The sequence below is a fragment of the Pseudophryne corroboree genome, chromosome 8, assembly GCF_028390025.1.
Source record: "Pseudophryne corroboree isolate aPseCor3 chromosome 8, aPseCor3.hap2, whole genome shotgun sequence".
Classification (NCBI taxonomy): Eukaryota; Metazoa; Chordata; class Amphibia; order Anura; family Myobatrachidae; genus Pseudophryne; species Pseudophryne corroboree.
In genome coordinates this window covers 159,894,542-159,966,630 of record NC_086451.1, presented here as the reverse complement: position 1 = coordinate 159,966,630, position 72,089 = coordinate 159,894,542, and the positions used below count along the sequence as shown (strand labels likewise).

The 72,089-nt window shown below is 43.3% G+C and overlaps 6 non-coding genes across 6 annotated transcripts; 4 read left to right on the top strand and 2 right to left on the bottom strand.

The window, feature by feature from the left end:
• Positions 1–37,516: 37,516 nt before the first annotated feature.
• Positions 37,517–37,685, bottom strand: LOC134951679 (U1 spliceosomal RNA). The gene has a single exon (XR_010184375.1). It is a non-coding gene; the product is annotated as a U1 spliceosomal RNA (small nuclear RNA).
• Positions 37,686–49,198: 11,513 nt separating this feature from the next.
• TRNAS-ACU (transfer RNA serine (anticodon ACU)) lies at positions 49,199–49,272 on the top strand. Its single transcript has one exon. It is a non-coding gene; the product is annotated as a tRNA-Ser (tRNA).
• A 4,568-nt stretch (positions 49,273–53,840) lies between these two features.
• On the top strand, positions 53,841–53,914 carry TRNAS-ACU (transfer RNA serine (anticodon ACU)). The gene has a single exon. It is a non-coding gene; the product is annotated as a tRNA-Ser (tRNA).
• A 2,258-nt stretch (positions 53,915–56,172) lies between these two features.
• On the top strand, positions 56,173–56,246 carry TRNAS-ACU (transfer RNA serine (anticodon ACU)). Its single transcript has one exon. It is a non-coding gene; the product is annotated as a tRNA-Ser (tRNA).
• A 1,095-nt stretch (positions 56,247–57,341) lies between these two features.
• On the top strand, positions 57,342–57,415 carry TRNAS-ACU (transfer RNA serine (anticodon ACU)). The gene has a single exon. It is a non-coding gene; the product is annotated as a tRNA-Ser (tRNA).
• A 10,312-nt stretch (positions 57,416–67,727) lies between these two features.
• Positions 67,728–67,801, bottom strand: TRNAS-ACU (transfer RNA serine (anticodon ACU)). The gene has a single exon. It is a non-coding gene; the product is annotated as a tRNA-Ser (tRNA).
• Positions 67,802–72,089: the final 4,288 nt, after the last annotated feature.

The window sequence follows — 72,089 nt, the reverse complement described above, 5'->3', positions numbered from 1 at the left end:
AACACAACTAACACGTTTATCAATGTAGATGATCCTCGATCGTCTACCGCGCAACACACCAATCTCTCCTTATACCTTAGGTAGAGTTGCGTGTGGGCTTTACACTTTATCCCTTTATATATTACTTTTACACTTTAACTATGAAATAGCGACAAATCTCTCTTAGCACGTTTTATCAATTATAAAATGGCAAACAGGAGAGTGATATGAAAATACACGAATGAAAAAGAAATGCAGATATGTGCGTGCGTGCGTACGCAAGACAGAAATAAACAGTTTTAAAAGACACTAGCGTTTTGTTCTTACCTCCGGTTCCGGATTCCTTCAGCACCCTTTACTAAGCTAAGCAGACGCTTATCCAAACAGCACTACGAGGAATATGACCTCCCGCCCTTTGCTGCTGGATAATGTCTGCTGAAATTACCTAGCAGAGATATGTGAAGGACGGACGAGCCGCCAATTGATAAAGCTAAATATTTATCTTATTTAAAACCCTTTAAGAGGCCTAAGAACACTGTACGCTATTGACGTATGGAGTACCGTAAGGGTACGCACGTTGCGTAGCAATCGCTTAGCCGAGGTCGAGACGCTCAAGCGTCACGTTCGCTCACGGCCAAGAGATCACAGGCAGGCACGCTATTGGCTGCTGACTAACGTAATGGTTCGCTATAGCGTAGCGGACGCTCGGGACCACGAGGAGATCACCAGCGGCGCAGACGCTCACAATGTTAAACCTTTATCTCTAAACCATAAACAATGTAATATGCAGTAAAACCTTAGTGTAGAGATAGGGTGTAGATGCAACACAGTGTAACCTTATTAACTTAAAAGCTGTTTGAGCGTCACCGACGCTCTGTGAATACTTAACACTATAATAAATACACAACTACCGGGCTTAGGGTCTAACGCCTTATATGAATGTTTATACTTGCAAAAAGAATAATACAGTACAAGTCATACACTACAATATAACACAGACTAACTAACCAGGTAACTACACAGGAAATACAATACAATACTATTACGTTTAAGAGAATACGAGAGAAAGAGGAGAAGAGAGAGAGAGAGAGATATGGCTCACAATAACAAGAAAGACAATATGATTGCGGAGAAAACTTACGCACAAAGGGGAACGATCGCATGCGCCTCTGGACATCCAGCTCCCGATTATCAGCAATGAGAACCGTTGAAGAGTGAGCTGGATGTGATCGGCTTGTCTATTTATGCCCCACACACAATACAATTCAATGGTCCCTACAATCTCATTGTTCATTGGACACAGGAATTCCTCTTCGCATTATAACAAAAGGTCATAGGTTGATTCATACAGGTGGGCTGTGACGATTTCCAACTGCTCAGGTGGGTGGGAAACTAGGTTTCCCGCCGCATGGATAAGTAAGTGCAAATAATAGTAAATGGACATAAACTTCTTATGTCCATAACTATTCGCACGAGCGATTAATCTGTTTCAAACCAACACCGGAATATTGCTAATTAAATACTCTTCCGATGGATACTAAACACCACTGTATTACTCCTGTCTGACCCTTCGTATCAAACAAAGAGGGATTTATCTGTCCATGAACATGCTACATTAACCAAACTTTCAGAATCTATCAAAGGGACCATAATCTACAAAATACATTATATAGTTAAAATATGTTATGAACGAGTCGCCCGCTAGACGCATACAATCTCTACCGTAAATGCGCACACCGTGCGCCTGCGGGTGCCCGCAACAGCGAGTATGCGCACGCACGGGAGAGCGCACGCATGCGCAGCAGGGACACATATGAGGTGCAAATATGGCAGTGTGCATCATGATATTTTTCTGACTTTGACAACCTATTTACCTACTTAACACTATGTCAAGGTTTTCTTATACTCCCCACATCACTCAGTGTCTACCTAATAATGTATCTTTAGCCTTCCCCCCTAGTCTCCTACACCTCCTCCTCTCTCCCCTCCTCTGTCTCCCCTCCATCCCTCTGTTTCCTTCCCCCACCTTTCCTGTTACCCCACTTTCATTCACCTCTGCCCCATGGTCCTGCTACCCCACAACTCAGCCCTGCTCCCTCTCTCCCTTCCCTGTCACCTCCCCACACCCCCATCCACATCACACTGACCTCCCTCCCTGCCCACCTCCTGCAGTTTCCCCTCCTAGCTCAGGCACCCGTACCATCACTACTCTCTCATCATCCCTGCCCTCAAAGTTAATCCCACCTCATCGCTACAGCAACCCTGAAAATCTAATTCACATCTCTCCCACAAACTCATACCCCCTATCCTGTGCCCTCTGGAATGCCAGATCTGTTTATAACAAACTGGTCCCCACTCATGACCTTTTCATTTCCAACTCCCTACACCTACTAGCCATTACTGAAACTTGGATTACGCCCTCTGACACTACTTCTGCTGCTGCTCTCTCTGCTGGAGGCCTTACATTCACACACACACCCCGACCTGGGGGTCGCCATGGGGGTGGTGTTGGGGTCCTTTTACCTTCTAGTTACTCCTACCAACTCATACCACCAGAACCATCCCTTATATTCTCTACATTTGAGGTCCACGCCATATGCCTCTTCCAACCAGTCCATCTTAGAGTAGCTGTCATTTACCGCCCCCCTGGCACTGCTTCCAAATTCATCGACAACTTTGCTTCCTTGCTTCCTCACTTCCTCTCTTCTGACATTCCCACCATTATCCTAGGCGATTTCAACATCCCTATTGACATCCCCACACAATCCCCTGCCTCTAAACTCCTTAACCTCACCTCTTCACTTGGTCTCTCCCAGTGGACCTCCTCACCCTCCCATGTGAATGGGAGCTCACTGGATCTGGTCTTCACTCACCGCTGTGATATTTCTGATTTTTCCAACTCCCCATTTCCCCTCTCTGACCACCACCTGCTCTCCTTCAACCTATCTCCCTCGACTTCCCCATCTCAACCTCCTAAGGCTACCATCACTAAGCGTAACATTGAAGCTATTGACACCACATTCCTTTCCTCCCTGTTTGACTCACTTCTCTCTCCTATTCTCTCTCTCTCTCTCATGCCCTGAACAAGCCACTTCCACATACAATGCTTCCCTTACTTCTGCTCTTGACTCTGTTGCTCCACCAACCACTGTTCACCCTCGCAAATTAACACCTCAACCCTGGCACACCAAATGCACCAGATATCTGCAAAAATGCTCACGTACTGCTGAGCGACACTGGAGGAAATCACGCTCTAAGGCAGACTTCCTCCATTTCAAACTTATGCTCTCATCCTTCAGTGCTGCCCTTTCTCTTGCTAAACAGTCATACTTCAAGAACCTCATCTCCTCCCAGTCTTCCAACCCCCGGCGCCTCTTTGCCACTCTCAACTCACTCCTCTGCCCACCTCCACCTCGTCTCCCTTCCTCACTCTCTGCTCTTGACTTTGCCACTTACTTCACATCCAAAATTGACTCCATACGTCAGGACATCACATCACACCAGACTATCAGTAACCAGCCTTCTCCCATCCCTTACCAACCCTCCCCATCCCTCGCACCAACTCTGTCATCTTTCTCCCATGCATCTGGAGAGGAAGTCATGGCCCTCATTCGTTCCTGTCCCCTCACCACCTCCCCACTTGACCCTATCCCCTCCCGCCTCCTCTGCCACATCTCTTCTTCTGCTTGTTCCCATCTTTCCCACCTTCTCAATCTCTCCCTCTCATCAGGCACTGTCCCCTCTGCCTTCAAGCACGCTCTCATCTCTCCTATTCTTAAAAAAACCTACCCTTGATCCAAACACTCTCTCCAACTACCGACCCATCTCTCTTCTCCCTTTTGCCTCCAAACTCCTTGAGCGTATTGTCTACAACCGCCTTACTTCCTTTCTTTCCTCACACTCACTGCTTGACCCATTCCAGTCTGGCTTCCGTCCTCTCCACTCCACTGAAACTGCCCTTACAAAAGTATGCAATGACCTCCATGCTGCTAAATCTAAGGGACACTACTCTCTACTTATTCTACTTGATCTCTCTGCTGCTTTTGACACTGTGGACCATCCTCTCCTACTGCAAATCCTTCACTCCATTGGTCTGCGTAACACTGCCCTCTCTTGGTTGTCGTCCTACCTTTCTGACCGTTCATTCTCTGTCTCCTCTCATGACTCCACCTCCCCCTCACTTCCACTAACTGTAGGGGTACCCCAAGGTTCTGTCCTTGGTCCTCTTCTCTCTCTATACGTCCTCACTAGGTAAGCTCATTAGTTCTTTTGGTTTCCAATATCATCTCTATGCTGATGACACTCAAATCTATCTTTCCTCTGCAGACCTCTCCCCTACTCTCCTCACTCGTATCTCCAACTGTCTCTCTGCTATCTCTTCCTGGATGTCCCAGCGCTTTCTTAAACTTAACATGTCTAAGACCGAGCTGATCATCTTCCCTCCCTCCCGCATAACCTCACCTCCTACAATCTCATTATCTATTGATGGCACTACTATCTCCTCTACCCCCCAAGTGCGCTGTCTTGGAGTAATCCTTGACTCCTCCCTCTCCTTCAAACCACACATTCAGCACCTCTCACAAACCTGCCGTTTTCATCTAAAAAATATTTCCAGGATCAGACCCTTTCTGACCCAGGATGCTACTAAGACTCTTATCCACTCACTGGTCATCTCCAGACTGGACTACTGTAATCTCCTCCTGACTGGCATTCCTGACAAATACCTCTCTCCACTCCAATCTATCCTCAATGCTGCTGCCCGGCTCATTTTCCTCACCAAATGCACTACGTCCACCTCTCCTCTCTTACTAGTCCTTCACTGGCTCCCCTTCCCTTTCAGAATCCATTTCAAGCTTCTCACACTTGCTTACAAAACCCTCACCCACTCCTCTCCCATCTACATCTCTGATCTTATCTCGCTTTACACTCCCACCCGTCCTCTTCGCTCTGCTAATGCACGCCGACTCTCCTGCCTACGGATTACTTCCTCCCACTCCTACCTCCAAGATTTTTCACGTGCTGCACCACTTCTCTGGAATTCCCTACCTCTCCCCCTCAGACTCTCCACCTCTCTACAAAACTTCAAATGGGCTCTCAAGACCCACTTCTTCACCAAACCCAGCCAAATCTCATCCTAAACCTCTGTTCCACGCTCTCTATGTACCCCATCTGTCTCACCCCTGTCTGTCTACCCCTCCCCTTTAGAATGTAAGCTCTCATGAGCAGGGCCCTCTTCCCTCATGTGCTTACTCTTTTCTTACTTTAATAATCTTCAGCTGCACCAAATCCAGCAGTCTTCTGCCACCTGATACTTATTCCAGTGTCATCTGCTGATGTAGCTATGTTTATTTACCCTGTACTTGTCCTATATTGTCATCAACTGTAAGTTGCTGTTTTCCTGTTTGATTATTTGTTTATGTACTCTGTAATTTGGTGCTGCGGAACCCTTGTGGCGCCATATAAATAAAGGATAATAATAATAAATAATATAATATATAGCAGTACGGTACAGTAGGCCACTGCTCTACCTACCTCTGTGTCGTCAAGTATACTATCCATCCATACCTGTGGTGCATTTTAGAAATAAAACATATCTCGGCAGAGCAATCTATATATCCATCATTTTTCAGACAGCAACAGTGGGTATTGTAATAGTCACCCAATCCATCACTTTTATAGGGTTACATGCATCCACATGCTACAGCCTGTCTCAATAATTTTACTGTCACGGTGTGTGTGTTTGTGTTTTTATTTGGGTATTTTTTGTTGTTGTAGAACTACAGGTACCAGCGAGCCCGTTATTTCCCCGCCTGCTGGTACTTGAGGTTCTCCAAGTACCAGCAAGTGGGGGAGGCTTGCTGGGCCTTGTAGTTCCACAACAAAAAATCAATATTCTTTTTTTACACATATGGCTATCAGCCCGGCACCCACCACCCAGGGGTGCTGGGGACAGCCTCGGGCTTCACCCCTGGCCCTTGGGTGCCTCGAGGGGAGGAACCTCTTGATTTAAGGGATCCCCACTCCTCCAGGGAACCCCGGCCAGGGGTGACTAGTTGGAGGGGTAATGCCAGGGCCGCAGGGACCTACATAAAAGTGTCCCCTGGCTGTGGCATTATCTCTCTGGCTAGTGGAGCCCGGTGCTGGTTTTAAAAATATGGGGGACCCCTACATATTTTGTCCCACGTATTTTTGGAACCAGGACCCGTCTAAGAGCCCGGTGCTGGTTGTCTAAATACGGGGAACCTCTGTCCAATTTTTCCCCCAGTATTTAAATAACCAGGACCGGCTCAAAGAGGCTGGTTATACTAAGGAGGGGGGACCTCACACATTTTTTTTAACCCATTCAGACCCTTCTCCTTTAAGTTAATGGAAGCCCTGGACAACAAAATTGCATTCATGTCCTCCTCCCTCACCCTTCCCAGTCCCAAACACTCATTTTTTTTCTTTAAAAATTTATAATATATCACAAGAACAATGAGCAGGCAGGCAGCGGGCATTGGCGGCATCGGACTGAGATAGAAATTAGTGGTGGAGGGCTGGGTCAGTTGATTGTGGGAGAGTTTGTAAGCCATTGGCGGTGGCAGTGGGTATCGGCTCAGAGGCAGTAGCGGGCATTGGCTAAGGGTCATCGGCAGGATTCGGCGGACATTATGGCTGTAGTGCCTCACTAGCCACTGACCTCACCGCACGCCACTGTGGGACAGATGTAACATGCAGAGAGAGGTAGATTTTGGGAGAAGGAATGTCCTAGCATAACTGTTAATTGCAGTGTAATACTGTAATTCAACTGTGCAGCATTTGTGGCTAAATGTCAAAGAAGCCAGTATTTACCCTGCATGCAAAACAATAAATGTATTTGCACATACCTCCCAACTAACCCAATTTTTGCAGGACAGTCACTTTTTTTGGGAATGTCCAGCTAACCCAAATAACCCCCCCCCCCCCAGTGTCCCATAGTCATGGGGAAGGGGGGGGGTGGAAGGCTCCCTGTAGCTTGTTACTCTGCAAATATGCACATTGTGGGTAATTCAGACCTGATCGCTAGGGTGTGTTTTTTGCATCCCTGTGATCAGGTGGTTGCCGCCTACAGCGGAAGGGAAAATTTGCTGTGCAGGTGTGTGATCACATGTGCACAAGAGCTGCACAGCTCAGCACTTACTCAGCCATTGAGGTGACGTCACAAATCCTCCCACAAAACGCCGGGTCCCTCCAGTGTTTTTCCGGACACTCCCTAGAAACATTCAGTTGCCACCCACACAAACACCCTCTTCTTGTCAATCTTCTTGTGCACCTACGCATTGTGGCGCATACGCATGTGCAGTGCAGACCTGATTGCCCGCTGGGTGAAAATAAATTGAAGCGATCTGGTCTGAATAAGCCCCAATGTCTATTCACGGGAGACAGAGGGGCTGGGGCATGGTCAGCAGCTCACAGAGCACCTATAATGACAAAAATGGGAGACATGGCTCATGATCGCGATATACCTGCGAAGGTACGCCCTCTATTGATTGACAGGCAGAGGCATTCGCATTTTCTGCGGGGCACCCAGAGAAAATGTAGGCACATGCCCCCATCCTCTTCATAGTTTTTGGGGTTGGAACGAGCAGTGTGAAAACATCAATCGATGGGGGTAATTCCAAGTTGATCGCAGCAGGAATTTTGTTAGCAGTTGGGCAAAACCATGTGCACTGCATTTACGAACAGATGATTTTTTATATAAATTTTAAAATGTTAGTAAATGTGTGTTTTTTTCAACCTGGAAGCCCAACATCGATTAAGATCGATCTTAAATAGACCCCTGGGTTTTAAGGATAACCATGGTTGAGTCCAATAATTAATTCACATTGACCGAAGTTCTAATTAAGTAGTGATGTGCACCGGAAATTTTTCGGGTTTTGGTTTTGGGTTCGGTTCCGCGGCCGTGTTTTGGGTTCGGACGCGTTTTGGCAAAACCTCACCGAAATTTTTTTGTCGGATTCGGGTGTGTTTTGGATTCGGGTGTTTTTTTCAAAAAACCCTAAAAAACAGCTTAAATCATAGAATTTGGGGGTCATTTTGATCCCATAGTATTATTAACCTCAATAACCATAATTTCCACTCATTTTCAGTCTTTTTTGAACACCTCACACCTCACAATATTATTTTAATTGGTATTTGGTACCGGGGACACAGTACCTCAATCAAGTCTATAGTTGGCTCTGAAATCAGCATTAAACTGGATCCACACTTAGATTATCTGTCCAATTTTTTTTTCTAGTTGAAACAAAATTATGCTAATATGTGGCAGCAAATGACAATTGACCATTTGCTCCCAAACACTGGAAAACATCCAAAAATGGTCATTTAGATAAATTGGTTAAATCCATTTCATTTAGCTAATTTATCCAAACTACCTTTATTGTATCTTTGTGGGTGAATGATGTGTGGGTCAGTGTTGAGGGTGGTGGAGGAGATGGGTAATAGGCACAGCAGGGTGTGGACAGTCAAATAGTGTGCTTAGAGGTGCAGATAAATAGGGATATCTAATAATTCACCCACTATTCTATAGAATTATTAGATATCCCTATTTATCTGCATTACTCACCTAACACTCAGCATTTATCTACATGCTGATGCTATTCATAGCACTTAGCTTGCAAGTATTTTACACATAAGGAGACACATTAGATGTTCCCTCTCTTTTCATTAAAGACGTCCCCAGCAACCATACTGTACTATACTACAACAGGAATAATTACTGTGGGGGATTATACCATTTGATCTGGAATAAAGGGAAAATATTGTGGAAAGAGTGCTGTAAGTGTATGATATGTAGAACTATTGCCAGGTTCTGACATTTGTCAAGTGAATTACTAATATACATTCAACTAATATTACATAGTGTCCAGTAATTCAGTATCAGACTAATTGATATAGTCAATTTGGATCAATAATAAAGACACAACACAGGTAGCGAACCTTGATATTAATAAATGTATTTCCATTTATTATATATGGTAATTACATTATACAAACTTATTGTACTTTATTTCGTGTTTAGACAATTTTAACGAATTTATTAAAAGTTAATTTTTAAATCATCATTTGTGCGCCAGCAAAAGAGACATTCTTTTCTCTTCTCCTTTCCTGCATAACATTACTTGTCTCTGGTAGCACCCCCGAACGTCCTACAATTAATATTTAATATAACTGATGGACATTTATTGGGGCCTCTTCATACAAATATTTAGAATTTAATAGCTGGTGCAGAACACATCCCCTTCCCCCCATTCCCTGTATATCTGGATTCACCAAGGAAATGCTGATACTGACTCCAATAAGAAAGGGAGTCTCTTCCCTATGAAGGTGAAGCCTTGTTTGGCGACGGCCTAGTTAATTTGATCTCGGCAGCTCCCGCAGGTAAGTCAACCTTCTTGCACTATGTTCCCTCTCAACGGATAAAGACGCATCATTATCTGATGCAGTCATTTCGGCCCAATAGATATGCAAGAAGTTAAGATTCCCCTTTCTTTGCAGGTAGAGGAAGGAGAAGAGGGAAGAGGTCTGTAGCCTCTTCAAGATTGCAGGAGCAGAGATTGTCCTCTGCTTCTGCCAAATCCACTGCATGACGCTAGGGCTTTCTTGCAGGAGCCCGCACCAGTGGGGGCACGTCTAAAACTCTTCAGTCAGTTCTGGATTCATTCGGACCTGGACTCGTGGGTTTTATAAATAGTGTCCCAAGGGTACAAACTGGGGTTTCAAGACGTTCCCCCTCACCGATTGTTCAAATCAGCCTTAGTCAGCAGGGAGAAGGTTTTTATTCAAGCCGCTTCGTGGTCCCGAAGCCGGACGGCTCAGTCAGACCAATCTGAAATCTGAAATCCCTCAATTTCTACCTAAAGAAATTCAATTTCAAGATGGAATCTCTCACGGTAGTGATCTCCAGTCCGGAGGAAGGAGATTTCATGGTTTTGGTAAACTTAAAGGATGCCTACTTACATGTTCCCATTTAGCCACTGCATCAAGCTACCTGAGGTTTGCAATTCAGGATTGTCATTACTAATTTCAGACGTTGCCATTTGGTCTGTCCACGGCTCCGAGGATTTTCACCAGGGTGATGGCGGAAATTATGGTTCTCCTTCGCAAGCAAGGAGTCACAATTATCCCGTACTTGGATGTTCTCCTGATAAAGGCGAGATCCAGGGACCAGTTGGTGCAAAACATTGCACTCTCCCTGACAGTTCTTCAACAACATGGTTGGCTCCTAAACTTGCCAAAATCGCAGTTGGTCCCAATGACGCGGTTGTTGTTTTTGGGAGTGATACTGGACACAGAAGAGGTTTTCCTCCAGTGGAAAGGCTATGGAGATCCAGAGTCTGGTCAAACAAATTCTGAAACCAGCAAGAGTGTTAATCCATCAATGCATTCGGTTGCTGGGGAAAATGGTTTTGGCCTACGAGGCCATTCAGTTTGGCAGGTTCCATGCCAGAGTGTTCCAGTGGGACCTGTTGGACAAGTGGTCCGGATCCCACTTACACGTGCACCGGAGGATAATCCTGTCTTCCAAGACCAGAATCTCACTCCATTGGTGGCTGCACAGTTCTCACCTCCTAGAGGGGCGATGGTTCGGGATCCAGGACTGGATCCTAGGGACCACGGATGCAACCCTTTCGAGGTGGGGAGCAGTCACACAGGGGGAAAACGTCCAAGGAAGATGGTCAAGTCAGGAAAGTTGTCTCCACATAAATGTTCTGGAGTTATGGGCCATTTAATAACAGCAGACACAGTACACACTGGGACGGGTGCCCAGCATCCTCTACGGACTAAGAGAAAAGGATTTACCGGTAGGTATTAAAATTCTAGTTTCTCTAATGTCCTAGAGTATGCTGGGGACTCCGTAAGGACTATGGGGATAGACGGGCTCCGCAGGAGACATGGGCACTTTAAGAAAGACTTTAGTTCTGGGTGTGCACTGGCTCCTCCCTCTATGCCCCTCCTCCATACCTCAGTTTGATACTGTGCCCAGTTGAGACTGGGTGCTTTTCAGGAGCTCTCCTGAGCTTTCTGACAGAAAGTATTTTGTTAGGTTTTTAATTTTCAGGGAGCACTGCTGGCAACAGACTCCCTGCATCGAGGGACTGAGGGGAGAGAAGCAGCCCTACTCTCTGAGTTGCAAGGTCCTGCTTCTTAGGCTACTGGACACCATTAGCTCCAGAGGGATTGGTACGCAGGATCTCACCCTCGCCGTCCGTCCCAGAGCCGCGCCGCCGTCCCCCTTGCAGATTCAGAAGATAGAAGCAGGGTGAGTATGAGAAGAAAAGAAGACTTCAGAGGCGGCAGAAGAGTTCATAATCTTCACTGAGGTAACGCACAGCACTGCAGCTGTGCACCATTGCTCCCATACACCTCACATACTCCGGTCACTGTAAGGGTGCAGGGCGCAGGGGGGGCGCCCTGGGCAGCAATATAAACCTCTTTTTGGCAAAAATATAACATATATACAGCTGGGCACTGTATATGTATGAGCCCCTGCCAATTTTACAGTTTAAGCGGGACAGAAGCCCGCTGCCGAGGGGGCGGGGCTTCTCCCTCAGCACTCACCAGCGCCATTTTTTCTCCACAGCACCGCTGAGAGGAAGCTGCCCGGACTCTCCCCTCCTTATACCATGGTAGACAAGAGGGTTGAAAAGAGAGGGGGGGCACATAATTCGGCGCAAATGACATACAGCAGCGCTACTGGACAAACATTAAGTTACTGTGTTATTCCTGGGTCATATAGCGCTGGGGTGTGTGCTGGCATACTCTCTCTCTCTGTCTCTCCAATGGGCCTTGTGGGGAAACTGTCTTCAGAAAAAGCATTCCCTGTGTGTGTGTGGTGTGTCGGTACACGTGTGTCGACATGTCTGAGGAAGAAGGCTATATTAGAGAGGAGCGGGAGCAAATGAATGTGGTGTCTCCGCCGACACCTGATTGGATGGATATGTGGAATGTTTTAAATGCTAGTGTAAACTCATTGCACAAAAGATTAGACAAGGCTGAAGCTTTGGGACAGTCAGGGTCTCAACCCATCCCTGATCCTATGTCGCAGGGACTGTCAGGGTCTCATAAGTGCCCACTATCCCAGATTGTTGACACAGATACCGACACGGATTCTGACTCCAGTGTCGATTACGTTGATGCAAAGTTACAGCCAAAATTGGCAAAATCCATTCGATATAGGATTATGGCAATAAAAGATGTTTTGCACATCACAGAGGAACCCCCTGTCCCTGACAAGAGGGTACATATGTACAAGGGAAAGAAGCCTGAGGTAACCTTTCCCCCCTCACACGAGCTGAACGAGTTATGTGAAAAAGCTTGGGAATCTCCAGATAAAAGACTGCAGATTTCCAAAAGGATTCTTATGGCGTATCCTTTCCCATCAACGGATAGGTTACGATGGGAATCCTCCCCTAGGATGGACAAAGCATTAACACGCACAGCTACAGCTGGAAAATCAAATTTTTTACCTTATGTTCCCTCACAGCATAAGAAAGCTCTGCATTATCAAATGCAGTCCTTTCGGTCACAAAGAAACAAGAAAGTGCGAGGTGCGTCCTTTCTTGCCAGAGGTAGGGGCAGAGGAAAAAAGATGCACAACACAGCTAGCTCCCAGGAACAGAAGTCCTCCCCGGCCTCTACAAAATCTACTGCATGACGCTGGGGCTCCACTGGCGGAGTCCGGCCCATGTGATGTCATGCAGCCGCTCTGACCACGCCTCCTGTTTCTCCGTTGCCGACCCAATATTGAAAACCCTGCCCCCGCACCGCTCCATCTCCGACTTGGAAATGGAGTGTTGTTGACCCCCCTCCCCCCCCCCCTGCACCGATTGACAGGCAGAGGCGATCGCATTATCTGCAGGCGGATGAGTATGCTCTTAGCAATTTTTGCAGTTGGATTGCTTATTGCGATTGCAATCCAACCTGAATCAGGCCCTATTACCTATCACAATGCACTGCGGGTAGTACAAAATGGGGTTAATATAGGAGAAAAACCCCCAGAGCTGTGCTCCTTAACTGTCCCTGGTGGCTAGTGGAGCAGCTGCCCAGTAATCAGTGTCCACGCCAGTGCGCACACGGCCCGCCCCCTACAGCCACGCTGGATCACGGTATAAAGTGGGCACAGAAGCCCCTTACCACCCTTTCATCAGCGGCCTCGTGATCCCGGAGGGCGGTGTGTGTGTGACTGACCTTAGGAAGAAACCGGAGCCTCCGCTGCAGTGACCCAGCAACCGGGGCACTGGAGTATACTGTGCCGCTGGGAATGATGGAGCTGCAGTAAATATGTCTATTAGACCTAGCCTGCTGCAGCCCTTGTAGATTCTTATTAAAAAAGTTCTTCTTTTCTTGTCAAAATTAATAGCTAAGAATAGGCTGCCTGAGGCAGCCCCCTGTTAAGTGGCCTGCTACTGAAGGCACCAACTACAAACTGAGCTCCCTGTTCATGGAAGCGAGGTTATAGAGGAGGGGGCGCTGAGTATCTTGTGAACAGTCAAAAGCTTTGAGCTTGTTGGTGCCTCAGATCAAGATCCTACTCTACACCCCAATATGAATCCTTGTGGAGTCCAGTGTACCCCACAGAAGAAAAAAATGTGTCACAACCATTGGCAGCAACATAAGAATAGCTGCTGATGGGCACAATTGAGAAAGGAAGGGGGGAAAACATTTGAATCCAGCACATATATGTAATTCGAATATGTAATTTGTACCTTCCTACTTTAAAATGTAATGGATGAACCTCACCCTGTGAGAACTATCTTCATGATCAAGAGATCTCATATGCAAGATAAGTATGTGTTGGGATAGGGCTGTGGAGGGCGGCTGCTCGGGCACACCCCCGTCAAGTTAAGGAGATTCAACTGAGGAAGCACAAGGGAACTCTCATCTGGGGACAACAACTGCAGGGAGAACACATTTTCAGATGAATGTGGGAGGGCAGAAGGCTGCCTAATACTGAAGCACCCCCAAACAACAAACCAAATGCAACAACTAGTGCAAGCATTCCTGGGGGAAGGCCTGCAGCAGATGGATCCAATAACAGCTCCAGAGTTGCTCTACAAGACAAGTAAAAGGGTGTGAGCCCTGCAGCACCACCTGTACTTTGCATACACACATATAGGACAGCATCTCTTATATGCCCCAGGGTCAATAAAATAGTATCCTTATCTAGGGTATCCATCCCCTCAGATAAGGTATCCGTCCATGCTGCTACAGCACTACACACCCAGGCCGACGCAATTGCCGATCTGAGTAAGGTACCCGAATGTGTATAAATGGACTTCAGGGTTATCTCCTGTTTGCGGTTAGCAGACTCTTTGAGGGTAGCCGTATCCTGGGACGGGAGGGCTACCTTCTTGGATAAGCGTGTTAATGCTTTGTCCACCCTAGGGGAGGATTCCCATCTTAACCTATCCATTGATGGGAAAGGATACGCCATAAGAATCCTTTTGGAAATCTGCAGTCTTTTATCTTGAGATTCCCAGGCTTTTTCACATAACTCGTTCAGCTCGTGTGAGGGGGGAAAGGTTACCTCAGGCTTCTTTCCCTTGTACTTATGTACCCTCTTGTCAGGGACAGGGGGTTCCTCTGTGATGTGCAAAACATCTTTTATTGCCATAATCCTATATCGAATGGATTTTGCCAATTTTGGCTGTAACTTTGCATCATCGTAATCGACACTGGAGTCAGAATCCGTGTCAGTATCTGTGTCAACAATCTGGGATAGTGGGCGCTTATGAGACCCTGACAGTCCCTGCGACATAGGATCAGGCATGGGTTGAGACCCTGACTGTCCCAAAGCTTCAGCCTTGTCTAATCTTTTGTGCACTGAGTTTACACTAGCATTTAAAACATTCCACATATCCATCCAATCAGCTGTCGCAGAGACACCACATTAATTTGCTCCCGCTCCTCTCTAATATAGCCTTCTTCCTCAGACATGTCGACACACGTGTACCGACACACCACACACACAGGGAATGCTTTTTCTGAAAACAGTTTCCCCACAAGGCCCTTTGGAGAGACAGAGAGAGAGAGTATGCCAGCACACACCCCAGCGCTATATAACCCAGGAATAACACAGTAACTTAATGTTTGCCCAGTAGTGCTGCTGTATGTAATTTGCGCCGAATTATGTGCCCCCCCCCCTCTTTTCAACCCTCTTGTCTACCGTGGTTTCAGCAGGCGAGAGTCTGGGGAGCTGCCTCAGTGGTGCTGTGGAGAAAAAATGGCGCTGGTGAGTGCTGAGGGAGAAGCCCCGCCCCCTCGGCGGCGGGCTTCTGTCCCGCTTAAACTGTAAAATTGGCGGGGGCTCATACATATATACAGTGCTCAGCTGTATATATGTTATATTTTTGGCAAAAAGAGGTTTATATTGCTGCCCAGGGCGCCCTGCACCCTTACAGTGACCAGAGTATGTGAGGTGTATGGGAGCAATGGCGCACAGCTGCAGTGCTGTGCGTTACTTCAGTGAAGATCATGAAGTCTTCTGCCACCGCTGAAGTCTCTTTTCTTCTCATACTCACCCGGCTTCTATCTTCCGGCTCTGCGAGGGGGACGGCGGCGCGGCTCTGGGACGGACGGCGAGGGTGAGATCCTGCGTACCAATCCCGCTGGAGCTAATGGTGTCCAGTAGCCTAAGAAGCAGGACCTTGCAACTCAGAGAGTAGGGCTGCTTCTCTCCCCTCAGTCCCTCGATGCAGGGAGTCTGTTGCCAGCAGTGCTCCCTGAAAATTAAAAACCTAACAAAATACTTTCTGTCAGAAAGCTCAGGAGAGCTCCTGAAAAGCACACAGTTTCCACTGGGCACAGTATCAAACTGAGGTATGGAGGAGGGGCATAGAGGGAGGAGCCACTGCACACCCAGAACTAAAGTCTTTCTTAAAGTGCCCATGTCTTCTGCGGAGCCCGTCTATCCCCATGGTCCTTACAGAGTCCCCAGCATCCTCTAGGACGTTAGAGAAAATAGGATTTTAATACCTACCGGTAAATCCTTTTCTCTTAGTCCGTAGAGGATGCAGGGCACCCGTCCCAGTGCGTACTGTGTCTGCAGTTATTAAATGGCCCTTAACTCCAGAACATTTATGTGGAGACAACTTTCCCGACTTGACCATCTTCCTTGGATGTTTTCCCCCTGTGTGACTGCTCCCCAGCCTCGGAGGGTTGCATCCGTGGTCCCTAGGATCCAGTCCTGGATCCCGAACCATCGCCCCTCTAGGAGGTGAGAACTGTGCAGCCGCCAATGGAGTGATATTCTGGTCTTGGAAGATAGGATTATCCTCCGGTGCATGTGTAGGTGGGATCCGGACCACTTGTCCAACAGGTCCCACTGGAACACTCTAGCATGGAACCTGCCAAACTGAATGGCCTCGTAGGCCGCAACCATCTTCCCCAGCAACCGAATGCATTTATGGATTAACACTCTTGCTGGTTTCAGAATTTGTTTGACCAGACTCTGGATCTCCATAGCCTTTCCACTGGAAGAAAACCTCTTCTGTGTCCAGTATCACTCACAAAAACAACAACCGCGTCATTGGGACCAACTGCGATTTTGGCAAGTTTAGGAGCCAACCATGTTGTTGAAGAACTGTCAGGGAGAGTGCAATGTTTTGCAACAACTGGTCCCTGGATCTCGCCTTTATCAAGAGATCATCCAAGTACGGGATAATTGTGACTCCTTGCTTGCGAAGGAGAACCATCATTTCCGCCATCACCCTGGTGAAAATCCTCGGAGCCGTGGACAGACCAAACGGCAACGTCTGAAATTGGTAATGACAATACTGAATTGCAAACCTCAGGTAGCTTGATGCAGTGGCTAAACGGAACATGTAAGTAGGCATCCTTATGTCTACCAAAACCATGAAATCTCCTTCCTCCGGACTGGAGATCCCTACCCTGAGAGATTTCATCTTGAAATTGAATTTCTTTAGGTAGAAATTGAGGGATTTCAGATTTCAGATTGGTCTGACTGAGCCTTCCGGCTTCGGGACCACGAAGAGGCTTGAATAAAAGCCTTCTCCCTGCTGACTTAGGCCGATTTGAACAATCGGTGAGGGGGAACGTCTTGAAACCCCAGTTTGTACCCTTGGGACACTATTTGTAAAACCCACGAGTCCAGGTCCAAATTAATCCAGAACTGACTGAAGTGTTTTAGACGTGCCCCCACTGGTGTGGGCTCCTGCAAGAGAGCCCCAGCGTCATGCAGTGGATTTGGCAGAAGCAGAGGACGATCTCTGCTCCTGCGATCTTGAAGAGGCTACAGACCTCTTCCCTCTTCTCCTTCCTCTACCTGCAAAGAAAGGGGAATCTTAACTTCTTGCATATCTATTGGGCCAAAATGACTGCATTAGATAATGATGCGTCTTCATCCGTTGAGAGGGAACATAGGGCAAGAAGGTTGACTTACCTGCGGGAGCTGCCGAGATCAAATTAACTAGGCCGTCGCCAAACAAGGCTTCACCTTCATAGGGAAGAGACTCCCTTTCTTCTTGGAGTCAGCATCAGCATTCCCTTGGTGAATCCACAATGCCCTCCTATCCGAGACTGCCATGAAATTGGCCCGTGAACTCAAGAGTCCTATATCCCTTGCAGTCGTAAGTATGCTGCAGTGTCCTTGATATGATCCAACGTAAGGAGCATCCCATGTCTCCAGGATATCTATATCGGATGACAAGGTATTCGACCAATTCTTGAATACTACTACTCACCCATGCGCATGTAATGGCAGGTCTAAGTAATGTACCCGTGGTTACATAACTAGAAATAATGTAGCTTCCTGCATACGATCCGCTGGATTTGTGACAGGGCCCCATGCAGAACAGGGGGTGATTCCCACTTTATTCTGTCCGCGGCAGGAAATGAATAAACAACCGGAAACCTTTTGGGGATTTGAAACCATCTTGTCGAGCTGGCCCAGACTTTCTCAAACAGAGATGGAGGAACGTTACATCAGCTTTCATTATATATCTATATATACATACATATAGACCCCTTTGTCAGGAACAGCAGGGTCCTCAGTGATGTTAATATGTCCTTAATATCCACAATCATGTACTGAATGCTCCTTGCCAATATTGGATCTAATCAGGAAATATTATGGTCGACATAGGAATCAGTATCCGAGTCAGTATCAGTGTGTAGTAACTGGGCAAAATAACATTTTTGCGGGGCCTGAGGGAAAAGAAGCATAGCCATGAACATCACATCTTTTCTCTACGTCTGTGTCTGGGACACAGATTTATCCAACCTCACTCTGATATTACTGAAACTTTCACCCAGTCAGTTATTGGTGGTGCCAACAGGGCCACCATCATATGTCTGCATTCCTAATATAGTTTCCTCTTGGGAAAAACATTCAGCCACCGACATGTTGACACACATGTACCAAGTACCCACAGACACATCGGCTTATGGGGGATAGACCTACAGTAAATCTGTCAGAGGGACAGATGGGATTTTTCAGCTCACAACCCAGCGTCAAAAGTACACAGTCTGGGAAATAATAAACTCTATAGTGATAGACTTGTAACGCTCTATAGATGTGCTGGTGAGGTGAGGAAGAAGCCCCGCCGCTGTAATGGCACGCTTCTGTCCCGCTCAGAAACAAATAATTAATTACGCTGGTGGGGTAAGGACAGTGCCCAGGCACTAATGTCCACTTTTGCCAGCCTTTTGTGAGGAATTTATGCTGCCCAGGGTGCCCCCCCCCCCCAATGCCCTGCACCCTGCAGTGCCTGTGTTTGTGTGGGAGCATGGCGCACAGCATTCCGCTCGCTGCGTGGTACCTCAGAATGCCATCTGTTCTTCTGCTACTCGCCTGTCTTCTGACTTCTGGCTCTGTAAGGGGGTGATGGCAGGCTACGGGAGTGGGCATCTAGGCGTACCCAGCGATCAGCACCCTCAGGAGCTAATGGTGTCCTGTCAGCCAGAAGTAGAGCCATTGAACTCACTAGAAGTTGGTCATACTTCTCTCCCCTAAGTCCCACGAAGCAGGGAGACTGTTGCCAGCAGCCTCCCTGAAAATAAGAAAAACTAACATAAGTCTTTTCAGAGAAACTCAGTAGAGCTCCCCTGTAGTGCATCCAGTCTCACTGGGCACAATTCTAAAACTGGAGTCTGGAGGAGGGGCATAGAGGGAGGAGACAGTTCACACCCTTTGAAAGTCTTAAAGTGCCCATGTCTCCTGCGGATCCCGTCTATACCCCATGGTTCTTAATGTGATCCCAGCATCCTCTAGGACGTATGAGAAAACAAATAACGCACACACGAGGAGAGAACAAAGGAAGCTATAAGGAGGGAGGGGAGGGGAGGGGGGGGGTAAGGTAAGGTAGTAAAGGCATATTGGATAAACTACAACCTTATACATATTCATTAATGTACCAGTAGTTAGAAGTAGAAGAGCTCTAACAGAAACCACAAAGCTTATCTAAAGCCACACCACACTGGATATGCCCAATCTCATTTGATCTTTGAAGCAAAGCAGTATTGGACTTTGTTACTACCAAGCAGTCTCCCATCCATGTATTATCAGATTCTTTAGGTGTTTTTAAACTACCAACACCCTTTTCTTGGTACATTTAATTTTTACATGTATTCTTTTATGTACCAGAAGTTAGAAGTAGAAAAGCTCTAACAGAAACCACCAGCTCATCTACAGCCACAGCACACTGGATTTGCCCAATCTCTCCTGATCATGGAAGCTGAGCAGTGTTGGTCCTGGTTTTAGTACTTGGATGGGAGACCACCAGGAAATACCAGGAGCTGTGTGTATTTTTACAATACCAACACCGTTCTCTTGATGCATTCCATTTTGAAACATTGGGGCAGATCTATTAAGCCTGGTGAACTGATAAAGTGCAAGGTGATAAAGTACCAGCCAGTCAGCTCCTAACTGTCATTTTTCAAACCCAGCCTGTGACTAGAGATGAGCGCCTGAAATTTTTCGGGTTTTGTGTTTTGGTTTTGGGTTCGGTTCCGCGGCCGTGTTTTGGGTTCGAACGCGTTTTGGCAAAACCTCACCGAATTTTTTTTGTCGGATTCGGGTGTGTTTTGGATTCGGGTGTTTTTTTCAAAAAACACTAAAAAACAGCTTAAATCATAGAATTTGGGGGTCATTTTGATCCCAAAGTATTATTAACCTCAAAAACCATAATTTACACTCATTTTCAGTCTATTCTGAATACCTCACACCTCACAATATTATTTTTAGTCCTAAAATTTGCACCGAGGTCGCTGTGTGAGTAAGATAAGCGACCCTAGTGGCCGACACAAACACCGGGCCCATCTAGGAGTGGCACTGCAGTGTCACGCAGGATGTCCCTTCCAAAAAACCCTCCCCAAACAGCACATGACGCAAAGAAAAAAAGAGGCGCAATGAGGTAGCTGTGTGAGTAAGATTAGCGACCCTAGTGGCCGACACAAACACCGGGCCCATCTAGGAGTGGCACTGCAGTGTCACGCAGGATGGCCCTTCCAAAAAACCCTCCCCAAACAGCACATGACGCAAAGAAAAAAAGAGGCGCAATGAGGTAGCTGTGTGAGTAAGATTAGCGACCCTAGTGGCCGACACAAACACCGGGCCCATCTAGGAGTGGCACTGCAGTGTCACGCAGGATGTCCCTTCCAAAAAACCCTCCCCAAACAGCACATGACGCAAAGAAAAAAAGAGGCGCAATGAGGTAGCTGACTGTGTGAGTAAGATTAGCGACCCTAGTGGCCGACACAAACACCGGGCCCATCTAGGAGTGGCACTGCAGTGTCACGCAGGATGTCCCTTCCAAAAAACCCTCCCCAATCAGCACATGATGCAAAGAAAAAGAAAAGAAAAAAGAGGTGCAAGATGGAATTGTCCTTGGGCCCTCCCACCCACCCTTATGTTGTATAAACAAAACAGGACATGCACACTTTAACCAACCCATCATTTCAGTGACAGGGTCTGCCACACGACTGTGACTGATATGACGGGTTGGTTTGGACCCCCCCCAAAAAAGAAGCAATTAATCTCTCCTTGCACAAACTGGCTCTACAGAGGCAAGATGTCCACCTCATCTTCACCCTCCGATATATCACCGTGTACATCCCCCTCCTCACAGATTATCAATTCGTCCCCACTGGAATCCACCATCTCAGCTCCCTGTGTACTTTGTGGAGGCAATTGCTGCTGGTCAATGTCTCCGCGGAGGAATTGATTATAATTCATTTTAATGAACATCATCTTCTCCACATTTTCTGGATGTAACCTCGTACGCCGATTGCTGACAAGGTGAGCGGCGGCACTAAACACTCTTTCGGAGTACACACTTGTGGGAGGGCAACTTAGGTAGAATAAAGCCAGTTTGTGCAAGGGCCTCCAAATTGCCTCTTTTTCCTGCCAGTATAAGTACGGACTGTGTGACGTGCCTACTTGGATGCGGTCACTCATATAATCCTCCACCATTCTATCAATGTTGAGAGAATCATATGCAGTGACAGTAGACGACATGTCCGTAATCGTTGTCAGGTCCTTCAGTCCGGACCAGATGTCAGCATCAGCAGTCGCTCCAGACTGCCCTGCATCACCGCCAGCGGGTGGGCTCGGAATTCTGAGCCTTTTCCTCGCACCCCCAGTTGCGGGAGAATGTGAAGGAGGAGATGTTGACAGGTCGCGTTCCGCTTGACTTGACAATTTTGTCACCAGCAGGTCTTTCAACCCCAGCAGACTTGTGTCTGCCGGAAAGAGAGATCCAAGGTAGGCTTTAAATCTAGGATCGAGCACGGTGGCCAAAATGTAGTGCTCTGATTTCAACAGATTGACCACCCGTGAATCCTTGTTAAGCGAATTAAGGGCTGCATCCACAAGTCCCACATGCCTAGCGGAATCGCTCCGTGTTAGCTCCTCCTTCAATGTCTCCAGCTTCTTCTGCAAAAGCCTGATGAGGGGAATGACCTGACTCAGGCTGGCAGTGTCTGAACTGACTTCACGTGTGGCAAGTTCAAAGGGCATCAGAACCTTGCACAACGTTGAAATCATTCTCCACTGCACTTGAGACAGGTGCATTCCACCTCCTATATCGTGCTCAATTGTATAGGCTTGAATGGCCTTTTGCTGCTCCTCCAACCTCTGAAGCATATAGAGGGTTGAATTCCACCTCGTTACCACTTCTTGCTTCAGATGATGGCAGGGCAGGTTCAGTAGTTTTTGGTGGTGCTCCAGTCTTCTGTACGTGGTGCCTGTACGCCGAAAGTGTCCCGCAATTCTTCTGGCCACCGACAGCATCTCTTGCACGCCCCTGTCGTTTTTTAAAAAATTCTGCACCACCAAATTCAAGGTATGTGCAAAACATGGGACGTGCTGGAATTTGCCCATATTTAATGCACACACAATATTGCTGGCGTTGTCCGATGCCACAAATCCACAGGAGAGTCCAATTGGGGTAAGCCATTCCGCGATGATCTTCCTCAGTTGCCGTAAGAGGTTTTCAGCTATGTGCGTATTCTGGAAACCGGTGATACAAAGCGTAGCCTGCCTAGGAAAGAGTTGGCGTTTGCGAGATGCTGCTACTGGTGCCGCCGCTGCTGTTCTTGCGGCGGGAGTCCATACATCTACCCAGTGGGCTGTCACAGTCATATAGTCCTGACCCTGCCCTGCTCCACTTGTCCACATGTCCGTGGTTAAGTGGACATTGGGTACAGCTGCATTTTTTAGGACACTGGTGACTCTTTTTCTGAGGTCTGTGTACATTTTCGGTATCGCCTGCCTAGAGAAATGGAACCTAGATGGTATTTGGTACCGGGGACACAGTACCTCCAACAAGTCTCTAGTTGGCTCTGCAGTAATGATGGATACCGGAACCACGTTTCTCACCACCCAGGATGCCAAGGCCTCAGTTATCCGCTTTGCAGTAGGATGACTGCTGTGATATTTCATCTTCCTCGCAAAGGACTGTTGAACAGTCAATTGCTTACTGGAAGTAGTACAAGTGGGCTTACGACTTCCCCTCTGGGATGACCATCGACCAGCGGCAACAACAGCAGCGCCAGCAGCAGTAGGCGTTACACGCAAGGATGCATCGGAGGAATCCCAGGCAGGAGAGGACTCGTCAGAATTGCCAGTGACATGGCCTGCAGGACTATTGGCATTCCTGGGGAAGGAGGAAATTGACACTGAGGGAGTTGGTGGGGTGGTTTGCGTGAGCTTGGTTACAAGAGGAAGGGATTTACTGGTCAGTGGACTGCTTCCGCTGTCACCCAAAGTTTTTGAACTTGTCACTGACATTATGAATGCGCTGCAGGTGACGTATAAGGGAGGATGTTCCGAGGTGGTTAACGTCCTTACCCCTACTTATTACAGCTTGACAAAGGGAACACACGGCTTGACACCTGTTGTCCGCATTTCTGGTGAAATACCTCCACACCGAAGAGCTGATTTTTTTGGTATTTTCACCTGGCATGTCAACGGCCATATTCCTCCCACGGACAACAGGTGTCTCCCCGGGTGCCTGACTTAAACAAACCACCCCACCATCAGAATCCTCCTGGTCAATTTCCTCCCCAGCGCCAGCAACACCCATATCCTCCTCATCCTGGTGTACTTCAACACTGACATCTTCAATCTGACTATCAGGAACTGGACTGCGGGTGCTCCTTCCAGCACTTGCAGGGGGCGTGCAAATGGTGGAAGGCGCATGCTCTTCACGTCCAGTGTTGGGAAGGTCAGGCATCGCAACCGACACAATTGGACTCTCCTTGTGGATTTGGGATTTCGAAGAATGCACAGTTCTTTGCTGTGCTGCTTTTGCCAGCTTGAGTCTTTTCATTTTTCTAGCGAGAGGCTGAGTGCTTCCATCCTCATGTGAAGCTGAACCACTAGCCATGAACATAGGCCAGGGCCTCAGCCGTTCCTTGCCACTCCGTGTGGTAAATGGCATATTGGCAAGTTTACGCTTCTCCTCCGACAATTTTATTTTAGGTTTTGGAGTCCTTTTTTTTCTGATATTTGGTGTTTTGGATTTGACATGCTCTGTACTATGACATTGGGCATCGGCCTTGGCAGACGACGTTGCTGGCATTTCATCGTCTCGGCCATGACTAGTGGCAGCAGCTTCAGCACGAGGTGGAAGTGGATCTTGATCTTTCCCTAATTTTGGAACCTCAACATTTTTGTTCTCCATATTTTAATAGGCACAACTAAAAGGCACCTCAGGTAAACAATGGAGATGGATACTAGTATACAATTATGGACTGCCTGCCGACTGCAGACACAGAGGTAGCCACAGCCGTGAACTACCGTACTGTACTGTGTCTGCAGCTAATATAGACTGGTTGATAAAGAGAAGATGTCTATGTAACTATGTATGTATAAAGAAGACTGAAAAAAATCCACGGTTAGGTGGTATACAATTATGGACGGACTGCCTGCCGAGTGCAGACACAGAGGTAGCCACAGCCGTGAACTACCGTACTGTACTGTGTCTGCAGCTAATATAGACTGGTTGATAAAGAGAAGATGTCTATGTAACTATGTATGTATAAAGAAGAATGAAAAAAAACCACGGTTAGGTGGTATACAATTATGGACGGACTGCCTGCCGAGTGCAGACACAGAGGTAGCCACAGCCGTGAACTACCGTACTGTACTGTGTCTGCAGCTAATATAGACTGGTTGATAAAGAGAAGATGTCTATGTAACTATGTATGTATAAAGAAGAATGAAAAAAATCCACGGTTAGGTGGTATTACAATTATGGACGGACTGCCTGCCGAGTGCAGAGACACAGAGGTAGCCACAGCCGTGAACTACCGTACTGTGTCTGCTGCGACTGGATGATAAATGATATAAAAAATATATATATATCACTACTGCAGCCGGACAGGTATATATTATATATTATATAATGACGGACCTGCTGGACACTGTCTGTCAGCAGAATGAGTTTTATTTTTATAGAATAAAAAAAAAAAAAACACACAAGTGAAGTCACACGACGAGTGTTTAACTTTTTCAGGCAATCACAATATAAGTATACTACTAACTATACTGGTGGTCAGTGTGGTCAGGTCACTGGTCAGTCACACTGGCAGTGGCACTCCTGCAGCAAAAGTGTGCACTGTTTAATTTTAATATAATATGTACTCCTGGCTCCTGCTATAACCTATAACTGGCACTGCAGTAGTGCTCCCCAGTCTCCCCCACAATTATAAGCTGTGTGAGCTGAGCAGTCAGACAGATATATATAATATTATATATAGATAATAGATGATGCAGCACACTGGCCTGAGCCTGAGCAGTGCACACAGATATGGTATGTGACTGACTGAGTCACTGTGTGTATCGCTTTTTTCAGGCAGAGAACGGATATATTAAATAAACTGCACTGTGTGTCTGGTGGTCACTCACTATATAATATATTATGTACTCCTGGCTCCTGCTATAACCTATAACTGGCACTGCAGTAGTGCTCCCCAGTCTCCCCCACAATTATAAGCTGTGTGAGCTGAGCAGTCAGACAGATATATATAATATTATATATAGATAATAAATGATGCAGCACACTGGCCTGAGCCTGAGCAGTGCACACAGATATGGTATGTGACTGACTGAGTCACTGTGTGTATCGCTTTTTTCAGGCAGAGAACGGATATATTAAATAAACTGCACTGTGTGTCTGGTGGTCACTCACTATATAATATATTATGTACTCCTGGCTCCTGCTATAACCTATAACTGGCACTGCAGTAGTGCTCCCCAGTCTCCCCCACAATTATAAGCTGTGTGAGCTGAGCAGTCAGACAGATATATATAATATTATATATAGATAATAGATGATGCAGCACACTGGCCTGAGCCTGAGCAGTGCACACAGATATGGTATGTGACTGAGTCACTGTGTGCTGTGTATCGCTTTTTTCAGGCAGAGAACGGATTATAAAGTAAACTGCACTGTCCTCACTAGTAAACTCTCTCCACTCAGTCTCTACACTTCTACAGTAACAGTACTCCTCCTAGTCAGCTCCAGTAAATCTCTCTCAGTCTCTTATAATCTAAATGGAGAGGACGCCAGCCACGTCCTCTCCCTATCAATCTCAATGCACGTGTGAAAATGGCGGCGACGCGCGGCTCCTTATATAGAATCCGAGTCTCGCGATAGAATCCGAGCCTCGCGAGAATCCGACAGCGTCATGATGACGTTCGGGCGCGCTCGGGTTAACCGAGCAAGGCGGGAAGATCCGAGTCGCTCGGACCCGTGAAAAAAAACATGAAGTTCTGGCGGGTTCGGATTCAGAGAAACCGAACCCGCTCATCTCTACCTGTGACATGGCAATTAGGAGCTGATTGGCTGGTACTTTATCACCATGCAAATTATCATTCCACCAGGTTTAATAAATCGGCCGCTTATTCATTTATGTACTAGTAGTTAGAAGTAGAAGAACTCTAACAGAAACCACTAAGCTCATCTACAGCCACACCACACTGTATATGCCCAATATCACCTGATCTTAGGCCTGGTTTGTTCTTGGATGTGAGACCACCTGGGAATACCAGGTGCTGTAGGTAGTTTTATACTACCAACACCGTTCTCTTGATGCATTCTATTTTGAAACTTATTCATTGATGTAGAAGTTAGAAACAGCAAAAATCATCTACAGCCGCATCACACTGGATATGTCCAATCTCATCTGATGTTGGAAGCTAAGCAGTGTTGTGCCTGGTTAGTTTTTGGATTTCAGGTCCTGCCTTCTGGTTTGGCCACGGCACCTCGGAAATTCACCAAGGTCATGGCCGTGATGACGACCCTTCACCATCGGTGGACCAGGGAGGAATCTCTCCTCCCGATAAACATTCTGGAATTGCGGGCAGTGTTCAATTCATTGTTACTGGCCCTGCCTCTAGTACAGAACAGGCCTGTTCAAGTACAATCGGACAACGCCACCACGGTAGTGTACACAAATCATCAAGTCGGCACTCGAAACTGCATGGCAAAGCTGGAAGTATAAAAAAATCCTCAGTTGGGTAGAACGTCATCTGCCAGCAATTTCGGCAGTGTTCATTCCCGGAGTCCTCAACTGGGAAGCGGATTTCCTCAGTCGTCAGGACGTTCACGCTGGAGAGTGGAGAGGCTGCAGCAGAAATATCTGCACTGGTGTCAGTAGGTGACTGAGGCAGGGATGACTGGGAGATAGTGGGTGACTGAAGCATGTATGAGTGGGATATAGTGGGTGACTGAAGCCGGGGTGACTGGGAGATAGTGGGTGACTGATGCAGGGGTGACAGTGATAGTGGGTGACTTAGGCAGGGGTGACAGGGAGATAGTTGGTTACTGAGGGAGGGGTGATAGGAAGGGGTTGGGTAAGTATGGGAAGAAAGTGGGTGACAGGGATAATAAATGAATAAGGCAGGGATGATAGGGAGATAGTGGATGACTGTGGCAGGGGTGACAGGGACAGTAAGAGACTGAGGCAGGGGTCGCAGGTATAGTGGTTGACTGAGGCAGCGGTGACTGGGAGATAGTGGGTAACTGAGGCAGGGGTGACAGGGAAAGTGTGCGACTCAGGCAGGGGTGATAGGGAGATAGTGGGCAGCATATCTCTGCCTCACTGCAGCAGCACATTCCTGCTTCACTGACAGCAGCACATCCCTGCAACGTTGACAGCAACACATCCCTGCAACATTGACGGCAGCACATCCCTGCCTCATTGACGGCAGCACATCCCTGCCTCACTTATAGCAGCACATCCCTGCCTCGCTGACAGCAGCACATCACTGCCTCGCTGACAGCAGCACATCACTGCTTCACTGACAGCAGCACATCACTGCTTCACTGACAGCAGAACATCCCTGCCTCACTGGCAGCAGCACATCCCTGCTTTACTGACAGCTGTATATAGGGCCTAATTAAGACCTGATCCCTGCTGTGCATATTCACACAACAGGAGATCAGGTCTGAAGTGCGTGTGTGCTGGTGCCACAGTGCACCGGCACATGCCAGAGATGCGATCAGCATCTCTGCCCAGTGAGCGCCTCTGCCTGATTGACAGGTAGAGGCGGTCACTGGGCAGGAGGAGTCGGGCCAGCGGCGTTGTGCCGCCATTTTGGGGGCACAGTCAGGACAACGCAGACATGACCGGACCGTATGGGGGCGGGGCCGTGGCGGCTGTGTGACCCGGACAGCAACAGGCCTTATTTACTAAAATCTCAGATAAATTTTATGGCATTTATGTGCAGTCTAGTTTGCACAGTTGATAGAGTGTTGATCTTGCACTATCAATGTAAGCCTCACATAGGTTTGATACACATGTAAGTTTGTTTTTATTTTACTACATTGTGGTTTGTGGCTCTATACCATGTAATGCATGTCTTTTAACAGTAGTCAAGTCTTCCAATGTGCTTGTTAGTGAAACCCAATACATAGCTTTATTTTATTTTGTTTCTTCAAATATTACATAGTAACATAGTAACATAGTATCTGAGGTTGAAAAAAGACAATTGTCCATCGAGTTCAACCTATTTGTGGTGTCCTATGCATGATGATTTTACTAAAATGTCTGACTGATGCTGCTGTCAGCCATTGCATTTTATCCCTATTTATAGTAATTATAATGCATGACTATGCACCATACCCCTGGATATCCTTATCCAATAGGAATTTATCTAACCCATTCTTAAAGGTGTTGACAGATTCCGCCATTACAACTCCCTCGGGCAGGGAATTCCAAACACGTATTGTCCTTACCGTGAAAAAGCCTTTACGCTGTATTGTGCGGAATCTCCTCTCCTCTAACCTGAGCAAGTGTCCACGAGTCCTCTGTGTTGATCTAACCAGAAACAGGTCCCACGCAAGCTCTGTGTATTGTCCCCTTATATATTTGTAGATGTTGATCATATCCCCTCTTAGTCTCCGCTTTTCCAATGTAAACATGCCTAGTCTTTCAAGCCTTTCCTTGTATGCCATCATCTCCATGCCCTTAATTAGTTTGGTCGCCCTCCTCTGTACCTTTTCAAGCTCCAGGATATCCTTTTTGTAGTACGGTGCCCAGAACTGTACACAGTATTCAAGGTGTGGCCTCACTAGTGATTTATATAACGGGAGTATAATACTCTCGTCCCTAGCATCAATACCCCGTTTTATGCATGCTAATATCTTATTAGCCTTCTTTGCTGCAGTCCTACTTTGGGTACTACTGCTTAGCTTGCTATCTATGAGGACACCTAAGTCCTTTTCCAGTACAGAATCCCCTAATTTTACCCCATTTAGTAGGTAGGCATATGTCTTATAACTTTTTTTTTCAATATATAAACATTTTTATTATAAGATTTTCAATGACACAAGTACATCCAAGTTGCAGATTATGGATTGTGAAGGACAAATCAACCATATAAACAATTTAAGCAATTTAAATTGCATGCAGGTAGTAGAATATCAAACTCCTTGGATGAAAGTTGGTCGTAATAAACTAGGATAGAAAAGAATAAAGTAGAAAATAAGATTTTAAACCTACCGGTAAATCTTTTTCTCGTAGTCCGTAGAGGATGCTGGGGACTCCGTAAGGACCATGGGGATAGACGGGCTCCGCAGGAGACATGGGCACTTTAAGAAAGACTTTAGTTCAGGGTGTGCACTGGCTCCTCCCTCTATGCCCCTCTATGCCACAGTTAGAGAAACTGTGCCCAGAGGAGACTGACAGTATGAGGAAAGGATTTTGTTAATCCAGGGCAAGATTCATACCAGCCACACCAATCACACCGTATAACTTGTGATAAACTACCCAGTTATGAGTACGAAAAAACAACATACTGTAGCATCAGTGCAGGATTGATGCAACTCTAACATAACCCTTATTGAAGCAATAACTATATACAAGTATTGCAGAAGTAGTCCGCACTTGGGACGGTCACCCAGCATCCTCTACGGACTACGAGAAAAAGATTTACCGGTAGGTTTAAAATCTTATTTTCTCTAACATCCTAGAGGATGCTGGGGACTCCGTAAGGACCATGGGGATTATACCAAAGCTCCAAAACGGGCGGGAGAGTGCGGATGACTCTGCAGCACCGATTGAGCAAACATGAGTTCCTCCTCAGCCAGGGTATCAAACTTATAGTATTTTGAAAAGGTGTTTGAACCTGACCAAGTAGCAGCTCGACACAGCTGTAGTGCCGAGACCCCTCGGGCAGCCGCCCAAGAAGAGCCCACTTTCCTCGTGGAATGGGCCTAGACCGATTTCGGTAACTGCAATCCAGCCATAGAATGCGCTTGCTGAATCGTGTTACAAATCCAGCGAGCAATAGCCTGCTTTGAAGCAGGGGCACCAATCTTGTTGGTTGCATACAGGACAAACAGCGCTTCAGTTTTCCTGACTCTAGCCGTCCTGGCCACGTAAATTTTCAAAGCCCTGACCACATCAAGTAACTTGGAATCCTCCAAGTCACGTGTAGCCAAAGGCACCACAATAGGTTGGTTCATGTGAAAAGATGAGACCACTTTTGGTAGGAATTGAGGACGGGTCCGCAATTCCGCTCTATCCACATGGTACACCAAATATGGGCTTTTATGTGACAAAGCCGCTAATTCCGACACTCGCCTAGCCGAAGCCAAGGCTAATAACATGACCACCTTCCATGTGAGATATTTTAACTCCACCGTTTTAAGTGGTTCAAACCAGTGTGATTTTAGAAAACTTAACACCACGTTAAGGTCCCAAGGTGCCACCGGAGGCACAAAAGGAGGCTGAATATGCAGCACTCCTTTTACAAAAGTCTGAACTTCTGGAAGAGAAACCAATTCTTTTTGAAAGAAAATGGATAAGGCCGAAATCTGGACCTTAATAGAGCCTAATTTTAGGCCCAAATTCACTCCAGTTTGTAGGAAGTGAAGGAAACGGCCCAGATGGAATTCTTCCGTAGGAGCATTCCTGGCCTCACACCAAGAAACATAATTTCACCATATACGGTGTAATGTTTTGACGTTACATCCTTCCTAGCCTTTATCAGCGTAGGGATGACCTCAACCGGAATGCCTTTCACTGCTAGGATCCGGCATTCAACCGCCATGCCGTCAAACGCAGCCGCGGTAAGTCTTGGAACAGACAGGGCCCCTGATGCAACAGGTCCTGTCTTAGAGGAAGAGGCCACGGATCTTCTGTGAGCATTTCCTGCAGATCCGGATACCAGGTCCTCCGTGGCCAATCTGGAACAATGAGGATTGTTCTCACTCCTCTTTGTCTTATTATCCTTAACACCTTGGGTATGAGAGGAAGAGGAGGAAATACATAGACCGGCCGGAACACCCACGGTGTCACTAGGGTGTCTACAGCTACTGCCTGAGGGTCTCTTGACCTTGCGCAATACCTCTGTAGCTTTTTGTTGAGCCGGGACGCCATCATGTCTATCTGTGGCAGTTCCCACCGACTTGTAATCTGTGCAAAGACTTCCTGATGAAGTCCCCACTCTCCCGGATGTAGGTCGTGTCTGCTGAGGAAGTCTGCTTCCCAGTTGTCCACTCCCAGAATGAACACTGCTGACAGTGCGCTTGCGTGATTCTCCACCCAGCGAAGAATTCTGGTGGCTTGTGCCATCGCCACTCTGCTCCTTGTGCCGCCTTGGCGGTTTACATGAGCCACTGCGGTGACGTTGTCTGACTGGATCAGAACCGGTTGGTCGCGAAGTAAGGTCTCCGCTTGACGTAGGGCATTGTATATGGCCCCTAGTTTCAGGATGTTGATGTGAAGACAAGTCTCTTGACTTGACCAAAGACCTTGGATATTTCTTCCCTGTGTGACTGCTCCCCAACCTTGGAGGCTTGCCTCTGTGGTCACCAGGATCCAGTCCTGAATGCCGAATCTGCGTCACTCGAGAAGGTGAGCACTCTGCAGCCACCACAGGAGTGATACCCTGACCCTGGGGGACAGGGTGATCAACCAATGCATCTGCAAATGTGACCCAGACCACTTGTCCAGTAGGTCCCATTGGAAAGTCCTCGCATGGAACCTGCCGAATGGAATGGCTTCGTATGATGCCACCATCTTTCCCAGGACTCGAGTGCAGTGATGCACTGACACAAGTTTTGGTTTCAATAGGTTCCTGACAAGAGTCATGAGTTCCTGGGCCTTTCCTATCGGGAGATAAACTCTCTTCTGGTCTGTGTCCAGAATCATGCCCAAGAAAGACAGACGAGTCGTAGAAACCAACTGCGACTTTGGGATATTGAAAATCCAGCCGTGTTGCTGTAACACTTTCAGTGAAAGTGATACGCTGTTCAGCAACTGCTCTCTTGATCTCGCTTTTATGAGATCGCTCAAGTACGGGATAATTGTGACACCTTGCTTACGCAGGAGAACCATCATTTCCGCCATTACCTTGGTGAAAATTCTCTGGGCCGTGGAGAGACCAAACAGCAACGTCTGAAATTGGCAATGACAATCCTGTACCGCAAATCTGAGGTACGCCTGATGAGATGGATAAATGGAGACATGAAGGTATGCATCCTGTACACAAATGCCGACAACAGGTGTCAAGCCGTGTGTTGCCTTTGTCAAGCTGTAATAAGTAGGGGTAAGGACGTTAACCACCTCAGAACATCCTCCCTTATACGTCACCTGCAGCGCATTAATCATAAGTCAGTGACAAGTTCAAAAACTTTGGATGACAGCGGAAGCAGTCCACTGACCACTAAATCCCTTCCTCTTGTAACCAAGCTCCTGCAAACCACACCACCAACTCCCTCAGTGTCAATTTCCTCCTTAGACAGGAAAGCCAATAGTCCTGCAGGCCATGTCACTGGCAAGTCTGACGAGTCCTCTCCTGCCTGGGATTCCTCCGATGCATCCTTGAGTGTAACGCCTACTGCTGCTGGCGCTGCTGTTGTTGCTGCTGGGAGTCGATCGTCATCCCAGAGGGGAAGTCGGAAGACCACTTGTACTACTTCCAGTAGGCAATTGACTGTCCAACAGTCCTTTGCGAGGAAGATGAAATATCACAGCAGTCATCCTGCTGCAAAGCGGATAACTCAGGTCTTGTCAGCCTGGGTGGTGAGAAACGTGGTTCCGGTATCCATCGTTAATTCAGAGGCAACTAGAGACTTGATTGAGGTACTGTGTCCCCGGTACCAAATGCCATCTAGGTTCCATTTCTCTAGGCAGGCGATACCGAAAATGTACACAGACCTCAGAAAAAGAGTCACCAGTGTCCTAAAAAATGCAGTTGTACCCAAGGTCCACTAGTCCACATGTCCGTGGTTAAGTGGAGCAGGGCAGACTCAGGACTATATGACTGTGACAGCCCACTGGGTAGATGTATTGCCTCCCGCAGCAAGAACAGCAGCGGCGGCACCAGTAGCAGCATCTCGCAAATGCCAACTCGTTCCTAGGCAGACTACGCTTTGTATCACCGCTTTCCATAAGAGGCACACAGCTGACAACCTCTTACGGAAACTGAGGAACATCATCGCAGAATGGCTTACCCCAATTGGACTCTCCTGGGGATTTGTGACATCGGACAATGCCACCAATATTGTGCGTGCATTACATCTGGGCAAATTCCAGCACGTCCCATGTTTTGCACATACATTGAATTTGGTGGTGCAGAATTATTTAAAAAAACGACAGGGGCGTGCAAGAGATGCTGTCGGTGGCCCGAAGAATTGCGGGCCACTTTCTGCATTCAGCCACCGCGTGCCGAAGACTGGAGCACCACCAAACATTCCTGCACCTGCCCTGCCATCCTCTGAAGCAAGAGGTGGTAACGAGGTGGAATTCAACCCTCTATATGCTTCAGAGGATGGAGGAGCAGCAAAAGGCCATTCAAGCCTATACATCTACCCACGATATAGACAAAGGAGGGGGAATGCACCTGACTCAAGCGCAGTGGAGAATGATTTCAACGTTGTGTAAGGTTCTGCAACCCTTTGAACTTGCCACACGTGAAGTCAGTTCAGACACTGCCAGGCTTTTGCAGAAGAAGCTGGAGACATTGAAGGAGGAGCTAAAATAGAGCGATTCCGCTAGGCATGTGGGACTTGTGGATGGAGCCCTTAATTCGCTTAACCAGGATTCAATCTGTTGAAATCAGAGCAATACATTTTGGCCACCGTGCTCGATCCTAGATTTAAAACCTACATTGTATCTCTCTTTCCGGCAGACACAAGTCTGCAGAGGTTCAAAGACCTGCTGGTGAGAAAATTGTCAAGTCAAGCGGAACGTGACCCGTCAACAGCTCCTCCTTCACATTCTCCCGCAACTGGGGGTGCAAGGAAAAGGCTAAGAATTCCGAGCCCACCCGCTGGCGGTGATGCAGGGCAGTTTGGAGTGAGTGCTGACATCTGGTCCGGACTGAAGGACCTGGCAACGATTACTGACATGTCGTCTACTGTCACTACATATGATTCTGTCACCTTTGAAAGAATGGTGGAGGATTATATGAGTGACCGCATCCAGGTAGGCACGTCAGACAGTCCGTATGTATACTGGCAGGAAAAAGAGGCAATTTGGAGGCCCTTGCACAAACTGGCTTTATTCTACCTAAGTTGCCCTCCCTCCAGTGTGTACTCCAAAAGAGTGTTTAGTGCAGCCGCTCACCTTGTCAGCAATCGGCGTACGAGGTTACTTCCAGAAAATGTGGAGAAGATGATGATCATCAAAATGAATTATAATCAATTCCTCCGTGGAGACATTTACCAGCAATTGCCTCCAGAAAGTACACAGGGATCTGAGATGGTGGATTCCAGTGGGGACGAATTAATAATATGTGAGGGGGGCGATGTACACAGTGAAAGAGGTGAGGAATCGGAGGATGATGAGGTGGACATCTTGCCTCTGTAGAGCCAGTTTGTGCAAGGAGAGATTGATTGCTTCTTTTTTGGTGGGGACCCAAACCAACCAGTCATTTCAGTCAGCCGTGTGGCAGACCCTGTTGCTGAAATGATGGGTTCGTCAATGTTTTTCTTTTCAATCTAAGCCCCTGCAGTTTTCTGTAAGAATCTGCTTCGCTATGATGATCAACAAGTCACAAGGGCAAACACTCAGGGCTGGAGGTGTAGATCTTAGGACCAGCTGCTACAAGCATGGCAAAGGTGTCACTATCATTGGTGACACCCAGAGAGGCAGCGAGGGAGATTGTAATGCAGTGCGCGCAGATAAGCAGCGCAATGGTAAAAAGGAGGCATGGTCTCATAGGTAGGGGTGTGGCCTGTTTTCCTGAATCTCTGAATCTCCATTTTGTTGCTCCGGGTATCCCGGGGGTTGAGTGCTGCACCCGGGGACTAGTGTGTGAGTGGTGCTGGCTCCTGCACAGTGACAGAAACTGGGTGTTGCACGTAATGTTACAGTGAAACACCCATATTCTGTCACTGAAGAGGAGCCGGCACTTTGGTGTCACCCCCCTTGGCGGGTGACACTCGGGTGTGGGCCGCAACCCCGTTGTGATGCCACTGACCCATGGGAAGCTTTACGTGGCTTACCCATGTGTTAGTAGCCCCAAGCATCTTTTGTGTTAGTCCCTGAAGAAAAACTTCAAATATTTACAAATACATTTTGTAATCAATGGGCCTAATTCAGTAAGGATTGCAAATTCTGCTAAGTAACAGAATTTGCAATCCTTTGGTTCGCATGCTGGGGCCACCCAGCATGCCGCCTCCCTTCTTGACCACGCTGAAATTGCAGTCTCAGTGCAGTTCAGCGTGATCATAAAAAATGGGTTAGCCTCCTGTTGGTGCAGACTGTATGTGTGCGCAGGAAGCCGCCACCATTTTTGTGATCGCAGCTGCTGCATGTGATGTCATGCAGCAGCTCTGACCACGCCTCCTGTTTCTCCGTTGCCGACCCCATTTTGTAGCCCTGCCCATGCACCGCTCCATCTCCGACTTGGAAATGGATTGTTGCTGCCCCCCCCCAGCACCGATTGACAGTCAGAAGCGATCGCATTATCTGCGGGGTGCCGCAGAAAATGCAGGCGCATGCGTATGCTCTTAGCAATTTTTGCAGTTGGATTGCTTATTGCGATTGCAATCCAACCTGAATCAGGCTCTATTACCTATCACAATGCACTGCGGGTAGTACAAAATGGGGTTAATATAAGAGAAAAACCCCCCAGAGCTGTGCTCCTTAACTGTCCCTGGTGGCTAGTGGAGCGGCTGCCCAGTAATCAGTGTCCACGCCAGTGCGCACATGGCCCACCCCCTACAGCCACGCTGGATCACGGTATAGTGTGGGCACAGAAGTCCCTTACCTCCCTTTCATCAGCGGCCTCGTGATCCCGGAGGGCGGTGTGTGTGTGACTGACCTTAGGAAGAAACCGGAGCCTCCGCTGCAGTGACCCAGCAACCAGGGCACGGGAGTATACTGCGCCGCTGGGAGTGATGGAGCTGCAGTAAAGATGTCTATTAGACCTAACCTGCTGAAGCCCTTGTAGATTCTTATAAAAAAAAGTTCTTCTTTTCTTGTCAAAATTAATAGCTAAGAATAGGCTGCCTGAGGCAGCCCCCTGTTAAGTGGCCTGCTACTGAAGGCACCAACTACAAACTGAGCTCCCTGTTCATGGAAGCGAGGTTATAGAGCAGGGGGCGCTGAGCATCTTGGGAACAGTCAAAAGCTTTGAGCCTGTTGGTGCCTCAGATCAAGATCCTACTCTACACCCCAATGTGAATCCTTGTGGAGTCCAGTGTACCCCACAGAAGAAATGAATGTGTCACACCCATTGGCAGCAACATTAGAATAGCTGCTGATGGGCACAATTGAGAAAGGAAGGGGGGAAAACATTTGAATCCAGCACATATATGTAATTTGAATATGTAATTTGTACCTTCCTACTTTAAAATGTAATGGATGAACCTCACCCTGTGAGAACTATCTTCATGATCAAGAGATCTCATACGCAAGAAAAGCATGTGTTGGGATAGGGCTGTGGAGGGCGGCTGCTCGAGCACACCCCCGTCAAGTTAAGGAGATTCAACTGAGGAAGCACAAGGGAACTCTTGTCTGGGGACAACAACTGCAGGGAGACCACATCTTTTCAGATGAAAATGAGAGGGCGGAAGGCTGCCTAATACTGAAGCACCCTCAAACATCAAACCATATGCAACAACTAGTACAAGCATTCCTGGGGAAAGGTCTGCAGCAGACGGATTTGCATACGGTGATGTCATCCAAGCAGTGGGCCAAAGTTGGCTGGAACCCTCATCTGCATATGAAAAGAGAAAAGGGGCGCTTGGATGACCCCTAGTTCGCATTGAACACCCCCCACCCTCCTTTGGTGTGGGGCTCATGTTGGCCATGCCCCAGCCCCTGAAGCATTCAAGCTGATTTCTTGCAGCAGCTGGGCACTGTAACAGCTCCAGAGCTGCTCTGTAATGCAAATAAAAGGGTGTGGGCCCTGCAACACCACCTGTAGTTCGCATTGTGCGTTGGAAGGCACAAAGTAAGCAGACGGGAGAAGTCAGGATAGTGCGCAAGGGCATAGAAGGGAGGGGCTCAAGAAAAGAGAAGTGGAAACAGACAGCAAACTAGGCGGGAGAGAGACCTGAGACAATGAGATCTAAATTATACCAGAGCCAACCAGGGGAAAGCACAAATGCAGTCCCCCCCCCCCCTACCACAAATTATGCAGTCGAGATTCCCACATTTGGGGAAATCACAGAGGTCAGCATACCCAGAATGCAATGAATGAACCTCACCCTGGGAAAACAATCTTCATGACCATGGTATCACCTAAGCAAAATAAGTATGATTTGAGATAGGGCTGGGGAGGGCCGCTGCTCAGGCACACCTCCGTCAAGTAAAGGAGATTCAACTGAGGCAGCACAAGGGAACTCTCATCTGGGGACAACAACTGCAGGGAGAACACATTTTCAGACGAATGTGTGAGGGCAGAAGGCTGCCTAATACTGAAGCACCCCCCAAACAACAAACCAAATGCAACAACTAGTGCAAGCATTCCTGGGGGAAGGCCTGCAGCAGATGGATTCGCATATGGTGATGTCATCCAAGCAATGGGTATAGTTGGCTGCAACCCTCGTCTGCATATGAAAAGAGAAAATGGTCACGCAGGGCATGGCGGCCTTTGTGGGGTTGCGCTTGGATGACCCCTAGATCGCTTTATACACCCCCATCAGTGTGGGGCTCATGTTGGCCATGCCCCAGCCCCTGAAGCATTCAAGCTGATTTCTTGCAGCAGCTGGACCCAGTAACAGCTCCAGAGTTGCTCTACAAGACAAGTAAAAGGGTGTGAGCCATGCAGCACCACCTGTAGTTTGCATACACACATATATAGGACAGCATCTCTTATATGCCCCAGGGGCAATAAAATAGTATCCTTATCTAGAGTATCCGTCCATGCCGCTACAGCACTACACATACACACCCAGGCCGACGCAATTGCCGGTCTGAGTAAGGTACCTGAATGTGTATAAATGGACTTCAGGGTAATCTCCTGTTTGCGGTCAGCAGACTCTTTGAGGGTAGCCGTATCCTGGGACGGGAGGGCTAACTTCTTGGATAAGCGTGTTAATGCTTTGTCCACCCAAGGGGAGGATTCCCATCGTAACCTATCCGTTGATGGGAAAGGATACGCCATAAGAATCCTTTTGGAAATCTGCAGGAGATTCCCAAGCTTTTTCACATAACTCGTTCAGCTCGTGTGAGGGGAAAAGGTTACCTCAGGCTTCTTTCCCTTGTACATATGTACCCTCTTGTCAGGGATAGGGGGCTCCTCTGTGATGTGCAAAACATCTTTTATTGCCATAATCATATATCAAATGTATTTTGCCAATTTTGGCTGTAACTTTGCATCATCGTAATCGACACTGGAGTCAGAATCCGTGTCGGTATCTGTGTCAACAATCTGGATAGTGGGCACTTATGAGACCCTGACAGTCCCTGCGACATAGGATCAGGCATGGGTTGAGACCCTGACTGTCCCAAAGCTTCAGCCTTGTCTAATCTTTTGTGCAATGAGTTTACACTAGCATTTAAAACATTCCACATATCCATCCAATCAGGTGTCGGCGGAGACACCACATTCATTTGCTCCCGCTCCTCTCTAATATAGCCTTCTTCCTCAGACATGTCGACACACGCGTACCGACACACCACACACACAGGGAATGCTTTTACTGAAGACATTTCCCCCACAAGGCCCTTTGGCAGAGCTGGCCCTAACCAATATGATGCCCTAGGCAAGATTTTGCCTGGTGCCCCCTAGCACCACCGCTGGTTCCGCCTCTGACCTTGCACCTCTTTCCCAGCACCATCAACCCTCACCCATAACAGTACTTATTTTGGTGTTTGTACCCCCTATATTTTAAACAGGAACAGTTCGCACATTTGGCGCACAGTCCAAAAAGGGGTGTGTTTTTGCTGGCAATGGGCATGTCCTCACAATAGTACCCCCAATTAAAATTCCGCCACACAGTACTGCAATTTTATTCACATTTGATCACGCGATAGTGTCCATAATTCACATTACATCCCACAGTAGTATTACTTTACCTTATAAACGTTACTTCTCACAGTAGTGCTCCTTATTCACATTACATCACACTGAATTGCTCCTTATTTACATTACACCACACCCTATTGCTCTTTATTCACATTAGACGACACAGTAAATGCCCTTTCTATACGCAACGCTACATATTAGAGCACCTTATACACATAATGCCACACATTAGTAATGCATTTATACACATAATTCCACACAGTAATGCCCCTTACACATATGAGACACATCACTAATGTCCTTATAAACATAATGCGTCTTACACATTATGACAACCTTTATTAATGCCCTTTTACACATAATGGCCCTCATTCCGAGTTGTTAGCTCGCAAGCTGCTTTTAGCAGCATTGCACACGTTAAGCCGCCGCCTACTGGGAGTGAATCTTAGCTTATCAAAATTGCGAACGAAAGATTAGCAGAATTGCGAATAGACACTTCTTAGCAGTTTCTGAGTAGCTCCAGACTTACTCGACAACTGTGATCAGTTCAGTCAGTTTCGTTCCTGGTTTGACGTCACAAACACACCCAGCGTTCGCCCAGACACTCCCCCGTTTCTTCAGACACTCCCGCGTTTTACCCAGAAACGGCAGCGTTTTTTCACACACACCCATAAAACGGCCAGTTTCCGCCCAGAAACACCCACTTCCTGTCAATCACACTACGATCAGCAGAACAAAGAAAAAACCTCGTAATGCCGTGAGTAAAATACCTAACTGCATAGCAAATTTACTTTGCGCAGTCGCAGAGCGAACATTGCGCATGCGCAATTAGCTGAAAATCGCTGCGATGCGAAGAAAATTACAGAGCGAACAACTCGGAATGACCACCCTTGCGCATGCGCAATTAGCGGAAAATCGCTGCGATGCGAAGAAAATTACAGAGCGAACAACTCGAAATGACCACCAATGTCCCTTACACATATGCCGCACATTATTAATGCCCTTATACACATAATGACACACATAGTGCCCCTTACCCATATGTTGCACATTATTAATGCATTTTTACATGACACACATAATGCTCCTTACTCATATTCCGAACACTACTGCACAATCAACCCACTCACATGCACACAGCACTCACACTGCCACTAACACTGTGACCTCTGCCTCTGCTTGGATACAGATGTGTCCTCATAAATCTTGCCTCAATGCTAACGTTGGGGCACCTTTTTTTTATTAAAATGCATCTTATTTGCATTGCTATGTTGTTAGGATGCACACGCAGCTTCTGCCGATTAAAATGATATGCAGCACGCCTATATACTGTGTGAGACTGTGGCTGTATCTGCATATGAAATGCTACACACAGAATATAGGCATGCCGCATATCATTTTAATCAGCAGAAGTTGCTGATGCCCCTAGGCATATCAAATGCCCTAGGCAATTGCCTAGTTTGCCTATGCCTATGGCCGGCTCTGCCCTTTGGAGAGACAGAGAGAGAGTATGCCAGCACATACCCCAGCGCTATATAACCCAGGAATAGCACAGTAACTTAATGTTTGCACAGTAGCGCTGCTGTAAGTAATTTGCGCCAAATTATGTGCCCCCCCCTCTCTTTTCAACCCTCTTGTCTACCGTGGTATAAGCAGGGGAGAGTCCGGGGAGCTTCCTCTCAGCGGTGCTGTGGAGAAAAAATGGTGCTGGTGAGTGCTGAGGGAGAAGCCCCGCCCCCTCGGCGGCGGGCTTCTGTCCTGCTTAAACTGTACAATTGGCGGGGGCTCATACATATATACAGTGCCCAGCTGTATATATGTTATATTTCTGCCAAAAAGAGGTTTATATTGCAGCCCAGGGCGCCCCCCCTGCGCCCTGAACCCTTACAGTGACCGGAGTATGTGAGGTGTATGGGAGCAATGGCGCACAGCTGCAGTGCTGTGCGTTACCTCAATGAAGATCATGAAGTCCTCTGCCGCCTCTGAAGTCTTCTTTTCTTCTCATACTCACCCGGCTTCTATCTTCCGGCTCTGCGAGGGGGACGGCGGCGCGGCTCTGGGACGGACGGCGAGGGTGAGATCCTGCGTACCAATCCCTTTGGAGCTAATCCCTTTGGAGCTAATGGTGTCCAGTAGCTTAAGAAGCAGGACCTTGCAACTCGGAGAGTAGGGCTGCTTCTCTCCCCTCAGTCCCTCGATGCAGGGAGTCTGTTGCCAGCAGTGCTCCCTGAAAATTAAAAACCTAACAAAATACTTTCTGTCAGAAAGCTCAGGAGAGCTCCTGAAAAGCACCCAGTCTCCACTGGGCACAGTATCAAACTGAGGTATGGAGGAGGGGCATAGAGGGAGGAGCCAGTGCACACCCAGAACTAAAGTCTTTCTTAAAGTGCCCATGTCTCCTGCGGAGCCGTCTATCCCCATGGTCCTTACGGAGTCCCCAGCATCCTCTAGGACGTTAGAGAAAATAGGATTTTAATACCTACAGGTAAATCCTTTTCTCTTATTCCGTAGAGGATGCTGGGCACCCGTCCCAGTGCGTACTGTGTCTGCAGTTATTAAATGGCCCTTAACTCCAGAACATTTATGTGGAGACAACTTTCCCGACTTGACCATCTTCCTTGGACGTTTTCCCCCTGTGTGACTGCTCCCCAGCCTCGGAGGGTTGCATCCATGGTCCCTAGGATCCAGTCCTGGATCCCGAACCTTCGCCCCTCTAGGAGGTGAGAACTGTGCAGCCACCAATGGAGTGAGATTCTGGTCTTGGAAGACAGGATTATCCTCCGGTGCGTGTGTAGGTGGGATCCGGACCACTTGTCCAACAGGTCCCACTGGAACACTCTGGCATGGAACCAGCCAAACTGAATGGGCTCGTAGGCCGCAACCATCTTACCCAGCAACCAAATGCATTGATGGATTAACACTCTTGCTGGTTTCAGAATTTGTTTGACCAGACTCTGGATCTCCAGAGCCTTTCCACTGGAAGAAAACCTCTTCTGTGTCCAGTATCACTCCCAAAAACAACAACCGCGTCATTGGGACCAACTGCGATTTTGGCAAGTTTAGGAGCCAACTATGTTGTTGAAGAACTGTCAGGGAGAGTGCAATGTTTTGCACTAACTGGTCCCTGGATTTCGCCTTTATCAAAAGATCATCCAAGTACGGGATAATTGTTACTCCTTGCTTGCGATCACCCTGGTGAAAATCCTCAGAGCCGTGGACAGACCAAACGGCAATGTCTGAAATTGGTAATGACAATACTGAATTGCAAACCTCATGTAGCTTGATGCAGAGGCTAAATGGGAACATGTAAGTAGGCATCCTTTATGTCTACCAAAACCATGAAATCTCCTTCCTCCGGACTGGAGATCACTGCACTGAGAGATTCCATCTTGAAATTTAATTTCCTTAGGTAGAAATTGAGGGATTTCAGATTTCAGATTGGTCTGACTGAGCTGTCCGGCTTAGGGACCACGAAGAGGCTTGAATAAAAACCTTCTCCCTGCTGACTAAAGCCGATTTGAACAATCGGTGAGGGGGAACGTCTTGAAACCCCAGTTTGTACCCTTGGGACACTATTTGTAAAACACACGAGTCCATGTCCGAATGAATCCAGAACTGACTGAAGAGTTTTAGACGTGCCCCCACTGGTGCGGGCTCCTGCAAGAGAGCCCCAGCGTCATGCGGTGGATTTGGCAGAAGCAGAGGATGATCTCTGCTCCTGCGATCTTGAAGAGGATGCAGACCTCTTCCCTCTTCTCCTTCCTCTACCTGCAAAGAAAGGGGAATCTTAACTTCTTGCATATCTATTGGGCCGAAATGACTGCATCAGATAATGATGCGTCTTCATCCGTTGGGAGGGAACATAGGGCAAGAAGGTTGACTTACCTGCGGGAGCTGCCGAGATCAAATTAACTAGGCAGTCACCAAACAACGCTTCACCTTCATAGGGAAGGGACTCCCTTTCTTCTTGGAGTCAGCATCAGCATTCTCTTGGTGAATCCACAATGCCCTCCTATCCGAGACTGCCATGAAATTGGCCCGTGAACTCAAGAGTCCTATATCCCTTGCAGTCTCACGTAAGTATGCTGCAGTGTCCTTGATATGATACAACGTAAGGAGTATCCCATCTCTCCAAGGTATCTATATCGGATGACAAGGTATTCGACCAATTCTTGAATACTACTACTCACCCATGCACATGTAATGGCAGGTCTAAGTAATGTACCCTTGGTTACATAACTAGAAATAATGTAGCTTCCTGCATACGATCCGCTGGATTTGTGACAGGGCCCCGTGCAGAACAGGGGGTGACTCCCACTTTATTCTGTCCGCGGCGGGAAATGAATAAACAACCAGAATCCTTTTGGGGATTTGAAACCATCTTGTCGAGCTGGCCCAGACTTTCTCAAACAGAGATGGAGGAACGTTACATCAGCTTTCATTATATATCTATATATACATACATATAGACCCCTTTCTCAGGAACAGCAGGGTCTTCAGTGATTTTAATATGTCCTTAATATCCACAATCATGTACTGAATGCTCCTTGCCAATATTGGATCTAATCAGGAAACATTATGGTCGACATAGGAATCAGTATCCGTGTCAGTATCAGTGTGTAGTAACTGGGCAAAATAACATTTTTGCGACCCCGTGGGGCCTGAGGGAAAAGAAACATAGCCATGAACATCACATCTATTCTCTACGTCTGTGTCTGGGACACAGATTTATCCAACCTTACTCTGATATTACTGAAACTTTTACCCAGTCAGTTATTGGTGGTGCCAACAGGGCCACCATCATATGTCTGCATTCCTAATATAGTTTCCTCTTGGGAAAAACATTCAGCCATCGACATGTTGACACACATGTACCAAGTACCCACAGACACATCGGCTTATGGGGGACAGACCGTCAGTAAATCTGTCAGAGGGACACAGAGGATTTTTCAGCTCACAATCCAGCGCCAAAAGTACACAGTCTGGGAAATAATAAACTCTATAGTGATAGACTTGTAATGCTCTAAAGATGTTCTGGTGAGGTGAGGAAGAAGCCCCGCTACTGTAATGGCGCGTATCTGTCCTGCTCAGAAATAATTAATTACGCTAGCGGGGTAAGGACAGTGCCCAGGCACTAATGTCCACTTTTTCCAGCCTTTTGTGAGGAATTTATGCTGCCCAGGGTGCCCCCCCCCCCCCCCCGTGCCCTGCACCCTGCAGTGCCTGTGTTTGTGTGGGAGCATGGCGCGCAGCGTTCCGCTCGCTGCTCGGTACCTCAGAATGCCATCACTGGAGAAGAAGTCTTCTGTTCTTCTGCTACTCACCTGTCTTCTGGCTCTGTAAGGGGGTGACGGCAGGCTGCGGGAGTGTGCATCTAGGCGTACCCAGCGATCAGCACCCTCAGGAGCTAATGGTGTCCTGTCAGCCTGAAGCAGAGCTATTGAACTCACTAGAAGTTGGTCATACTTCTCTCCCCTAAGTCCCACGAAGCAGGGAGACTGTTGCCAGCAGCCTCCCTGAAAATAAAAAAAACTAACAAGTCTTTTCAGAGAAACTCAGTAGAGCTCCCCTGTAGTGCATCCAGTATCACTGCGCACAATACTAAAACTGGAGTCTGGAGGAGGGGCATAGAGGGAGGAGACAGTTCACACCCTTTGAAAGTCTTAAAGTGCCCATGTCTCCTGCGGATCCAGTCTATACCCCAAGGTTCTTAATGTGACCCCAGCATCATCTAGGACGTATGAGAAAACAAATAACGCACACATGAGGAGGAGAGAACTAAGGAAGCTATAAGGAGAAGAGGGGAGGGGGGGTTGAAAGGTAAGGTAGTAAAGGCATATTGGATAAACTACAACCTTATACATATTCATTAATGTACCAGTAGTTAGAAGTAGAAGAGCTCTAACAGAAACCACAAAGCTTATCTAAAGCCACACCACACTGGATATGCCCAATCTCATTTGATTTTTGAAGCAAAGCAGTATTGGACTTTGTTAATACATGGATGGGAGACTGCTTGGTAGTATCAGATTCTTTAGGTGTTTTTAAACTACCAACACCATTTTCTTGGTACATTTAATTTTTACATGTATTCTTTTATGTACCAGAAGTTAGAAGTAGAAGAGCTGTAATAAAAACCACCAGCTCATCTACAGCCACAGCACACTGGATTTGCCCAATCTCTCCTGATCATAGAAGCTGAGCAGTGTTGGTCCTGGTTTTAGTACTTGGATGGGAGACCACCAGGAAATACCAGGAGCGGTGTGTATTTTTACAATACTAACACCGTTCTCTTGATGCATTCCATTTTGAAACATTGGGGCAGATCTATTAAGCCTGGTGAACTGATAAAGTGCAAGGTGATAAAGTACCAGCCAGTCAGCTCCTAACTGTCATTTTTCAAACCCAGCCTGTGACATGGCAATTAGGAGCTGATTGGCTGGTACTTTATCACCATGCAAATTATCATTTCACCAGGTTTAATAAATCGTCCGCTTACTCATTTATGTACGAGTAGTTAGAAGTAGAAGAACTCTAACAGAAACCACTAAGCTCATCTACAGCCACACCACACTGTATATGCCCAATATCACCTGATTTTAGGCCTGGTTTGTTCTTGGATGTGAGACCACCTGGGAATACCAGGTGCTGTAGGTAGTTTTATACTACCAACACCGTTCTCTTGATGCATTCTATTTTGAAACTTATTCATTGATGTACCAGTAGTTAGAAGTAGAAGTTAGAAACAGCAAAAATCATCTACAGCCGCATCACACTGGATATGTCCAATCTCATCTGATGTTGGAAGCTAAGCAGTGTTGTGCCTGGTTAGTTTTTGGATTTCAGGTCCTGCCTTCTGGTTTGGCCACGGCACCTCGGAAATTCACCAAGGTCATGGCCGTGATGACGACCCTTCACCATCGGTGGACCAGGGAGGAATCTCTCCTCCCGATAAACATTCTGGAATTGCAGGCAGTGTTCAATTCATTGACACTGGCCCTGCCTCTAGTACAGAACAGGCCTGTTCAAGTACAATTGGACAACGCCACCACGGTAGTGTACACAAATCATCAAGGCGGCACTCGAAATTGCATAGCAAAGCTGGAAGTATCAAAAATCCTCAGTTGGGTAGAACGTCATCTGCCAGCAATATCGGCAGTGTTCATTCCCGGAGTCCTCAACTGGGAAGCGGATTTCCTCAGTCGTCAGGACGTTCACGCTGGAGAGTGGAGAGGCCGCAGCAGAAATGTCTGCACTGGTGTCAGTAGGTGACTGAGGCAGGGATGACTGGGAGATAGTGGGTGACTGAAGCATGTATGAGTGGGAGATAGTGGGTGACTGAGGCCGGGGTGACAGAGATAGTGGGTGACTAAAGCAGGGGTGACTGGTATAGTGGGTGACTGAGGCAGGGGTCGCAGGTATAGTGGTTAACTGAGGCAGCGGTGACTGGGAGATAGTGGGTAACTGGGGCAGGGGTGACAGGGAAAGTGTGTGACTCAGGCAGGGGTGATAGGGAGATAGTGGGCAGCAGATCACTGCCTTGCTGACAGCAGCACATCCCTGCTTCACTGACAGCAGCACATCCCTGCCTCACTTATAGCAGCACATCCCTGCCTTACTGACAGCAGCAGATCACTGCCTCACTGACAGCAGCAGATCACTGCTTCACTGACAGCAGCACATCCCTGCCTCACTGGCAGCAGCAGATCCCTGCCTCACTGGCAGCAGCAGATCCCTGCCTCACTGGCAGCAGCAGATCCCTGCCTTACTGACAGCTGTATATAGGGCCTAATTCAGACCTGATCTCTGCTGTGCATATTCACACAACAGGAGATCAGGTCTGCAGTGTGTGTGTGTGCTGGTGCCGCAGTGCACCGGCACATGCCAGAGATGCGATCAGCATCTCTGCCCAGTGAGCGCCTCTGCCAACACATACTTATCTTGCATATGAGATCTCTTGATCATAAAGATAGTTCTCACAGGGTGAGGTTCATCCATTACATTTTAAAGTAGGAAGGTACAAATTACATATTCAAATTACATATATGTGCTGGATTCAAATGTTTTCCCCCCTTCCTTTCTCAATTGTGCCCATCAGCAGCTATTCTAATGTTGCTGCCAATGGGTGTGACACATTCATTTCTTCTGTGGGGTACACTGGACTCCACAAGGATTCACATTGGGGTGTAGAGTAGGATCTTGATCTGAGGCACCAACAGGCTCAAAGCTTTTGACTGTTCCCAAGATGCTCAGCGCCCCCTGCTCTATAACCTCGCTTCCATGAACAGGGAGCTCAGTTTGTAGTTGGTGCCTTCAGTAGCAGGCCACTTAACAGGGGGCTGCCTCAGGCAGCCTATTCTTAGCTATTAATTTTGACAAGAAAAGAAGAACTTTTTTTATAAGAATCTACAAGGGCTGCAGCAGGCTAGGTCTAATAGACATCTTTACTGCAGCTCCATCACTCCCAGCGGCGCAGTATACTCCCATGCCCTGGTTGCTGGGTCACTGCAGCGGAGGCTCCGGTTTCTTCCTAAGGTCAGTCACACACACACACCGCCCTCCGGGATCACGAGGCCGCTGATGAAAGGGAGGTAAGGGGCTTCTGTGCCCACACTATACCGAGATCCAGCGTGGCTGTAGGGGGCGGGCCGTGTGCGCACTGGCGTGGACACTGATTACTGGGCAGCCGCTCCACTAGCCACCAGGGACAGTTAAGGAGCACAGCTCTGGGGGTTTTTCTCCTATATTAACCCCATTTTGTACTACCTGCACTGCATTGTGATAGGTAATAGAGCCTGATTCAGGTTGGATTGTAATCGCAAAGAGCTGCGCATTGGAAAATTCAGGGCTATGCCGTGTAGATGATGGCCTAACAGGAGGCTTTAAAATTTTCTTTCTAGTGTCCTTCGTTTGGAATTTTAAAGCCTCCTGTTAGGCCATCATCTACACGGCATAGCCCTGAATTTTCCAATGCGCAGCTCTTTGCAAAAGAGAGATATTGGCAAGGAAAAGCTGTCTTGTACCTTTGCATTTTTCTCCCAAACGAAGGACACTAGAAAAAATTTTTTAAAGCCTCCTGTTAGGCCATCATCTACACGGCATAGCCCTGAATTTTCCAATGCGCAGCTCTTTGCAAAAGAGAGATATTGGCAAGGAAAAGCTGTCTTGTACCATTGGATTTTTCTCCCAAACGAAGGACACTAGAATGAAAATTTTAAAGCCTCCTGTTAGTGCTTCATCTTCACGGTATAGCCCTGAATTTTCCAATGCGTAGCTCTTTGCAAAAGAGAGATATTGGCAAGGAAAAGCTGTCTTGTACCTTTGCATTTTTCTCCCAAACAAATGTAGTTTGTTTTTGTCAATTACCATTTTAATAATAGGGTAAAAAAAATTAAGTAGATTTTTGAAAGAAAACAATACTGTCAATATACTATTAAAACAAATTAAAATGGTAAAAGTTATTGTACTTTAAGAAAACATAAAAGAGCTAACATATCAATCCCAGTTTTGGATTACTTTAATTAACAAAAAAAAATGCATATAGCAGAGGATAGTTTCAATCTGCCTACCTCTGGGTAATGGGCCCAGCATGCTTCCATTGCAGTACTCTGCTGCACATGTAAGTGCAAGAGATCCTAAAGCACTCACTCATCATGGGAAAGTACCAATGTGTTTCTTCGTTGGTTGATGGAAGAAACATCTTAAAAAAACTCTCCAGATTATTGACTTTTTAAAGTTTTTCTAGGAAAAGTTTTAGATGTATGCTTATTAGCCTTTGTCAGTATGTACTTTTCGCGAAGTGTCTCTGTGGCGCAATCGGTTAGTGTGTCCGGCTACTAACCAAAAGGTTGGTGGTTCAATCCCACCCAGGGACGTAATTGACCTTGTTATCAGATTTTGGTGATCTTTAAGTAGACAAGTCAAAATTTCAAACCCCCTGTTATGGTGTAGGGTACCTGGCCTTTTCTGATGTAATCAGAGTTAGATTTGATTCAGTGATTTAATAAAAACAGCTAGGAAGCACAATTTAGCAGTGGGTTGCAGAGAAAAAGAAATATGCTGGCAAAAAAAATCCAATTGAGTGATTAAACAGCTCTTCATTTTCTGGCTTTATTTTTATGCTAACAAATTTGTTCTCTGAAAAGTGTCCACAAAGCCAAGTCTCTGATTAACACCGTTGTAGGGATGGTTTTTCACCTATTACTAAATTAAACTTGCTTCATTGGAAAGGCAGCAAGATGCATCCTCATTTCAATGTCTACTGAAATAATACAGGTTGACACCAGGAAACATTAACGCCACTGCATCCTTGCTGCTTTCTCATGTAGAAGTCTGTTTAATGTGAAAACAAGGTGATATCTAATTAGCACACAGGTAAGGAATTAAGAAAATCTTTATTTAAGGGTGAAGATGTTTCTCACAAAATCGTTGCCCCAATGCATCATTGAAATTCAAGCTGGAAAGATGATTTTAATATATCACTTGTACATTTTGTATTGCTCTTCTGGTGACAATGTAGTTTGTTTTTGTCAATTACCCTTTTAATAATAGGGTAAAGAAAATTAAGTGGATTTTTTAAAGAAAACAATACTGTCAATATACTATTAAAACAAATTAAAATGGTAAAAGTTATTGTACTTTAAGTAAAAATAAAAGAGCAAAAATATCAATCCCAGTTTTGATTACTTAAATTAACAAAAAAAATGCATATAGCAAAGGATAGTTTCAATCTGCCTACCTCTGGGTTATGGGCCCAGCATGCTTCCATTGCAGTACTCTGCTGCACATGTAAGTGCAAGAGATCCTGAAGCACTCACTCATCATGGGAAAGTACCAATGTGTTTCTTCATTGGTTGATGGAAGAAACATCTTACAAAAACTCTCCAGATTATTGACTTTTTAAAGTTTTTCTAGGAAACGTTCTAGATGTATGCTTATTAGACTTTGTCAGTATGTACTTTTTGCAAAGTGTCTCTGTGGCGCAATCGGTTAGTGTGTTCGGCTACTAACCCAAAGGTTAGTGGTTCAATCCCAACCAGGGACGTAATTGACCTTGTTATCAGATTTTGGTGATCTTTAAGTAGACAAGTCAAAATTTCAAACCCCCTGTTATGGTGTAGGGTACCTGGCCTTCTCTGATGTAATCAGAGTTAGATTTGATTCAGTGATTTAATAAAAACGGCTAGGAAGCACAATTTAGCAGTGGGTTGCAGAGAAAAAGAAATATGCTGGCAAAAAAAATCCAATTGAGTGATTAAACAGCTCTTCATTTTCTGGCTTTATTTTTATGCTAACAAATTTGTTCTCTGAAAAGTGTCCACAAAGCCAAGTCTCTGATTAACACCTTTGTAGGGATGGTTTTTCACCTATTACTAAATTAAACTTGCTTCATTGGAAAGGCAGCAAGATGCATCCTCATTTCAATGTCTACTGAAATAATACAGGTTGACACCAGGAAACATTAACGCCACGGTATCCTTGCTGCTTTCTCATGTGGAAGTCTGTTTAATGTGAAAACAAGGTGATATCTAATTAGCACACAGGTAAGGAATTAAGAAAATCTTTATTTAAGGGTGAAGATGTTTCTCACAAAATCGTTGCCCCAATGCATCATTGAAATTCAAGCTGGAAAGATGATTTTAATATATCACTTGTACATTTTGTATTGCTCTTCTGGTGACAATGTAGTTTGTTTTTGTCAATTACCATTTTAATAATAGGGTAAAGAAAATTAAGTGGATTTTTGAAAGAAAACAATACTGTCAATATACTATTAAAACAAATTAAAATGGTAAAAGTTATTGTACTTTAAGTAAAAATAAAAGAGCCAAAATATCAATCCCAGTTTTGGATTACTTTAATTAACAAAAAAAAATGCATATAGCAGAGGATAGTTTCAATCTGCCTACCGCTGGGTTATGGGCCCAGCATGCTTCCATTGCTGTACTCTGCTGCACATGTAAGTGCAAGAGATCCTGAAGCACTCACTCATCATGGGAAAGTACCAATGTGTTTCTTCGTTGGTTGATGGAAGAAACATCTTACAAAAACTCTCCAGATTATTGACTTTTTAAAGTTTTTCTAGGAAACGTTTTAGATGAATGCTTATTAGCCTTTGTCAGTATGGCCTTTCGCAAAGTGTCTCTGTGGCGCAATCAGTTAGTGTGCATGGCTATTAATCAAAAGGTTGGTGGTTCAATCCCACCCAGAGACGTAATTGACCTTGTTATCAGATTTTGGTGATCTTTAAGTAGACAAGTCAAAATTTCAAACCCCCTCTTATGGTGTAGGGTACCTGGCCTTCTCTGATGTAATCAGAGTTAGATTTGATTCAGTGATTTTATAAAAACAGCTAGGAAGCACAATTTAGCAGTGGGTTGCAGAGAAAAAGAAATATGCTGGCAAAAAAATCCAATTGAGTGATTAAACAGCTCTTCATTTTCTGGCTTTATTTTTATGCTAACAAATTTGTTCTCTGAATAGTGTCCACAAAGCCAAGTCTCTGATTAACACCTTTGTAAGAATGGTTTTTCACCTATTACTAAATTAAACTTGCTTCATTGGAAAGGCAGCAAGATGCATCCTCATTTCAATGTCTACTGAAATAATACAGGTTGACACCAGGAAACATTAACGCCACTGCATCCTTGCTGCTTTCTCATGTGGAAGTCTGTTTAATGTGAAAACAAGGTGATATCTAATTAGCACACAGGTAAGGAATTAAGAAAATCTTTATTTAAGGGTGAAAATGTTTCTCACAAAATCGTTGCCCCAATGCATCATTGAAATTCAAGCTGGAAAGATGATTTTAATATATCACTTGTACATTTTGTATTGCTCTTCTGGTGACAATGTAGTTTGTTTTTGTCAATTACCATTTTAATAATAGGGTAAAGAAAATTAAGTGGATTTTTAAAAGAAAACAATACTTTCAATATACTATTAAAACAAATTAAAATGGTAAAAGTTATTGTACTTTAATGAAAAATAAAAGAGCAAAAATATCAATCCCAGTTTTGGATTACTTTAATTAACAAAAAAAATGCATATAGCAGAGGATAGTTTTAATCTGCCTACCTCTGGGTTATGGGCCCAGCATGCTTCCATTGCAGTACTCTGCTGCACATGTAAGTGCAATAAATCCTGAAGCACTCACTCATCATGGGAAAGTACCAATGTGTTTCTTCGTTGGTGGATGGAAGAAACATTTTACAAAAACTCTCCAGATTATTGACTTTTTAAAGTTTTTCTAGGAAACGTTTTAGATGAATGCTTATTAGACTTTGTCAGTATGCACTTTTGCAAAGTGTCTCTGTGGCGCAATCAGTTAGTGTGTACGGCTATAAACCAAAAGGTTGGTGGTTCAATCCCACCCAGGGACGTAATTGACCTTGTTATCAGATTTTGGTGATCTTTAAGTAGACAAGTCAAAATTTCAAACCCCCTCTTATGGTGTAGGGTACCTGGCCTTCTCTGATGTAATCAGAGTTAGATTTGATTCAGTGATTTTATAAAAACAGCTAGGAAGCACAATTTAGCTGTGGGTTGCAGAGAAAAAGAAATATGCTGGCAAAAAAATCCAATTGAGTGATTAAACAGCTCTTCATTTTCTGGCTTTATTTTTATGCTAACAAATTTGTTCTCTGAAAAGTGTCCACAAAGCCAAGTCTCTGATTACCACCTTTGTAGGGATGGTTTTTCACCTATTACTAAATTAAATTTGCTTCATTGGAAAGGCAGCAAGATGCATCCTCATTTCAATGTCTACTGAAATAATACGGGTTGACACCAGGAAACATTAACGCCACTGCATCCTTGCTGCTTTCTCATGTGGAAGTCTGTTTAATGTGAAAACAAGGTGATATCTAATTAGCACACAGGTAAGGATTTAAGAAAATCTTTATTTAAGGGTGAAGATGTTTCTCACAAAATCGTTGCCCCAATGCATCATTGAAATTCAAGCTGGAAAGATGATTTTAATATATCACTTGTACATTTTGTATTGCTCTTCTGGTGACAATGTAGTTTGTTTTTGTCAATTACCCTTTTAATAATAGGGTAAAGAAAATTAAGTGGATTTAAACAAATTAAAATGGTAAAAGTTATTGTACTTCAAGTAAAAATAAAAGAGCAAAAATATCAATCCCAGTTTTGATTACTTAAATTAACAAAAAAAATGCATATAGCAAAGGACAGTTTCAATCTGCCTACCTCTGGGTTATGGGCCCAGCATGCTTCCATTGCAGTACTCTGCTGCACATGTAAGTGCAAGAGATCCTGAAGCACTCACTCATCATGGGAAAGTACCAATGTGTTTCTTCGTTGGTTGATGGAAGAAACATTTTACAAAAACTCTCCAGATTATTGACTTTTTAAAGTTTTTCTAGGGAACGTTCTAGATGTATGCTTATTAGCCTTTGTCAGTAGGTACTTTTTGTGAAGTGTCTCTGTGGCGCAATCGGTTAGTGTGTCTGGCTACTAACCAAAAGGTTGGTGGTTCAATCCCACCCAGGGATGTAATTGACCTTGTTATCAGATTTTGGTGATCTTTAAGTAGACAAGTCAAAATTTCAAACCCCCTGTTATGTTGTAGGGTACCTGGCCTTCTCTGATGTAATCAGAGTTAGATTTGATTCAGTGATTTTATAAAAAACAGATAGGAAGCACAATTTAGCAGTGGGTTGCAGAGAAAAAGAAATATGCTGGAAAAAAAATCCAATTGAGTGATTAAACAGCTCTTCATTTTCTGGCTTTATTTTTATGCTAACAAATTTGTTCTCTGAAAAGTGTCCACAAAGCCAAGTCTCTGATTAACACCTTTGTAGGGATGGTTTTTCACCTATTACTAAATTAAACTTGCTTCATTGGAAAGGCAGCAAGATGCATCCTCATTTCAATTTCTACTGAAATAATACAGGTTGACACCAGGAAACATTAACGCCACTGCATCCTTGCTGCTTTCTCATGTGGAAGTCTGTTTAATGTGAAAACAAGGTGATATCTAATTAGCACACAGGTAAGGAATTAAGAAAATCTTTATTTAAGGGTGAAGATGTTTCTCACAAAATCGTTGCCCCAATGCATCATTGAAATTCAAGCTGGAAAGATGATTTTAATATATCACTTGTACATTTTGTATTGATTTTCTGGTGACAATGTAGTTTGTTTTTGTCAATTACCCTTTTAATAATAGGGTAAAGAAAATTAAGTTGATTTTTTAAAGAAAACTATACTGTCAATATACTATTCAAACAAATTAAAATGGTAAAAGTTATTGTACTTCAAGTAAAAAAGAGCAAAAATATCAATCCCAGTTTTGATTACTTAAATTAACAAAAAAAATGCATATAGCAAAGGATAGTTTCAATCTGCCTACCTCTGGGTTATGGGCCCAGCATGCTTCCATTGCAGTACTCTGCTGCACATGGAAGTGCAAGAGATCCTGAAGCACTCACTCATCATGGGAAAGTACCAATGTGTTTCTTCGTTGGTGGATGGAAGAAACATCTTACAAAAACTCTCCAGATTATTGACTTTTTAAAGTTTTTCTAGGAAACGTTTTAGATGAATGCTTATTAGCCTTTGTCAGTATGTACTTTCGCAAAGTGTCTCTGTGGTGCAATCAGTTAGTGTGTACGGCTATAAACCAAAAGGTTGGTGGTTCAATCCCACCCAGGGACGTAATGGACCTTGTTATCAGATTTTGGTGATCTTTAAGTAGACAAGTCAAAATTTCAAATCCCCTCTTATGGTGTAGGGTACCTGGCCTTCTCTGATGTAATCAGAGTAAGATTTGATTCAGTGATTTTATAAAAACAGCTAGGAAGCACAATTTAGCAGTGGGTTGCAGAGAAAAAGAAATATGCTGGCAAAAAAATCCAATTGAGTGATTAAACAGCTCTTCATTTTCTGGCTTTATTTTTATGCTAACAAATTTGTTCTCTGAAAAGTGTCCACAAAGCCAAGTCTCTGATGAACACCTTTGTAAGGATGGTTTTTCACCTATTACTAAATTAAACTTGCTTCATTGGAAAGGCAGCAAGATGCATCCTCATTTCAATGTCTACTGAAATAATACAGGTTGACACCAGGAAACATTAACGCCAATTCATCCTTGCTGCTTTCTCATGTGGAAGTCTGTTTAATGTGAAAACAAGGTGATATCTAATTAGCACACAGGTAAGGAATTAAGAAAATCTTTATTTAAGGGTGAAGATGTTTCTCACAAAATCGTTGCCCCAATGCATCATTGAAATTCAAGCTGGAAAGATGATTTTAATATATCACTTGTACATTTTGTATTGCTCTTCTGGTGACAATGTAGTTTGTTTTTGTCAATTACCCTTTTAATAATAGGGTAAAGAAAATTAAGTGGATTTTTTAAAGAAAACTATACTGTCAATATACTATTAAAACAAATTAAAATGGTAAAAGTTATTGTACTTTAAGTAAAAATAAAAGAGCAAAAATATCAATCCCAGTTTTGATTACTTAAATTAACAAAAAAAAATGCATATAGCAAAGGATAGTTTCAATCTGCCTACCTCTGGGTTATGGGCCCAGCATGCTTCCATTGCAGTACTCTGCTGCACATGTAAGTGCAAGAGATCCTGAAGCACTCACTCATCATGGGAAAGTACCAATGTGTTTCTTCGTTGGTTGATGGAAGAAACATCTTACAAAACTCTCCAGATTATTGACTTTTTAAAGTTTTTCTAGGAAACGTTCTAGATGTATGCTTATTAGCCTTTGTCAGTATATACTTTTTGCAAAGTGTCTCTGTGGCGCAATCGGTTAGTGTGTCCGGCTACTAACCAAAAGGTTGGTGGTTCAATCCCACCCAGGGACGTAATTGAACTTGTTATCAGATTTTGGTGATCTTTAAGTAGACAAGTCAAAATTTCAAACCCCCTCTTATGGTGTAGGGTACCTAGCCTTCACTGATGTAATCAGAGTTAGATTTGATTCAGTGATTTTATAAAAACAGCTAGGAAGCACAATTTAGCAGTGGGTTGCAGAGAAAAAGAAATATGCTGGAAAAAAAAATCCAATTGAGTGATTAAACAGCTCTTCATTTTCTGGCTTTATTTTTATGCTAACAAATTTGTTCTCTGAAAAGTGTCCACAAAGCCAAGTCTCTGATTAACACCTTTGTAGGGATGGTTTTTCACCTATTACTAAATTAAACTTGCTTCATTGGAAAGGCAGTAAGATGCATCCTCATTTCAATGTCTACTGAAATAATACAGGTTGACACCAGGAAACATTAACGCCACTGCATCCTTGCTGCTTTCTCATGTAGAAGTCTGTTTAATGTGAAAACAAGGTGATATCTAATTAGCACACAGGTAAGGAATTAAGAAAATCTTTATTTAAGGGTGAAGATGTTTCTCACAAAATCGTTGCCCCAATGCATCATTGAAATTCAAGCTGGAAAGATGATTTTAATATATCACTTGTACATTTTGTATTGCTCTTCTGGTGACAATGTAGTTTGTTTTTGTCAATTACCCTTTTAATAATAGGGTAAAGAAAATTAAGTGGATTTTTTAAAGAAAACTATACTGTCAATATACTATTAAAACAAATTAAAATGGTAAAAGTTATTGTACTTTAAGTAAAAATAAAAGAGCAAAAATATCAATCCCAGTTTTGATTACTTAAATTAACAAAAAAAATGCATATAGCAAAGGATAGTTTCAATCTGCCTACCTCTGGGTTATGGGCCCAGCATGCTTCCATTGCAGTACTCTGCTGCACATGTAAGTGCAAGAGATCCTGAAGCACTCACTCATCATGGGAAAGTACCAATGTGTTTCTTCGTTGGTTGATGGAAGAAACATCTTACAAAAACTCTCCAGATTATTGACTTTTTAAAGTTTTTCTAGGAAACGTTCTAGATGTATGCTTATTAGCCTTTGTCAGTACGCACTTTTTACAAAGTGTCTCTGTGGCGCAATCGGTTAGTGTGTCTGGCTACTAACCAAAAAGTTGGTGGTTCAATCCCACCCAGGGACGTAATTGACCTTGTTATCAGATTTTGGTGATCTTTAAGTAGACAAGTCAAAATTTCAAACCCCCTGTTATGTTGTAGGGTACCTGGCCTTCTCTGATGTAATCAGAGTTAGATTTGATTCAGTGATTTTATAAAAACAGATAGGAAGCACAATTTAGCAGTGGGTTGCAGAGAAAAAGAAATATGCTGGAAAAAAATCCAATTGAGTGATTAAACAGCTCTTCATTTTCTGGCTTTATTTTTATGCTAACAAATTTGTTCTCTGAAAAGTGTCCACAAAGCCAAGTCTCTGATGAACACCTTTGTAAGGATGGTTTTTCACCTATTACTAAATTAAACTTGCTTCATTGGAAAGGCAGCAAGATGCATCCTCATTTCAATGTCTACTGAAATAATACAGGTTGACACCAGGAAACATTAACGCCAATGCATCCTTGCTGCTTTCTCATGTGGAAGTCTGTTTAATGTGAAAACAAGGTGATATCTAATTAGCACACAGGTAAGGAATTAAGAAAATCTTTATTTAAGGGTGAAGATGTTTCTCACAAAATCGTTGCCCCAATGCATCATTGAAATTCAAGCTGGAAAGATGATTTTAATATATCACTTGTACATTTTGTATTGCTCTTCTGGTGACAATGTAGTTTGTTTTTGTCAATTACCATTTTAATAATAGGGTAAAGAAAATTAAGTGGATTTTTTAAAGAAAACAATACTGTCAATATACTATTAAAACAAATTAAAATGGTAAAAGTTATTGTACTTTAAGTAAAAATAAAAGAGCAAAAATATCAATCCCAGTTTTGATTACTTAAATTAACAAAAAAAAATGCATATAGCAAAGGATAGTTTCAATCTGCCTACCTCTGGGTTATGGGCCCAGCATGCTTCCATTGCAGTACTCTGCTGCACATGTAAGTGCAAGAGATCCTGAAGCACTCACTCATCATGGGAAAGTACCAATGTGTTTCTTCGTTGGTTGATGGAAGAAACATCTTACAAAAACTCTCCAGATTATTGACTTTTTAAAGTTTTTCTAGGAAACGTTCTAGATGTATGCTTATTAGCCTTTGTCAGTATATATTTTTTGCAAAGTGTCTCTGTGGCGCAATCGGTTAGTGTGTCCAGCTACTAACCAAAAGGTTGGTGGTTCAATCCCACCCAGGGACGTAATTGAACTTGTTATCAGATTTTGGTGATCTTTAAGTAGACAAGTCAAAATTTCAAACCCCCTCTTATGGTGTAGGGTACCTGGCCTTCTCTGATGTAATCAGAGTTAGATTTGATTCAGTGATTTTATAAAAACAGCTAGGAAGCACAATTTAGCAGTGGGTTGCAGAGAAAAAGAAATATGCTGGAAAAAAAAATCCAATTGAGTGATTAAACAGCTCTTCATTTTCTGGCTTTATTTTTATGCTAACAAATTTGTTCTCTGAAAAGTGTCCACAAAGCCAAGTCTCTGATTAACACCTTTGTAGGGATGGTTTTTCACCTATTACTAAATTAAACTTGCTTCATTGGAAAGGCAGTAAGATGCATCCTCATTTCAATGTCTACTGAAATAATACAGGTTGACACCAGGAAACATTAACGCCACTGCATCCTTGCTGCTTTCTCATGTAGAAGTCTGTTTAATGTGAAAACAAGGTGATATCTAATTAGCACACAGGTAAGGAATTAAGAAAATCTTTATTTAAGGGTGAAGATGTTTCTCACAAAATCGTTGCCCCATTGCATCATTGAAATTCAAGCTGGAAAGATGATTTTAATATATCACTTGTACATTTTGTATTGCTCTTCTGGTGACAATGTAGTTTGTTTTTGTCAATTACCCTTTTAATAATAGGGTAAAGAAAATTAAGTGGATTTTCTTTACCCTATTATTAAATGCACTGGCGTAAAAATAAAGCCAGAAAATGAAGAGCTGTTTAATCACTCAATTGGATTTTTTTGCCAGCATATTTCTTTTTCTCTGCAACCCACTGCTAAATTGTGCTTCCTAGCTGTTTTTAAAAAATCACTGAATCAAATCTAACTCTGATTACATCAGAGAAGGCCAGGTACCCTACACCATAAGAGGGGGTTTGAAATTTTGACTTGTCTACTTAAAGATCACCAAAATCTGATAACAAGGTCAATTACATCCCTGGGTGGGATTGAACCACCAACCTTTTGGTTAATAGCCATACACACTAACTGATTGCGCCACAGAGACACTTTGCAAAAGTCCATACTGACAAAGGCTAATAAGCATTCATCTAAAACGTTTCCTAGAAAAACTTTAAAAATTCAATAATCTGGAGAGTTTTTGTAAGATGTTTCTTCCATCAACCAACGAAGAAACACATTGGTACTTTCCCATGATGAGTGAGTGCTTCGGGATCTATTGCACTTACATGTGCCGCAGAGTACAGCAATGGAAGCATGCTGGGCACATAACCCAGAGGTAGGCAGATTGAAACTATCCTCTGCTATATGCATTTTTTTTTGTTAATTAAAGTAATCCAAAACTGGGATTGATATGTTGGCTCTTTTATTTTTACTTACAGTACAATAACTTTTACCATTTTAATTTGTTTTAATAGTATATTGACAGTATTGTTTTCTTTCAAAAATCCACTTAATTTTCTTTACCCTATTATTAAAATGGTAATTGACAAAAACAAACTACATTGTCACCAGAAGAGCAATACAAAATGTACAAGTGATATATTAAAATCATCTTTCCAGCTTGAATTTCAATGATGCATTGGGGCAACGATTTTGTGAGAAACATTTTCACCCTTAAATAAAGATTTTCTTAATTCCTTACCTGTGTGCTAATTAGATATCACCTTGTTTTCACATTAAACAGACTTCCACATGAGAAAGCAGCAAGGATGCAGTGGCGTTAATGTTTCCTGGTGTCAACCTGTATTATTTCAGTAGACATTGAAATGAGGATGCATCTTGCTGCCTTTCCAATGAAGCAAGTTTAATTTAGTAATAGGTTAAAAACCATCCTTACAAAGGTGTTAATCAGAGACTTGGCTTTGTGGACACTTTTCAGAGAACAAATTTGTTAGCATAAAAATAAAGCCAGAAAATGAAGAGCTGTTTAATCACTCAATTGGATTTTTTTTGCCAGCATATTTCTTTTTCTCTGCAACCCACTGCTAAATTGTGCTTCCTAGCTGTTTTTATAAAATCACTGAATCAAATCTAACTCTGATTACACCAGAGAAGGCCAGGTACCCTACACCATAACAGGGGGTTTGAAATTTTGACTTGTCTACTTAAAGATCACCAAAATCTGATAACAAGGTCAATTACGTCCCTGGTTGGGATTGAACCACTAACCTTTTGGTTAGTAGCCGGACACACTAACCGATTGCGCCACAGAGACACTTTGCAAAAAGTACATACTGACAAAGTCTAATAAGCATACATCTAGAACGTTTCCTAGAAAAACTTTAAAAAGTCAATAATCTGGAGAGTTTTTGTAAGATGTTTCTTCCATCAACCAATGAAGACACACATTGGTACTTTCCCATGATGAGTGAGTGCTTCAGGATCTATGGCACTTACATGTGCAGCAGAGTACAGCAATGGAAGCATGCTGGGCACATAACCCAGAGGTAGGCAGATTGAAACTAGCCTCTGCTATATGCATTTTTTTTGTTAATTAAAGTAATCCAAAACTGGGATTGATATGTTGGCTCTTTTATTTTTACTTACAGTACAATAACTTTTACCATTTTAATTTGTTTTAATAGTATATAGACAGTATTGTTTTCTTTCAAAAATCCACTTAATTTTCTTTACCGTATTATTAAAATGGTAATTTACAAAAACAAACTACATTGTCACCAGAAGAGCAATACAAAATGTACAAGTGATATATTAAAATCATCTTTCCAGCTTGAATTTCAATGATGCATTGGGGCAACGATTTTGTGAGAAACATTTTCACCCTTAAATAAAGATTTTCTTAATTCCTTACCTGTGTGCTAATTAGATATCACCTTGTTTTCACATTAAACAGACTTCCACATGAGAAAGCAGCAAGGATGCAGTGGCGTTAATGTTTCCTGGTGTCAACATGTATTATTTCAGTAGAAATTGAAATGAGGATGCATCTTGCTGCCTTTCCAATGAAGCAAGTTTAATTTAGTAATAGGTTAAAAACCATCCTTACAAAGGTGTTAATCAGAGACTTGGCTTTGTGGACACTTTTCAGAGAACAAATTTGTTAGCATAAAAATTAAGCCAGAAAATGAAGAGCTGTTTAATCACTCAATTGGATTTTTTTTGCCAGCATATTTCTTTTTCTCTGCAACCCACTGCTAAATTGTGCTTCCTAGCTGTTTTTATAAAATCAATGAATCAAATCTAACTACATCAGAGAAGGCCAGGTACCCTACACCAGAACAGGGGGCTTGAAATTTTGACTTGTCTACTTAAAGATCACCAAAATCTGATAACAAGGTCAATTACGCCCCTGGGTGGGATTGAACCACCAACCTTTTGGTTTATAGCCATACACACTAACTGATTGCGCCACAGAGACACTTTGCAAAAGTACATACTGACAAAGGCTAATAAGCATTCATCTAAAACGTTTCCTAGAAAAACTTTAAAAAGTCAATAATCTGGAGAGTTTTTGTAAGATGTTTCTTCCATCCACCAACGAAGAAACACATTGGTACTTTCCCATGATGAGTGAGTGCTTCAGGATCTCTTGCACTTACATGTGCAGCAGAGTACTGCAATGGAAGCATGCTGGGCCCATAACCCAGAGGTAGGCAGATTAAAACTATCCTCTGCTATATGCATTTTTTTTGGTAATTAAAGTAATCCAAAACTGGGATTGATATTTTTGCTCTTTTATTTTTCATTAAAGTACAATAACTTTTACCATTTTAATTTGTTTTAATAGTATATTGAAAGTATTGTTTTCTTTTAAAAATCCACTTAATTTTCTTTACCCTATTATTAAAATGGTAATTGACAAAAACAAACTACATTGTCACCAGAAGAGCAATACAAAATGTACAAGTGATATATTAAAATCATCTTTCCAGCTTGAATTTCAATGATGCATTGGGGCAACGATTTTGTGAGAAACATTTTCACCCTTAATTAAAGATTTTCTTAATTCCTTACCTGTGTGCTAATTAGATATCACCTTGTTTTCACATTAAACAGACTTCCACATGAGAAAGCAGCAAGGATGCAGTGGCGTTAATGTTTCCTGGTGTCAACCTGTATTATTTCAGTAGACATTGAAATGAGGATGCATCTTGCTGCCTTTCCAATGAAGCAAGTTTAATTTAGTAATAGGTGAAAAACCATCCTTACAAAGGTGTTAATCAGAGACTTGGCTTTGTGGAAACTTTTCAGAGAACAAATTTGTTAGCATAAAAATAAAGCCAGAAAATGAAGAGCTGTTTAATCACTCAATTGGATTTTTTTGCCATCATATTTCTTTTTCTCTGCAACCCACTGCTAAATTGTGCTTCCTAGCTGTTTTTATAAAATCACTGAATCAAATCTAACTCTGATTACATCAGAGAAGGCCAGGTACCCTACACCATAAGAGGGGGTTTGAAATTTTGACTTGTCTACTTAAAGATCACCAAAATCTGATAACAAGGTCAATTACGTCCCTGGGTGGGATTGAACCACCAACCTTTTGGTTAATAGCCATACACACTAACTGATTGCGCCACAGAGACACTTTGCAAAAGTCCATACTGACAAAGGCTAATAAGCATTCATCTAAAACGTTTCCTTGAAAAACTTTAAAAAGTCAATAATCTGGAGAGTTTTTGTAAGATGTTTCTTCCATCAACCAACGAAGAAACACATTGGTACTTTCCCATGATGACTGAGTGCTTCAGGATCTCTTGCACTTACATGTGCAGCAGAGTACAGCAATGGAAGCATGCTGGGCCCATAACCCAGCGGTAGGCAGATTGAAACTATCCTTTGCTATATGCATTTTTTTTTGTTAATTAAAGTAATCCAAAACTGGGATTGATATTTTGGCTCTTTTATTTTTACTTAAAGTACAATAACTTTTACCATTTTAATTTGTTTTAATAGTATATTGACAGTATTGTTTTCTTTCAAAAATCCACTTAATTTTCTTTACCCTATTATTAAAATGGTAATTGACAAAAACAAACTACATTGTCACCAGAAGAGCAATACAAAATGTACAAGTGATATATTAAAATCATCTTTCCAGCTTGAATTTCAATGATGCATTGGGGCAACGATTTTGTGAGAAACATCTTCACCCTTAAATAAAGATTTTCTTAATTCCTTACCTGTGTGCTAATTAGATATCACCTTGTTTTCACATTAAACAGACTTCCACATGAGAAAGCAGCAAGGATACAGTGGCGTTAATGTTTCCTGGTGTTAACCTGTATTATTTCAGTAGACATTGAAATGAGGATGCATCTTGCTGCCTTTCCAATGAAGCAAGTTTAATTTAGTAATAGGTGAAAAACCATCCCTACAAAGGTGTTAATCAGAGACTTGGCTTTGTGGACACTTTTCAAAGAACAAATTTGTTAGCATAAAAATAAAGCCAGAAAATGAAGAGCTGTTTAATCACTCAATTGGATTTTTTTTGCCAGCATATTTCTTTTTCTCTGCAACCCACTGCTAAATTGTGCTTCCTAGCTGTTTTTATAAAATCACTGAATCAAATCTAACTCTGATTACACCAGAGAAGGCCAGGTACCCTACACCATAACAGGGGGTTTGAAATTTTGACTTGTCTACTTAAAGATCACCAAAATCTGATAACAAGGTCAATTACGTCCCTGGTTGGGATTGAACCACTAACCTTTTGGTTAGTAGCCGGACACACTAACCGATTGCGCCACAGAGACACTTTGCAAAAAGTACATACTGACAAAGTCTAATAAGCATACATCTAGAACGTTTCCTAGAAAAACTTTAAAAAGTCAATAATCTGGAGAGTTTTTGTAAGATGTTTCTTCCATCAACCAATGAAGACACACATTGGTACTTTCCCATGATGAGTGAGTGCTTCAGGATCTATGGCACTTACATGTGCAGCAGAGTACAGCAATGGAAGCATGCTGGGCACATAACCCAGAGGTAGGCAGATTGAAACTAGCCTCTGCTATATGCATTTTTTTTGTTAATTAAAGTAATCCAAAACTGGGATTGATATGTTGGCTCTTTTATTTTTACTTACAGTACAATAACTTTTACCATTTTAATTTGTTTTAATAGTATATAGACAGTATTGTTTTCTTTCAAAAATCCACTTAATTTTCTTTACCGTATTATTAAAATGGTAATTTACAAAAACAAACTACATTGTCACCAGAAGAGCAATACAAAATGTACAAGTGATATATTAAAATCATCTTTCCAGCTTGAATTTCAATGATGCATTGGGGCAACGATTTTGTGAGAAACATTTTCACCCTTAAATAAAGATTTTCTTAATTCCTTACCTGTGTGCTAATTAGATATCACCTTGTTTTCACATTAAACAGACTTCCACATGAGAAAGCAGCAAGGATGCAGTGGCGTTAATGTTTCCTGGTGTCAACATGTATTATTTCAGTAGAAATTGAAATGAGGATGCATCTTGCTGCCTTTCCAATGAAGCAAGTTTAATTTAGTAATAGGTTAAAAACCATCCTTACAAAGGTGTTAATCAGAGACTTGGCTTTGTGGACACTTTTCAGAGAACAAATTTGTTAGCATAAAAATTAAGCCAGAAAATGAAGAGCTGTTTAATCACTCAATTGGATTTTTTTTGCCAGCATATTTCTTTTTCTCTGCAACCCACTGCTAAATTGTGCTTCCTAGCTGTTTTTATAAAATCAATGAATCAAATCTAACTACATCAGAGAAGGCCAGGTACCCTACACCAGAACAGGGGGCTTGAAATTTTGACTTGTCTACTTAAAGATCACCAAAATCTGATAACAAGGTCAATTACGCCCCTGGGTGGGATTGAACCACCAACCTTTTGGTTTATAGCCATACACACTAACTGATTGCGCCACAGAGACACTTTGCAAAAGTACATACTGACAAAGGCTAATAAGCATTCATCTAAAACGTTTCCTAGAAAAACTTTAAAAAGTCAATAATCTGGAGAGTTTTTGTAAGATGTTTCTTCCATCCACCAACGAAGAAACACATTGGTACTTTCCCATGATGAGTGAGTGCTTCAGGATCTCTTGCACTTACATGTGCAGCAGAGTACTGCAATGGAAGCATGCTGGGCCCATAACCCAGAGGTAGGCAGATTAAAACTATCCTCTGCTATATGCATTTTTTTTGGTAATTAAAGTAATCCAAAACTGGGATTGATATTTTTGCTCTTTTATTTTTCATTAAAGTACAATAACTTTTACCATTTTAATTTGTTTTAATAGTATATTGAAAGTATTGTTTTCTTTTAAAAATCCACTTAATTTTCTTTACCCTATTATTAAAATGGTAATTGACAAAAACAAACTACATTGTCACCAGAAGAGCAATACAAAATGTACAAGTGATATATTAAAATCATCTTTCCAGCTTGAATTTCAATGATGCATTGGGGCAACGATTTTGTGAGAAACATTTTCACCCTTAATTAAAGATTTTCTTAATTCCTTACCTGTGTGCTAATTAGATATCACCTTGTTTTCACATTAAACAGACTTCCACATGAGAAAGCAGCAAGGATGCAGTGGCGTTAATGTTTCCTGGTGTCAACCTGTATTATTTCAGTAGACATTGAAATGAGGATGCATCTTGCTGCCTTTCCAATGAAGCAAGTTTAATTTAGTAATAGGTGAAAAACCATCCTTACAAAGGTGTTAATCAGAGACTTGGCTTTGTGGAAACTTTTCAGAGAACAAATTTGTTAGCATAAAAATAAAGCCAGAAAATGAAGAGCTGTTTAATCACTCAATTGGATTTTTTTGCCATCATATTTCTTTTTCTCTGCAACCCACTGCTAAATTGTGCTTCCTAGCTGTTTTTATAAAATCACTGAATCAAATCTAACTCTGATTACATCAGAGAAGGCCAGGTACCCTACACCATAAGAGGGGGTTTGAAATTTTGACTTGTCTACTTAAAGATCACCAAAATCTGATAACAAGGTCAATTACGTCCCTGGGTGGGATTGAACCACCAACCTTTTGGTTAATAGCCATACACACTAACTGATTGCGCCACAGAGACACTTTGCAAAAGTCCATACTGACAAAGGCTAATAAGCATTCATCTAAAACGTTTCCTTGAAAAACTTTAAAAAGTCAATAATCTGGAGAGTTTTTGTAAGATGTTTCTTCCATCAACCAACGAAGAAACACATTGGTACTTTCCCATGATGACTGAGTGCTTCAGGATCTCTTGCACTTACATGTGCAGCAGAGTACAGCAATGGAAGCATGCTGGGCCCATAACCCAGCGGTAGGCAGATTGAAACTATCCTTTGCTATATTCATTTTTTTTGTTAATTTAAGTAATCAAAACTGGGATTGATATTTTTGCTCTTTTATTTTTACTTGAAGTACAATAACTTTTACCATTTTAATTTGTTTGAATAGTATATTGACAGTATAGTTTTCTTTAAAAAATCCACTTAATTTTCTTTACCCTATTATTAAAAGGGTAATTGACAAAAACAAACTACATTGTCACCAGAAGAGCAATACAAAATGTACAAGTGATATATTAAAATCATCTTTCCAGCTTGAATTTCAATGATGCATTGGGGCAACGATTTTGTGAGAAACATCTTCACCCTTAAATAAAGATTTTCTTAATTCCTTACCTGTGTGCTAATTAGATATCACCTTGTTTTCACATTAAACAGACTTCCACATGAGAAAGCAGCAAGGATGCAGTGGCGTTAATGTTTCCTGGTGTCAACCTGTATTATTTCAGTAGAAATTGAAATGAGGATGCATCTTGCTGCCTTTCCAATGAAGCAAGTTTAATTTAGTAATAGGTGAAAAACCATCCCTACAAAGGTGTTAATCAGAGACTTGGCTTTGTGGACACTTTTCAGAGAACAAATTTGTTAGCATAAAAATAAAGCCAGAAAATGAAGAGCTGTTTAATCACTCAATTGGATTTTTTTTTGCCAGCATATTTCTTTTTCTCTGCAACCCACTGCTAAATTGTGCTTCCTATCTGTTTTTATAAAATCACTGAATCAAATCTAACTCTGATTACATCAGAGAAGGCCAGGTACCCTACACCATAACAGGGGGTTTGAAATTTTGACTTGTCTACTTAAAGATCACCAAAATCTGATAACAAGGTCAATTACGTCCCTGGATGGGATTGAACCACCAACCTTTTGGTTAGTAGCCAGACACACTAACCGATTGCGCCACAGAGACACTTTGTAAAAATTACATACTGACAAAGGCTAATAAGCATACATCTAGAACGTTTCCTAGAAAAACTTTAAAAAGTCAATAATCTGGAGAGTTTTTGTAAGATGTTTCTTCCATCAACCAACGAAGAAACACATTGGTACTTTCCCATGATGAGTGAGTGCTTCAGGATCTCTTGCACTTACATGTGCAGCAGAGTACTGCAATGGAAGCATGCTGGGCCCATAACCCAGAGGTAGGCAGATTGAAACTATCCTTTGCTATATGCATTTTTTTTTGTTAATTTAAGTAATCAAAACTGGGATTGATATTTTTGCTCTTTTATTTTTACTTAAAGTACAATAACTTTTACCATTTTAATTTGTTTGAATAGTATATTGACAGTATAGTTTTCTTTAAAAAATCCACTTAATTTTCTTTACCCTATTATTAAAAGGGTAATTGACAAAAACAAACTACATTGTCACCAGAAGAGCAATACAAAATGTACAAGTGATATATTAAAATCATCTTTCCAGCTTGAATTTCAATGATGCATTGGGGCAACGATTTTGTGAGAAACATCTTCACCCTTAAATAAAGATTTTCTTAATTCCTTACCTGTGTGCTAATTAGATATCACCTTGTTTTCACATTAAACAGACTTCTACATGAGAAAGCAGCAAGGATGCAGTGGCGTTAATGTTTCCTGGTGTCAACCTGTATTATTTCAGTAGACATTGAAATGAGGATGCATCTTGCTGCCTTTCCAATGAAGCAAGTTTAATTTAGTAATAGGTGAAAAACCATCCCTACAAAGATGTTAATCAGAGACTTGGCTTTGTGGACACTTTTCAGAGAACAAATTTGTTAGCATAAAAATAAAGCCAGAAAACGAATAGCTGTTTAATCACTCAATTGGATTTTTTTTGCCAGCATATTTCTTTTTCTCTGCAACCCACTGCTAAATTGTGCTTCCTAGCTGTTTTTATAAAATCAATGAATCAAATCTAACTCTGATTACATCAGAGAAGGCCAGGTACCCTACACCAGAACAGGGGGTTTGAAATTTTGACTTGTCTACTTAAAGATCACCAAAATCTGATAACAAGGTCAATTACGTCCCTGGTTGGGATTGAACCACCAACCATTTGGTTAGTAGCCAGACACACAAACCGATTGCGCCACAGAGACACTTTGCGAAAACCACATACTGACAAATGCTAATAAGCATACATCTAGAACGTTTCCTAGAAAAACTTTAAAAAGTCAATAATCTGGAGAGTTTTTGTAAAATGTTTCTTCCATCAACCAACGAAGAAACACATTGGTACTTTCCCATGATGAGTGAGTGCTTCAGGATCTCTTGCACTTACATGTGCAGCAGAGTACTGCAATGGAAGCATGCTGGGCCCATAACCCAGAGGTAGGCAGATTGAAACTATCCTTTGCTATATGCATTTTTTTTGTTAATTTAAGTAATCAAAACTGGGATTGATATTTTTGCTCTTTTATTTTTACTTGAAGTACAATAACTTTTACCATTTTAATTTGTTTGAATAGTATATTGACAGTATAGTTTTCTTTAAAAAATCCACTTAATTTTCTTTACCCTATTATTAAAAGGGTAATTGACAAAAACAAACTACATTGTCACCAGAAGAGCAATACAAAATGTACAAGTGATATATTAAAATCATCTTTCCAGCTTGAATTTCAATGATGCATTGGGGCAACGATTTTGTGAGAAACATCTTCACCCTTAAATAAAGATTTTCTTAATTCCTTACCTGTGTGCTAATTAGATATCACCTTGTTTTCACATTAAACAGACTTCTACATGAGAAAGCAGCAAGGATGCAGTGGCGTTAATGTTTCCTGGTGTCAACCTGTATTATTTCAGTAGACATTGAAATGAGGATGCATCTTGCTGCCTTTCCAATGAAGCAAGTTTAATTCAGTAATAGGTGAAAAACCATCCCTACAAAGGTGTTAATCAGAGACTTGGCTTTGTGGACACTTTTCAGAGAACAAATTTGTTAGCATAAAAATAAAGGCAGAAAATGAAGAGCTGTTTAATCACTCAATTGGATTTTTTTTGCCAGCATATTTCTTTTTCTCTGCAACCCACTGCTAAATTGTGCTTCCTAGCTGGTTTTATAAAATCAATGAATCAAATCTAACTCTGATTACATCAGAGAAGGCCAGGTACCCTACACCAGAACAGGGGGTTTGAAATTTTGACTTGTCTACTTAAAGATCACCAAAATCTGATAACAAGGTCAATTACGTCCCTGGTTGGGATTGAACCACCAACCATTTGGTTAGTAGCCGGACACACTTACCGATTGCGCCACAGAGACACTTTGCAAAAAGCACATACTGACAAAGGCTAATAAACATACATCTAGAACGTTTCCTAGAAAAACTTTAAAAAGTCAATAATCTGGAGAGTTTTTGTAAGATGTTTCTTCCATCCACCAACGAAGAAACACATTGGTACTTTCCCATGATGACTGAGTGCTTCAGGATCTCTTGCACTTACATGTGCAGCAGAGTACTGCAATGGAAGCATGCTGGGCCCATAACCCAGAGGTAGGCAGATTAAAACTATCCTCTGCTATATGCATTTTTTTTGTTAATTAAAGTAATCCAAAACTGGGATTGATATTTTTGCTCATTTATTTTTCATTAAAGTACAATAACTTTTACCATTTTAATTTGTTTTAATAGTATATTGAAAGTATTGTTTTCTTTTAAAAATCCACTTAATTTTCTTTACCCTATTATTAAAATGGTAATTGACAAAAACAAACTACATTGTTACCAGAAGAGCAATACAAAATGTACAAGTGATATATTAAAATCATCTTTCCAGCTTGAATTTCAATGATGCATTGGGGCAACGATTTTGTGAGAAACATTTTCACCCTTAAATAAAGATTTTCTTAATTCCTTACCTGTGTGCTAATTAGATATCACCTTGTTTTCACATTAAACAGACTTCCACATGAGAAAGCAGCAAGGATGCAGTGGCGTTAATGTTTCCTGGTGTCAACCTGTATTATTTCAGTAGAAATTGAAATGAGGATGCATCTTGCTGCCTTTCCAATGAAGCAAGTTTAATTTAGTAATAGGTGAAAAACCATCCCTACAAAGGTGTTAATCAGAGACTTGGCTTTGTGGACACTTTTCAGAGAACAAATTTGTTAGCATAAAAATAAAGCCAGAAAATGAAGAGCTGTTTAATCACTCAATTGGATTTTTTTTGCCAGCATATTTCTTTTTCTCTGCAACCCACTGCTAAATTGTGCTTCCTATCTGTTTTTATAAAATCACTGAATCAAATCTAACTCTGATTACATCAGAGAAGGCCAGTTACCCTACACCATAACAGGGGGTTTGAAATTTTGACTTGTCTACTTAAAGATCACCAAAATCTGATAACAAGGTCAATTACGTCCCTGGGTGGGATTAAACCACCAACCTTTTGGTTAGTAGCCAGACACACTAACTGATTGCACCACAGAGACACTTTGCAAAAGTCCATACTGACAAAGGCTAATAAGCATTCATCTAAAACGTTTCCTAGAAAAACTTTAAAAAGTCAATAATCTGGAGAGTTTTTGTAAGATGTTTCTTCCATCAACCAACGAAGAAACACATTGGTACTTTCCAATGATGAGTGAGTGCTTCAGGATCTCTTGCACTTACATGTGCAGCAGAGTACAGCAATGGAAGCATGCTGGGCCCATAACCCAGCGGTAGGCAGATTGAAACTATCCTCTGCTATATGCATTTTTTTTTGTTAATTAAAGTAATCCAAAACGGATTGATATTTTGGCTCTTTTATTTTTACTTAAAGTACAATAACTTTTACCATTTTAATTTGTTTTAATAGTATATTGACAGTATTGTTTTCTTTCAAAAATCCACTTAATTTTCTTTACCCTATTATTAAAATGGTAATTGACAAAAACAAACTACATTGTCACCAGAAGAGCAATACAAAATGTACAAGTGATATATTAAAATCATCTTTCCAGCTTGAATTTCAATGATGCATTGGGGCAACGATTTTGTGAGAAACATCTTCACCCTTAAATAAAGATTTTCTTAATTCCTTACCTGTGTGCTAATTAGATATCACCTTGTTTTCACATTAAACAGACTTCCACATGAGAAAGCAGCAAGGATACAGTGGCGTTAATGTTTCCTTGTGTTAACCTGTATTATTTCAGTAGACATTGAAATGAGGATGCATCTTGCTGCCTTTCCAATGAAGCAAGTTTAATTTAGTAATAGGTGAAAA